Raw genomic sequence first — 72,089 nt, 5'->3', positions numbered from 1 at the left:
GTGTGTGGAGACTTGAACTCATCTATCACTCAGAAGTCTATTTCTATTCTATCTCCTATTGAGACAAAAGTCGTATAGCTATATAGACTTTACTTTATACGCATTTGATATTTCGAGATGAGTTTAACTCGCTTACATATTTCTCGAAATATGTGTTAGTAAGCATTCGCTTTAACCAAGTTCATCTTTTATTCTTGACGAAAGTCAAAAGATGATCATGTGAAAGCCTCCTGGTAACATCTTACATGATTTGTGTGAGACAATCATTTGATGTAGACTCAAAATGTTTCGTATTGATCTATTGATAACTTGAAAATTTCTTTGAAGCTAATAGTTTGTGTGAGACAGCTATTCCCGTCTTCCAAGAATGTATCAATGATTAAAATGAGAGTTTAGAACGATTCACCATTGACTGGATATAACACAGTATGCGAACTTGTATGCTAACTGTTGCAAGTTACTCCAAGTCCGGGAACCATAGTATGCATACACGTATGCGTACTGGTTTACCAGTTGAAGTACGAGAACTTAGTATGCATACCCGTATGCGTACTGGCTTAACAGTTCAAGTCCGGGAATTTAGTATGCGTACCCGTTTGCATACTAATTCAACTGAGTTCGGTTGTGAACGGCAGCATGCGTACCCGTTCGCATACTGACAGACAAACCAAGTCCGGAGCTCTAAGTATGCGTACCCGTTTGCGTACCTGAGTGGATTAAGTCCTAAAATCGTTTGTTCATGAACAAATACGTTTATATACTAAGGAATGCAATCTTTGCAAACCGTGGATATCATGCTCATGAATTGATTCGAGTGAATCAAAATCGATTTTCCTCCAATTGTGTCTTGTATACTTCTATGAGAATATAAAAAATTGAACAACTCTATAACTAGTTTCATTTGAGTCATTTGAACTAGTTGTGATTAAGATGAACAAAGTTGATATGAAAGTGTTCATATGGCTAACTTCGATTAACTATTTTTGAGCCAACCAAGTGTACACGTTTAGGTGCGGTTACCTATATCTAAATGAAGGCACATTTTATTTGTGTATAACAAGCTAAGTTCAATCTAACGGTTCAAAGATATTAGATTGAATCTAATCAGTTTTCATCTAATGATGAATATTGAATGCTTTGTTACCAAGGTAGCGTTGATTGCAAACCTGATTTGAAGACTATATAAGGGAGAACTCCAGCAAATGGGAAACCTAATCCCCACACCTCCTGTGTGATTTGAGTTGCGACTAGAGTCGATTCTCTTTTAATATAGGTTTTTCCTAAAACTATTATAGGTTAACGACTTAAAGAATTCATTGGGATTCTGAAGCCAGACCCAACCATTTTCTTTGTAGTTGCATGTTCTGATCTTACTTTGTTCTATCGTATTGAGTACTATCTTCCTCTAAGATTTGCTCGAGATTTAATCTCCGATAGGCAAGATAAAAATTAGTCACAAACATCTTTGTCTCATCGTTTGTGATTCCAAAATATCTTGTTTCTCTACCATACGATTAAGATTATTGTGAGGTGATTGATATTACTAGGTTGTTCTTCGGGAATATAAGTCTGGTGTATCAATTGGTTCCTGTTCACCTTGATTTATCAAAAGACGGAACAAAAACTCGTAGGTATTTCTGTATGAGACAGATTTATCTATTCAATAAACTTTTCCGTGTGAGACAGATTTGTTTATCAAGTCTTCGACTTTGGGTCGTAGCAACTCTTAGTTGTGGGTGAGATCAGCTAAGGGAATCAAGTGCGTAGAGTCCTATTGGGATTCACAGGCATAAGGAACGCGACTGTACCTTAATCAGTGTGAGATTGGTTAGGGCTCAACTACATTCCAGTCCAAAGTTAACTTGTAGTAGGCTAGAGTCTGTAGAGGCTTAATACAGTGTGGTGTTCAAATATGGACTAGGTCCTGGGGTTTTTCTGCATTTGCAGTTTCCTCGTTAACAAAATTTCTGGTGTCTGTGTTATTTCTTTTCGCATTATATTTTTATATAATTGAAATATCACAGGTTGTGCATAGTTCAATCAATTGGTAAATCCAACCTTTGGTTGTTGATTGAAATTGTTTGACGCTTGGATATTAGTCTTTGGCACCATCCAAGTTGTTTCTCATAATAATCAGGCTCGCGGATTTCTATGTGTTTGATTTGCTGATTACATTGAGAAACAAAGATATAACTCTTGGATATATTTTCCTTGATTGAGTCTGACTGTCTAGTTGATTCTCTTGGAATTATATTGGAGTTAGTCCATACATATTGGCAAAACGAAATATTGGGTGTGGTTGTTAGACCCCCGCTTTTTCAATTGGTATCAGAGCAGGCAAGCACGTTTAAGACCCATAATTCCATGTTTGTAGCAATCTGACTCTATGGATAGTAAAGTATCTATAAACGCTTCACCATAATTAGATCTACTCAACTCCGTGTGTATTCTAGAAACCATCGATGAGGCTGAGTGCTTTGATCCAGAAAAAATCATCAAAAATATTTTTCGAGAAAAACAACGATTGATAAGGAAAATTGATAGTCTTCATTGCGAAATTTATATCAAAAACTCCGTTCTTCGAGAACGTTCTAAAGAGCTAGTTAATCTCCAGAAAAAGTTGGATGAACAAATCCGGATCAATTCTGATCTTGTTGTATATTGCAAATTATAAGGATTTGAAGTCTGTCAAAGTTACTTCTATGAATATGAATAACTCCTTTAATTCTTCCATGAAAAATTGTCGAAAGTTAGGAGATAAGCGAGGTTTAGGCTTTGTGAAACCTGATGCGACTCAGAACCTCTCAGATGAGTTTAAAGATGTTGGTTTATGTATGTTTTGTGGTTCTCATAATCATTTTCAACATACATGTATATCTTTCAAGAAAAGTTTAAAGGTTGCTAGTGATCTTCACAAGAAAGCTGAACAACTGTTTTCTTCTTTCAAAAGGTGTACAAATCTAACAGGAAAACCCAATCGGGTTAGTAGTGTTAGTAGGAGAGCTTTTGCTCTAAAATCAACATCACCCTTTCAATGGTTCCTAGATAGTGGATGTAGCCGACATATGACTGGAGATCTTTCGTGGTTTGTGAACTCAAACGACTTTGAAGGAGGACTAGTGACATTCGGAGATGGGAGTTGTTGCTACATAAGCAAGAAGGGGGCGATCAAACTGCTTGGGGTTCCTGAAATTCATGATGTAGTATACGTTAAAGGTATGACTGCTAATCTTCTTTATGTTAGTCAAATTTGTGACCATAAAGTTGTCTTCAATACGAATGGATGTGACATTGTAGACAAAACTGGAAAAGTAATTTTTCAGGGAACTCGTGGTAAAAATAACTGTTATCTTTTAGATACTCACTTTAGAAATTGTTGCAATTTGACTAAGGTGGGATCTACTCATCTATGGCATGAACGTTTTGGTCACATCTGTTAGAGCATAGCTCGGTTGAACCCACCAAGCGTTGGTATGTCAAATTTGGTTATCATATTTTAGTGAGCCAAAACTCATTTAAGAGTTGCTTGATTATGTACTAGAGTCAACTTCGTATAGGTTAGATTGAAAGTGTTAGGATATGAGACATTACAAGTATTGCGAAGTGAAGAAGTAAGGAGCTACAACGACAACATCATCCTCCCACTTGAGGTTAGTGATATTTGACTTGAACTGTTTCATTCCCTAAATGTATCTTTAAAGTCGTCATATTGAAAACAAAACTGCGAAGCATGAATGAATATACTCTAGTTAGACATAGTATTAAGGAATACAATATGAGGTTTATTGCTTAACCATTAAACTTTGTAGATAAGACATCGACATAATCGTTTGAATGCTATTGTGATTTTGTATGGGTATAAGGTGAAGATTTCATCCTAGGAAACAATGTTTTACATTTGTTTTAAGGAAGTAAATTCATGAACTTGTTTTGTGAATCGAAAGAGAAATCGCCAGGCATTATTGGTATTGTAATTCATTGCTTATCTTTTGAACTACTAATACGTGCGATTAGTATAACCGCTCATGACTTGTTTATGTTCTTGGTAAAACTATTCACAAAGGCCTGACTTCTGTATTGGTATGACTTTTATTAGTGAAACCGATCTTAAGTAATCACCTGAGATGGTATGATTGATTTTATGTTATTGGTATGACCAACTCTGGGTAAAGGGGAACCGATCCTAGTAAGAGATGCAACCTATCACAAAGGGGAATCGATCCTTGTATGAGGTGCAACAAGTTTTAAGCAGAATGGGGAACCGATCCTATGGACATGTGCAACAAATACAAATTAGATACCATATATATGTGGGGAACCGATCCTAGTACCTAATCAATCAAATTTTGGAAAGCTAGTGTGACTATGCACAATACTCACATGGAGGTAGGACCGAAACTTGTTTTGGTAGAACTGTTAAACCCATGATTTGTGATTGAGTGTTCTTGGTCAATCACGTAGTTCTTGAAAGTCAGATGAACCAATTCTAAACTTGTTTGGAAGTGTGGCAGATCAGTTTCAAGATTGTAAGTGTGAAAGAGGACTTACAAAGTAAGGATGTCGACATACTTTGAACATGCGCAGTAACGCTTTTCTTTAATTGTTCAAAGTTATTCCTTAATAGCTAAAGGAAGAAAATCCCAGATCGAATAAAATAAATTGAGAATCTTTTATTTAAGGTTTTTAATTTTATTTTAGGAAAATGAAAATTAGTAATGTGCATTTACTAGTTGGAGATTTTCCAAGAGATTTTCGGTCATTATTTTGGATAAAGCATTTCCAGGAATTATGGAAACCGAATCTGGAATATATTGCATATCTTGAGAATATTTCCGGTTTTGGAAATTCCTTGGTGTCCAAACTTCCTTGGTCTATAAATATGAAAGTTTGCATTTAGAGCAAACTAATCCTTCTGTTTATGGGTGAAAACTATTTCTGCCGGTTTTGGTAATTTGGGGTGTGTGGATGAGAAATGAATCTAAACCCTAAACAAATGCACTGCACGGGAGTGATTGTGATTCGAGAAATCAATCTGTGTAAGTCTGGCCTAAACCAAGAAATGACTGTTCCAGACTTGTTTCGGTCACAAAGTGACGGAGATGGGGTTGGTATTAGGGAGGGAAGCGAAGAAGGTGTTGAGATTGTGAAGGTGTTGGCTATGTATGACTTGTATCAGAAGACCGAACTGGCTTGCAGAGTGTAAGCTATCAGTTCTGGTGTTTAAATACGATTGTATCAACACTTGGTTTATGTTGTCTTGTCCTGTCTTGGAAATAGGGAGGAGAACCTATTTATACAAATATTTGAGCCCGAACCTCGTATCTAGTGGGAAGTGGAGAAAGTGGAGTGATGGGGTAGTGGAGTCGTGTGTTAGTGTTACACGATTAGTCTTGCCCACTTCTCCCATCATCATTAACCGTCCATGACTTCATGACACGTTCTTGTGATGGCGCGTTGCACGCTGTAAACCGCCAGACCAATACCCCAGTGTGTATCCCCAGTTTGTGACATGATTGATGTCTCGAGTGTGTGGATCGTGGGACCCACAGAAAGTATCATGTAATGCTAGATTAGATAACTAAGTGTTTAGGAAGTCGATACTTGTGAAATATCGTGTGTACTCTATGCAGGTACTGCCATCGAGTATATTCAGCATGTATGAAGCATCGCTGTTTGAGCATCTCAAAATAGCTTCATGTCCAGCCTGCTTCATGTGATGGTTTGGAGGTTGCGCAAGCAAGTCCTCCCTTGGACGACCACATGGTGTGGTAGAGTGACGGGTGGTGATCACCATGACGCCTCACTGACCAATTAACTCCTGACCAGGGCTGTATAGTCAAGCCGGTGAAGTTGGACGGACGAGATGATCTTTGAGACACTCATCTGCGACCATTAGTGGAATTAGGGTTTTGGAAGAGGTGTGCAAGCACCACTTTTCAACTTGGTCGAATCCAAGCTTGGGACATGATTTTGGCATGGCCGATTGGGTATATATGTAGACGGCATTCCGGTGTACATGCCCATACCTTGTTGTCCCGTGAAAGTGTAATCTGGACCGCTCAATTTTCCCGACAAAGAGGAGCGGTCAGGATTGATTTACGACAGAAATTTGGTGCCGGAAATTCCGTGCGCTATGCCTTCTTAAGGCGCGCGTTTGGAGACCACCAAGCTTGATCGGTCCCGGCCGATTGGTTCGGCGTGTAGGTGATAGGCTGGTGTTCACGTCTATACCTGACTATCCCATGGAAACGTGATCTAAGCCATTCAATTTGTCCGGTGAAGTTGAGTGGTCGAGATCAGTTGGTGAATGGGAGGTGTGACCACGCAAGTTTGGGCGTGCGAATAGAGGCGACCAGGCATGGTATTCCTTGGCCGATCGGGTGTGGATATAGATGGGTCAACGTTGATCATGTTGATGCTCACTGGACCTGCTCAGTCGACTCCTAAACCCTCCATTCGATCAGGAGAAAACGGACGCTCACGATCAATGTAAATCCTAATTAGGGTTTTTTCCGGCCGTGCGACATGCCCACTTTGGGCGTACGGTTTGGAACGACCAACTGTGGTTGGTCTTGACCGATTGGTCGTGTTTGTAGGCGGGCCCGTGGTGATTGTGTTGACATGCTCTGGGCCCTTTGAATCTACATCTACTCCGTCTATCTATGTATGCGAATATGGATGGTTGAGACTGATTTGCGACTCATGTAATGTGCCGCAAACCCTAATTTAGGGTTTCACGTCCACGCTGCTTTGGCTGGACGAATTCGCAAGTCATGCCACCTTTTGGGGATACCGACCATGCGGGGTCCGCGTTGGTCCGGTGTTGAACATTCCAATACCTGCTTGATGGTTATGGATTCGATCTAAGCCATCCAATCATGCTGGTGAAGTTGGATGGTCGTGATTGTTTCTGAGACTGATATGGACAGTCCAGATGATCAATAACAATTTCTCCTATTCCATGGTCGAATCCACGACTGGTCTCATGGAATGGAAATAAGCAATTGTTCTGATTCTATGATCGAATCCACGACTTGATCTTATAGAATATCAATAACTATATTATCTCATTACTCCGATTTCATGATCGAATCACAACTGATCTCATAAATGGTAATTGATAAAACTTAATTACTCCGATTCTATGGTCGAATCTACGATCCCATGGAATGGTAATGCTCACTTTATTAATCTGAATTCGTAGTCGAATCCTCAGCTAATCCTATGAATTAATAATAAACATATTATTACTCAGTTTTGTGAATTGTTCTCCATTGAATTCCACAATTAGTAATAAATAATCAACAACCGGGCGTCTGAGCTACCTCTAAGTAAGCCCCGATCCAAATGGTGAAAGTGTGTTCAATGACGATGCACTAACAGTCACCGCACGACGAATATTTCAAAATACGACGAAACGATTAACCTATTGCAAAATAGGAAGAAAATAATAAATAATCAAAATATTGACCAAGGCGCTAAGGGATTGGATTCATTGACTGGCCGGCCGTGCCGTGACAAATCCCACGCCAGTTTTATATTTTATCATGTTTTTATTATTTTCCTTCATCCGATGAAAATCCTTTCATTTGAACAAATCTCCTTCGTCTCGAGGAAACTCCTCGACTTCATGGCGTTTTCATAAACCCATGAAAATAATATAAAATTAAGGAAAAATAGTGTGGGGCGTGACTATTGGCCAACCGGCCATGCCTTGGTCCCAGCCGGCCCCACACCTTATGGTTCCTCATTATTTTATTATTATTATTATTATTTCCCTGATTTCATGAAAATTCCTTCAAATCATGGTATTTTCAAAATACATAAAAAATAATAATATAAAATTAGGGAAACACGTTGGACCGGCCCCAGCCGGCCGGCCATGCCTCAGCCGGTCCCACACGCCCATGTATTTTATTAATATTATTTTTAGGATTTCCTTAATCCCATGAAACTCCTTGATTTCATGGTATTTCTCTCAAATTAGGAAAATCCCTTCAAATCATGGAAAAATACATTCAAAATACATAAAACATAGGGAAACTCGTGGGACCAGGCCCTAGCCGGCCAGCCGCGCCTCCACGGTCCCACACACCCTTATTTTTATTATTTTAATATTTTTGCTTCCCTGAACTCATGAAAACTCCTTCAATTCATGGAAACTCCCTAAATTCATCAAAATTCTCAAAATTCATGAATTTTTCATAAAATCATCAAAATATTATAAAATTAAGGAAAAGGCACCACGGGACCGTGGCCACGACCGGACGAACATGCCTTGGCCTCGACGGTCCCATGCCTCCTTATTCCTTATTTTATAAATATTTTCCATCATCTCATGATGTTTTCCTCAGTTTCGTCGAAACCCTAATTTTGGCATATTTTCTCGAATGAATGCTCAATTGCACGCCAGAAAATATCAAAATTCTCAGGACTGAGACGCGGACGCCTTGGAGACACGATCACGCTATCTTGACCGACCAAGATTGGCTCTTTGGCTTACAGAAGCTGGTCCCATCAAGTTTCACAGTTTTGACCTAATTTGCACAATTGCACGTATTAGGTCCAAGACTCTTCCAAACACTTTGGATTTTCATGAAGTGATCATCAGGCGGTCACGTGACTACCCAGGGATGATTTCATGACCACATGGTCGGTCCCTCACTCCGTCATAATTAATTAGGTTTTCTCACCTAAGGCTCAGACGAGCATTTTTGAATAAATGATTAAACCAACATTTAATCATTCTTTCACCAACAAATCGTCAACTCTTCAGGAGTTCTTTGTATTTGCTCACGTGAGCATATGTACGCTACATGGATGATCCACGGTCCTATGTAGTCTCTCCCTCCTTCGTCCCATGGTTAAAATTCTGACGAACCATGAATTGATCATCAATTGATCGAATTAAGGTTTCTGAATCCAAGGATCATCATTCCAGATTCCAGCCTTAATAATTTTACGACGACCTCATGGTCATTAATTTTATTAATTATTCTCGGTTCAACGACCAATATTCTAATTAATATTTTTGGTACGCTGCCAATAGTCCATCAGATGAGCAACACATACTCAGACGATCAAATATTCAACAATTCATCACATGAGCAAATGTTGCTCAGATGATAAATATTTTCTCAAACCAAGGAATATTGGTTCAACAATCAATATTCAACGATCCATCGAATGAGCAATACTTGCTCACTTCATCATAAGAACTATACCTCTGTCTCATGACATGTTCAACTCATGAGTTTCAGAACATCATGTTCAACTCAGCAACTACATGGACTCATCGTCTCATCAAACCACGAAGTCATCAATTGACTAACATACCACGAGACGTCAATCGTGTCACTATGGGGGGATATCACTTAGGGTTTTGGTCTGGCGGTCTACGGCACGTGTGTTCAAACACACGATGGAATGTGAGCAAGTCGTGCAATCAGTTGAAGGAATTCACGAGGTAGTGGGTGGAAAATCGACCAAGTCTCCACACGTTGAGCAACTGGTTTTAAACACGATCTCCACTTCCCCACTCCTTGATTCCATCAACTGTCACACTTCATGGGGTCATGGTGTATAAAATTCCAGCAATATAAATAAGTCTCTGAATCATGATTGAAGGATGGGTATAAACAGTATCATCAATCTCACGTCTCATCGACAACACGAGATCATCAACTCATCAATTGAGCAACTACTCTCAATTGAGCAATTTCAATCATTCAGCGCTTATCATATTCAGAATTCACACACCTACAATCTTTGATTACCATTGATTCCACACATTTCCCAGCTTCCCACCTACAGATCAACCCATCATCTCTTGTGACCGAATTTACTCTGGAACGGTCATTGTCTTGATTTAGGCCGGAGTACTACAGATTGATCTCTCGAATCTAAAGCACCCCCTTTGCAGCGGTGCATCTGTGTGAGGTTTAACATTTCGCTTGGTTCGAGGAGTCTCTTCCGTACGGTCGTCTCCTCAATTCCTTAAAAACCAGCAAATTGTTTTTCCCCATCCACAGATTGGCGACCACAGTGGGAGATCATTCTCTCGGTTGCAATCTCACAATTTCACAAGATGGTTGATCTCAGGTCAGGTTCAGTTACGAATCCTAACACAAACCGTGCTAGTACTAGCAACAACAACAATCAGAATATCCCGGAGACAATTCCAACCTCCAACACTGATGGTGGTGATATTACTCCTCCTCACGTCGAAGGTCATCCACTATCCGGACGACACCCTGAAGAAGTCAGAGGAGATCCACCACCTACCATTGCTGATCTTATCAAAGCGTGGGAGACTCTTGCAAAGAATCAGACTGACATGGCTGCTACACAGAAGGAGCTGTGTAATTATCTCAAAACTCTTACTAACAATATTTCAGAGAAAACTCAAGAGAAGGTAAAGGAGAAGGAGAAATCCTCAGACGACGATCCTGAAGTAATTCCAATCCATACAGTAGAAGACGACGAAGTCCGCAAAACTGCTGCAGACAACTCATCAGCGAAGGGATCATCGAATTTCATCACTCGCGAGGATCTGGAGCACCTCTTGGAGAACCGTGGAAAAGACAAAACATCGCATGTCCATCGTCATCAACCTCCTTATCCTTCCGCTACGCAGAGGATTCCACTCCCCAAAGGTTACGTTTCTCCAACCTTCACCTTATATGATGGAACTGGAAATGCTCAGGAACATGTGTCTCGTTTTATCGAAGCCCTGGGAAAACATGAACATAATCATGTCGTTTGTCTCAAGGAATTATCAAAGTCTTTGAAAGGCAGAGCATACACCTGGTATAACAACATCGCACCAGGGACTATCAAAAATTTGGGAGAAATGATTAATGCCTTCTACAGGAAGTACTTCTTTGTGTCATAGCAAGTCACTCTCCATGACCTGGGAAGAATATTTCAGAGGGTCAGTGAAAACCCCAATGAGTACGTGAAAAGATTCAGAGTCCAAGCCTTGGATTGTCATGATCCAAATGTCACGGAGCAGCAGCTAGTAGATTTGTGCATCAATGGCATGCTCCCGGTTTACAGAGCTCTACTGGAAAATATTCGATTCCAGACTTTCTCAGAGCTTCACGAAGCCTCGAAGAGATCGTCAACTACTGCGCCCGCTTTACTAGAAAGAACAAAAGCTACAAATGCAGGAACCGCGAGACACTCGAGGTAGCAGACGTCTGATCAAGAAGCAGTAAAACCTCCAGCCTTCCACAAACGCTGTTGCAGAAGGGAGAAAACGGAAAGCCAAACCGCCGCGCAAGCATACCTCAGCTCCTTCAAAAGCACAAAGGAAGGATAAGCAAGATGCACAAGCCTCTGACCAACGCACAAGAATTCCTGATCAAGAAGCACCTGACTTTCCTTTTTCCATTAAAGAGGTGACTTCCACAGGTTCGTCAATCACCCCACAAGCGACTGCCGAGTTTTGAAGCACATTTTCAAAGAGAAGGTTGATCCACAATAGCTTCAACTGGGGACTGAAGGAGTACACAAGAATCCTCTCCCAGTCAGAATCTTTACACTCTCTGAACAACCTATCAAAGCGGCAGTTCAATCCTTGGTCGAACGTGAATTGCGTTATCTGTCGAAGGCACAAAGGAGAAACATGTTCACAGTACTGAACCACATCGTGTCAAGAAGTCCATTCCGGAAATATTTCTTGAGTCTCCAGCCACAGACCAAGAGATGTACGACTGGGGACTGCTTACCACAATCAATCTCAGAAGAAACGAATTTGGAAGAACGTTGATCGATGCTGACACCGCCATCAACAACATTCCACTGAAAACCATCGGATCCACATGCATCACTCGAACATGAAGGTACTCATTCTCCATCTCAATCAGAGACCTTGAAGGAGCGCTCGGAAATACTTATGGCTACATCATTCTCAAAGTGAACATAAGTTCAACCTGGACAGAAACCAAGTTTCACATAATCAGGAAGATCCAAGATATGACATGTCCTTCAGACGAGCATGGATCCATGCTGAAAAGATGGGTACTTACAAAGCGCCTTTGGTTACACATCTCTCTAACGAAGAAAGTTCTGATCAAGAATATTTGACGGACATTCCATCATCAGAGTACTTTGAGGAATTTCGACGAGGTTGAAGCAAGAACCTGAAAAAGATGCATAGACATTCATCAAGAGGTTCCGCACTCAGACCACTTGTTCCACAAAATCAGAAAGCTCTGATGTCTGCACAAGTGTCGAATGCCACTACCGCAACAAAAGGGATGCTGAATCAACAGAAGATATTCCAGGGCCGAGATGATCAAACCCCTAAGACATTTGATGCTTAAGGAATATACGCTTCAACGCTCAAGCATCTAAGAATCCATCAAATTGTACTCCCAATCAAAGAGTACAGCTTAGCGTCGGCACAAACATCTCAACGATGATACATTGATTCAACACCAACACGATCAAAGTGAGCATTCAGGTTGAACTCTCAGTACACCTTCATCTTACGGACGCTCAACTCATCAACTAGTTCGTGAATATAAAAGGCCCACTGAAGAAGCAGAGGTTATATCTATAATCATGGCTCTAGCCTTTTCGGTCTTTGGAGCAACTTCAACCATGGTATCAGCATTAACAATAATCTCTAGAAGAACGTCATCCATGATCTCAGCATCGACAAGGATCTCTGGAGCGTAATCATTCATAGTCTCAGCGCCAACAACGGTCTCAGGAGCAACATCCTCATGGCTTCATCAACTAATCATTCTCTGAAGTGTTACACATGAAGCGGACTTCTCTAAGAACCAATGATTCATATCAAGATGTGTAGACCTGATAACATGCTCACATGAAAGTCTTCCCAAAGCTGGCACGACTGGTGGGCATAATCCAAAGTCTCCTACAAGATGTTTTCATTGCCTCTACAAATGAGATACGACGTGCTCCGGGCCATGGGTTTGCAAAAAAGTACCAATGGGTGAGGAATGGGACAATTCTTCCTCAATGAAAGATGTTCGTTTATGTCTCTTCTACAACATACCAAAAGGGAGCATCAATTGGACATACGAGCTGAAAGATTTGGCCTTCACCGTCAGGTCTACGAAATCTGAAATATTTGTACGGGATTACAAATTACGAATGTGCACGCTTCATTGGATGACCTCTGCAACTCCAAATTGGGTGATTCTTGTCTCATGAGAGAACTCAGTCTCTTAGCTTCAAAAGTTGGGGTCGATCATCAAATTCTGACGTCGTATGTGGTTCCTACAGCTTCCAGAGCGTACAACATGCAAGCAACAATTTTTAGACGGGATTCATAACTTCTACAGTCGATCGGTGTCTACCAGGTCTTTTCGCTAAGTTCTTCATCAAGGTACCTCCAATTTCGACCACCTAGTTCTTTACATCAATTTTTCTACCCGGGTCCTCTATCTTGGTCTTGTCAGAAGAAGGGAAAACGAAAGAGAGAGATTCAACAAAATACTGGGGGCTGACGGTCCACCGATCGTGACGATCAATTTCACAGCCCAACACTCGTGGTGCCGGGCTCTCCAGTGCTAATCAATCATCATAAAAGGAATGCTACCACCGGGACATGAAATCATGGTCATTACATAGTCCCCTCCTGAGAGCAACCTCAGTTATGGTCCCATGACCAGGGTTTCAAAAGTAATGTTTCCACGACCGACAGAAACAAGATGGCAATCAAGCACCATGCTCATGTGTCAATCAAGGGTCTTGATCTCAAATGAATCAATAGCATTGAAATCCTCCACCAACTAGTTTTTGGTATGGGAGTGATGCATGGAGGACCAAAACAACCCCTGCACTTGGGTATTCATACACCACTACACGATTATCAGTTACTGAGGAAACTTCTACAATCAGGGAAACAATTTCTTCAGTATTCTCTGCTGGTGGCTCGGTTTCTTCTATCACTGAAGCAGCAACAATCAAAGTTTCCATAACTTCTGTTACAACCTTCTCATGGACTTGAAGTGCAGGGATGGTTGTCTCTTCATCAACAACTCCAGACCAGCTCGAGTTATCCTTATTGGTTTCAATATCCTCAACTTCGGTATTTGGCACCTGATACGAAGATTACATGAGGTTAGAGCAATCTAAACATGAAACCAAGTGAGATTATAAAATGCAGTATGAAAGCAGTGCAACATCATCAAAGTTCATCATCATGCCCCTGAGATATGAACAAATAGCATGAAAGTCGTGAAAATACGTTTTACGGCAACCTCGTCAGGAGAAACAGTACTCTGCCCTGTACTAAAAGGTGAACTGGGAGCAATATACAAGAAATATGAATATGGGTTATATACCATTCTCTTCGTATGGATGTCCTATACAATGTGTCAAAATTTCATAACAATCCGACGAACGATCAAGGAGATGTGACAAAAACATCGAGCAACATACCATCTGGAAAAGTTCTGAAAGTCTCCTGGAAGTTTACTATTTCGCCTTTTTCAGGACCTGAACATGCTCAAACCTTAAAAAGCTTCTATGTTAAAGCTTGGAAATTTCCTGGGCTTGAGGATGCATATGAAGACATTGAAAATACGATTTCGGACGAAGATTTTACGGTATTTTCATTAAAAGCTGAAGCCTGAAATTTTCTGACGACGTATTTCGCCGAAATTACGTGCATATTCACATGGATTCTCATTCATTCACTCACAAATCAGAAATTTCATACTTCTATGAAGAGGTTACAAGATATGTACTTGGGAGGTCTCCGAAGCATTCAAGGAATTGGGATTGCCCGTGTCAACATCAAGAGGCTCATTACTTCCATTCGATTTTGAACCTTTGGAATTTCCTCCATCTCTATTCTCAGAGGATGACCGAGTATCAACACTCTCTACTTCCATGAATACGTCCTCCTGAATATATTCTCAACAATGAACATTTTATCTACAAAATATCATAATTTGTTATATGGATAAATACTTACTTCGGTCTCTTCTTCCACACTCGAGTCAGAAACCGTCTGACCATCCGCAGAGAATCGAAGACCGTCAATACTTGATGGAGGAAAGTTATGCAACGGTATAACAAATATTGGTTTCGCGATCCTAATTGCACGGACAAGAAAAGGTCATGATGTAAGGAGCGCTAACGACTCACCAAAGAGACAGGGGACTTTACAGTGCTCGAACCTGGGTGACGTTTTTGGGGTTTATATTGAACCAAGAAGAATTCATTCGCATTTGGAGAACTCTTAGTCACTACTTGTTCCTCTTCATCAACTAAAGGAGTCTCATAACCACCATTTGACATCTCTGCAAAGTAGTTGCGGTATCCATCTGATATATCTACTTCAGAATGTCATTCAGCGGTGCAAATTTCATCAAAGCAGTGAAATTAAATCATAATAAAGGTGCTCACATCAGCGTCAAAAATGGTAACAATCCAACTCTCACCTGTTTACAATTTCACTAGCTATAGTAATTATAACATCAGAATTTTGAAAACCCGCTCGTTCCGTCAAACCTGCAAGGACGAGCAAAATTCATTATTCAAAATCATGACTTGATTTTCATAAAACCGTGAATAACTCACGTGAATAACTCACGTGAATCTTAACATCCACTGGTTTTTCAAAAACTGGACAGACGTCCATTCTACAATTGTGAAAACTCACATACAGACATTATTTAACCATGTTTACTTTGAACAGTTGTTCAAAACTAAAACATGGTTTTACAAAATATATAAATATTTGACGTGAAACTCACGTAAATTTGAAAAATATATCTATATATTTTACTCCCTCGCACGAGCATCTGTCTTTGAAGCGAGAATATATTCTCAAAGATTTCTGAAAACTCGAGATAAAATTTTTTCATGAAAGCTCATAAACAAAATTTTATTATTAATAGACGCACGTCTATTCAAAAAAAAAAAAAACTTTTCTCTCGTACGAGCATCCACCTTTGAAACGAGAGTTTATTCCATTTGTGAAATCTCACATATTTAAAAAATAAAATTTTGGTTTTCGTGAAAGCTCATAAACAAAATTTTATGTCATTAGACTCAGGTCTATTTTGTTTGTTCCGTAAACTAATGAACGAACGAGCGTTTATTCCTAAAACAAGGATTCCCTTATTGGGCCCGGCCCGCAAATCCTAACCGACTACGGACTCGTCGTCCAAACCAGCGGTTCAACACCAATTTATGCTTATCAAACGACGCTCCAATCATGACATTGAAGCCTTCATCAAGTCGTGGTTTGCTCATGCTCTCTAAATCCGGTAACGTCTCAACTTACGACTAAGTTCAATTACTGGTATTATTATTTATGGCCGGAAAATCACCATTTAATGCTGACTGAGGAACACATCTTTCCTCAGTAAGCAGGGGACTTAATGTAGATGGTGGATTTTCAACAAGGGCTAAAATCGTAAACTCATAATTATACGAAGCTCTGATCCAGCAATCAGACGTGAGTATTGAGATTCTCTCATCAAATTCTCAACGGAGAGTACTTTCTCTCAGAGTACATGTAGATATGTAGTCTCATGACTGGACAACGGCATATCTCATGAATACTGAATACTTTTAGTGATTATTTCTATATAGTATCACGATATGGACGGCTCCTAGACAGCTTGCTCTGCTAGTATAGAGCGATAACGTCTTCAGGAACAAACAACGAGTTTAACCTGACTATATAGGATATGACTTACCGACAAGATCATATCGGGATAATTAATGCTCCTAGACAGCTTGCTCTGCTAGTATAGAGCCACAAAGTTAATTGTTCCTAACTAAGACTAATTCTGCCGTGACATTCACTACTGAATTCCCAAAATAATATATTATTTATCCTATTCCATGGTCGAATCCACGAATGGTCCCATGGAATGGCAATAACAATTGCTCCTATTCCATGGTCGAATCCACGACTTGTCCCATGGAATGGCAATAAACAATTGTTCTGATTCTATGATCGAATCCACGACTTGATCTCATAGAATATCAATAACTATATTATCTCATTACTCCGATTTCATGATCGAATCCACAACTGGTCATAAATGGTAATAGATAAAACTTAATTACTCTGATTCTATGGTCGAATCTACGATCCCATGGAATGGTAATGCTCACTTTATTATTCTGAATTCGTAGTCGGATCCTCAGCTGATCCTATGAATTAATAATAAACATCTTATTACTCAGTTTTGTGAATTATTCTCCATTGAATTCCACAATTAGTAATAAATAATCAACAACCGGGCGTCTGAGCTACCTCTAAGTAAGCCCCGATCCAAATGGTGAAAGTGTGTTCAACAACGATGCACTAACAGTCACCGCACGAACGAGTATTTCAAAATACGACGAAATGATTAACCTATTGCAAAATAGGAAGAAAATAATAAATAATCAAAATATTGACCAAGGTGCCAAGGGATTGGATTCATTGACTGGCCGACTGTGCCATGACCAATCCCACGCCCGTTTTATATTTTATCATGTTTTTATTATTTTCCTTCATCCGATGAAAATCCTTTCATTTGAACAAATCTCCTTCGTCTCGAGGAAACTCCTCGACTTCATGGCGTTTTCATAAACCCATGAAAATAATATAAAATTAAGGAAAAATAGTGTGGGGCGTGACCATTGGCCAACCGGCCATGCCTTGGTCCCAGCCGGCCCCACACCTTATGGTTTCTCATTATTTTATTATTATTATTTTCCTGATTTCATGAAAATTCCTTCAAATCATGGTATTTTCAAAATACATAAAAAATAATAATATAAAATTAGGAAAACACGTGGGACCGGCCCCAGCTGGCCGGCCATGCCTCAGCCGGTCCCACACGCCCATGTATTTTATTATTATTATTTTTAGGATTTCCTTCATCCCATGAAACTCCTTGATTTCATGGTATTTCTCTCAAATTAGGAAAATCCCTTCAAATCATGGAAAAATACATTCAAAATACATAAAACTTAGGGAAACTCGTGGGACCGGGCCCTAGCCGGCCAGCCGCGCCTCCACGGTCCCACACGCCCTTGTTTTTATTATTTTAATATTTTTTCTTCCCTGAACTCATGAAAACTCCTTCAATTCATGGAAACTCCCTAAATTCATCAAATTTCTCAAAATTCATGAATTTTTCATAAAATCATCAAAATATTATAAAATTAAGGAAAAGGCACCACGGGACCGTGGCCACGACCGACCGACCATGCCTTGGCCTCGACGGTCCCACGCCTCCTTATTCCTTATTTTATAATTATTTTCCATCATCTCATGGTGTTTTCCTCAGTTTCGTCGAAACCCTAATTTTGGCATATTTTCTCGAATGGATGCTCAATTGCACGCCAGAAAATATCAAAATTCTCAGGACTGAGACGTGGACGCCTTGGAGACACGAGCACGCTATCTTGACCGACCAAGATTGGCTCTTTGGCTTACAGAAGCCGGTCCCATCAAGTTTCACAATTTTGACCTAATTTGCACAATTGCGCGTATTAGGTCCAAGACTCTTCCAAACACTTTGGATTTTCATGAAGTGATCATCAGGCGGTCACGTGACTACCCAAGGCCGATTTCATGACCACATGGTCGGTCCCTCACTCCGTCATAATTAATTAGGTTTTCTCACCTAAGGCTCAGACGAGCATTTTTGAATAAATGATTAAACCAACATTTAATCATTCTTTCACCTACAAATCGTCAACTCTTAAGAAGTTCTTTGTATTTGCTCACGTGAGCATATGTACGCTACATGGATGATCCACGGTCCCATGTAGTCGCTCCCTCCTTCGTCCCATGGTTAAAATTCTGACGAACCATGAATTGATCATCAATTGATCAAATTAAGGTTTCTGAATCCAAGAATCATCATTCCAGATTCCAGCCTTAATAATTTTACGACGACCTCATGGTCATTAATTTTATTAATTATTCTCGGTTCAACGACCAGTATTCTAATTAATATTTTTGGTACGCTACCAATAATCCATTAGATGAGCAACACATACTCAGACGATCAAATATTCAACAATTCATCACATGAGAAAATGTTGCTCAGATGATAAATATTTGCTCAAACCAAGGAATATTGGTTCATCAATCAATATTCAATGATCCACCGGATGAGCAATACTTGCTTTCTTCATCGTAAGAACTATACCTCTGTCTCATGACATGTTCAACTCACGAGTTTCAGAACATCATGTTCAACTCAGCAACTACATGGACTCATCGTCCCATCAAACCACGAAGTCATCAATTGACTAACATACCACGAGACGTCAATCGTGTCACTTTGGGGGGATATCACTTAGAGTTTTGGTCTGGCGGTCTACGACACGTGTGTTCAAGCACATGATAGAATGTGAGCAAGTCGTGCAATCAGTTGAAAGAATTCATGAGGTAGTGGGTGGAAAATCGACCAAGTCTCCACACGTTGATCAACTGGTTTCAAACACGATCTCCACTTCCCCACTCCTTGATTCCATCAACTGTCACACTTCATGGGGTCATGGTGTCTAAAATTCCAGCAATATAAATAAGTCTCTGAATCATGATTGAAGGATGTGCATCAACAGTATCATCAATCTCACGTCTCATCGACAACACGAGATCATCAACTCATCAATTGAGCAACTACTCTCAATTGAGCAATTTCAATCATCATAGCTTATCATATTCAGAATTCACACACCCACAATCTTTGATTACCATTGATTCCACACATTTCCCAGCTTCCCTCCTACAGATCAACCCATCCTCTCTTGTGACCGAATTTACTCTGGAACAGTCATTGTCTTGATTTAGGCCGGAGTACTACAGATTGATCTCTCGAATCTAAAGCACCCCCTTTGCAGCGATGCATCTGTGTGAAGTTTAACATTTTGCTCGGTTCGAGGAGTCTCCTCCGTACGGCCGTCTCCTCAGTTCCTTAAAAACCAGCAAATTGTTTTTCCCCATCCACAACTATAAGTTTATAGTGAAGAAGTATTCTCCACTTTATCAGTGGCTTTATCCCTTGCAGGATGTTAGCGCATAGTTTTTGAGCTTTTACAATTTTAGCCTTAAATGAAAATCCACCATCAACATTAAGTCCTTTGCCTAGCACATAATGGTTACACTATTGTGGGGTAGGTATGAGATGGTGACATACATATGTGAGAAAGACAGGATAAATGAAGCTTACCCGGAAGAATTTTTGACCAACCGCTATTAATTGTTCATGTAAACACCGCCGTGAAAACATGGAATCCTTTGGTGGGACCGGTTTCCTTCCTTGGGTGTTTGAACCAAAGAATAATCCAAAAAGAGGAATTCTTTTTCTATTGGGATTCTTCCAATTTTTGTCTATAAAAGGCCGACCCCTTTTTTTTCTTTTCTCACGATTTTTTTTGAGCTCCCTTCTCTGTCCGCAGCTTCTGCCGCCGATCACGCCGCCCGTCGCCGCTGCCGGAGCTCGTCGTCGCCGTCCGTCCGCAGCAAGGTAAGCTTTCCGGGTTTTTTTTTTGAAAAAACCCTAATTTCTTAGGTAAAATCCTTTTGCAAGACATATCATGCTTAGTTTTTCCACCGAAATTGATAACAAAAACCGCCAATATTTGTTAGGATTGCTTAGTAATTGTGAATCCATGAATATGTTGTTTTTGCTTCCTTTTCATCGTTGCATGAAAACTAGCTTTTTAGGTTGTAGCTTGGAAAGAAGTTTGGCTTGAATTTCGTAAACACGATTCCCATGAATATAAGAAAACCTTGCCATAATACGTGCACATGAATGCGGCCCATCGTGCGTGTTTGATTGAACGTAGGTCCCACTGCATATGCCTGACTGAAAGTCGACCTCATACCAGCCTTGTGTCCTCGACCAACACCGGCTTTGTGATTTGAGTAATACCATCCTTGTATGTTGTCGTGGCTTAATACCAGTCTCGTTTGAATCCAATGCCAGCCTTGTGACTTGATGAATGCCGGACTTGTGACTTGATCAATACCGGACTTGTGACTTGATCAACACCAGCCTTATGACTTGACTTCTTTGCTGACGTGGCCCGATACCTGACTTTGACGTTGACTAATACCAGACTGATGTGACCAGTCTTGTCTTCACGTGAACCCATGTTAGTGACCTGGACCGGTCTTGATGCTATGACTTTGTACCAGCCTGCTTGCTTTCCCTCTTTGTGTACTTCAAAGTGAATGTGTTTCCTGTCGAGTGTGACTATGCATCCCATGCGTTTTCATACAAGTACTGATTCTCTTGTCTTTTGTAGGATAAACAAAAGACTCTTGTTGAAATGTATTCTAAGGATAATGCTGGTGCCAAGTCAGAGAGTGTTGACAGCCTCAAAAATATGCCGAATATAGATGACGATTTATTCACCGTGCCTTTTCCGAACATTAGGAAACATCCTAGTCACAAGATAGTCCTGCTATCTGGTTCAAAAAATATGGAAGCTGATCCATCCTCTTCTTCAGCACTTGTGATGAGGTTCTGTCTTCGAAGAAATGAATATCCGCATTCACCTACTGAATTTAAGATTTGTCATAATCCACTGGGTTCTTACGAAGGATGGATGAGACACATGCTGACTAATAAGAGTATTAAAGCTAATTTGATCAAAGCGCAAATCCTCAATGCAGTCATGGCATCTGCTACTCTTGAAGTTAAGAAAGATGTTGCAGGCTTGATCAATTTCATTTCTAGGTGGCGTCTTTCTACTCATACATCCATATGTCGGTGGGGGAGAGTTGACTATTACTTTGGAGAGCGTAGCCGCGTTGATGAACTTGCCTATCGCCAGAAGCTTCTTTTACAGGTTTTCTGATGCAGAACGTCGCAATTATGATGTTATACTTCTAAAGGCGGCAGAATTCGATGATCTGGATAAGGAGGAGAAGAAATATTCGAGATGCTTTTACACTTGGTGGGTGTCGGAGTGGTCTCCCGCAGACCCGAAACCAGGTCAGGAGTTGGAAGACGAGCTTAGCCTGATTGCATTCCTGTCTTTGTGGCTATCCAGAGACATATTTGACGATGGTTCTGGAAAGAAGATCATAAGAAGTGACCTTGTTAGGTTTGCCATAAGGCTGGAAAAAGATGTGGTGCTTCCCCTAGGTGCCTTGTTCCTTGGATCACTGTATTATCATCTGGACGCCTTATCAAAAGACATGCATGTTTCCAACGGGTACAAGAAGGTAGAGTCGCATATCCACATCTCTTTTCTTCAGGAGTTTTTGTGGGAAAATTTCAAAATTTATGCTCCTGTTCCTGCAACTTTCCTCAGCAGTTTGTATGGTGGTTCGAGAATACTCTGTTGGCAGAAGAGACGTCCCAAAAACGGTGTGAAGCTCGTAGATGTCTTCGATAATGTGTCCTCTATATATTTTCGTCCATGGGGGCCGATCCATCCTTCCATTGTTCAGCCAAAGACTTTTGCTACTGTTCCTGATGCCGCGTTGCGTACTGATGTTGAAACCACAAGTCTTGAAGAACTCATTTTACTTGCGAAGCTGCACTCTGGGATATGTCCCGTCTTTATTTGACGAAGGATTTACTGTGACTCCATACAATATTGACAGGGATACTCGACAAATGGGATTTGACTAGAGTGTACCATTGCTTCGTCCGTTGGAGGCTCCAAAAGAACTTTTCCCGGATATTCTTAATGCTGACGCCTTTTCATCAGTGCAGAGCCTTCCTTTCTTTCCAATCGGAAGAAAACCAGTGGTAACCGACAGGTATAAGGAATTTTGAAGGGAGCAATTGTTAACCTTTCAGAAATTCTCGGAGGAGGTTGTGACAGATTCCCGTGGCGAACCATCTTCTGACGTTTTGAAGGAGCATTTTCTGTTGAAACCACTCCCAGGTAAACGAACCAGAGCTGATGACTGCAGTCCCCAAGCAAGAGTGAGGTCTAAGAAGCAGGCATGTGGTTCGGTGATCCTCAATTCCTCAAATATGCAGGTATTTTAAATTTTTTTGTGTTTGATCCCTTGGTTTCGTTCCTCCTGAGAAACTTTCACTAAAGGTAATCCTTTGTTGGCGATCAGTGAATCTTGAAAGAAAATGCTTTCGCAAGACTGGCTCGTTGTCATAATGAGAGGTCTGGCGATACTGGTCTTCATGAGAAGTCTGGCGACGCTGGTCTTCATGAGAAGTCTGGCGATGCTGGTCTTCATGAGAAGTCTGGCGATGCTTTTAAAGAGAGGTCTGGTGATACTGATCCTCTTCAAGATAATGACAAAGATGGTGCAAGCTCGACTGAACGTAATGCCTCCCCAAGTGGTAACCTTAGTTAGATTATAGACGAGGCCGTGACGGAAATCAGCATTCAGAGTGAAGTGGACATTCAGAGGAATGCAGGAGAGGCAACATCTGCTAATGCTGGGGCGGTTCCCCTTAAAGATCTTCCTGAGAAGGTTGTCATTGATAAGGCAGTCATGGTGACTTCTTCTGAAAGGCCTCTTGCAGCTGACAAGGTTCCCTACGAAGCATTGGCAAGGCAACCTGTTGTTCCTGGGGCTATCTTCGATCCTTCCTTTGATGTCCCTCGTCCAGGTCATGTGTTGGTTTGGGGGTTCAGTGTGCCGGCTCAGTTCGAGGAGTTATACACGGTGATATGAAAGAAGCACGACCACATTGCTACCACTACGAAGATCAAAAGTCGCTATTCACGGGATGAGCGTCACGACCGGTCGCAGTGTTTCTGAGGAGGTGATTGAAGACTGGAAGTGCCATCGGGACTTGTTTGTGCAGTACGGCTTCAACGCTCCTTGGTTCTTCAAAGGGTTCTCTGAAATCCAGGAGCTTCAGAAATTGCAGGACGAAGCTCCTTCTGCAGACTGTATTGCTCGCCAGGAAGAAGAGGTTGAAAAGTTGTCTAAGGAGTTGAAGCTGAAACAGGCCGCACTCCAAAGGATGAAAGCTGCTCTTGCTCAGAAGGATGAGTTGCTGCTGAAGGACTTTCCTTGAAGGATTCGTGCCGCCTACTTGTGTTCTTTCTTTAGATGCTTTTGAGTGATTGTGAGGATTTCCTTTCACAATTTGATTTCAGGTTTTGAACTAATAGGTGGTTGAATTGGTTTATTTTGAGATAGTTTTGTGAATGACTTTTCTGAAAGAGATTTATTCTAAATAGAATTTATATCTTGGTTATGAATGATAGCACATGTCATATGAAATTGCAAATATCATACGAAAAGGGAAGTATGAAATGGAAACAAACATGGTGTTTGGTTATCAAATCTCTTTTTCATGTGTGGGATGTCGAGTCCCCAGTAAATTCTAAAACTATCTTTCTCGTGAAATTGTTTGATAGAACTTACTTGCTTATGAAGCCTCACTTGTATGAAACTGAAGCAGCCTCTCCAAGGAAATTGTCCGCACTAACTTTCAGAGAAGGAAAGCTATTATTCTGAATTGAGCTTCTTCTGAACAATGCGCTTCAAAGCGTTGCATTCACTGGTAGGGTGGTGAAGGAACCGGTAGAAATGACAATACCTCGGATCCATTACTTCTTGATCAGTGGGTGGACGCCATACAGAAGGTAGCTCCACTTCTCCGTTTCGTACCCACGTCTCCAGCATCTCCAAGATCTTTTCCATTGGGAACGGGAAATGTATATACCTTGAGTTTAGCTTTTCCTGCGTTAGTGGACGTTGTGACGTCTCTCTATGATTTTGATATGGAGCACGCTTCGGAGATGGAGTTGGTAAACCAACATGTGTCATCATATCCGCGGATCGCTTGACTGGGTGACGGAATACAAAAGGCATTGTAATATCATTGCATGAGTTGAATGATCCAATCTGCCACACTCACGCGTCCTTTGGTTGATTTCTCCCTCCTCGAGCATTTTTCACTTGGCTGAAAGGTCGCTGTGGATCGGGAAGTTTTCTGAGCTTCGACAAGAGTATTGAGATATAAATGTTCCAGCAAGGCTCCGTAAGCTGCAGGTTCCCTTTCTTTATCCGACAGATGTGGCATCCCGGACAAGTATTTTCTTCTACGGAGTTGTCCCGAGTCTCTGTTGCCAACTGGACCATGTTGTTCGTCTCTCCTGAGTCCCATGTGGCTACACGCTCTCTCTGCATCTCCGCTGGTAAATGCATGACTTCTAGATAAGGATTCAGCGTTTCTTGCACCGTCTGGGTAAATGCTTGCCGAACCTTCTTGTAATTGAGCTGCTGTATCATCCAAAAGGCGGAATGTTTCGCTCTACCTTCTAGCGATACCAGCTTGATTTTCCAGGACATCCTCCAGCATTCCAGCCACACTTCCCATGATACTTGAATCATCCATGGTTTCCGGAGAGTCTAGCGTGCGAGGATACATCGTGAGATGAAGACCGAGATAAAAACCAAAAATGGATAGGTTAATGATTGAATCGGATCCGAGATCTATCCCAAGATTGAGAAGGTTGGAATGAATATTGAGAATCCAATTTTGCAACCGAGAGATTAATCTCCCACTGTGGTCGCCAATTGTTTATGGGTGAAAACTATTTCTGTCGGTTTTGGTAATTTGGAGTGTGTAGATGAGAAATGAATCTAAACCCTAAACAAATGCACTGCACGGGAGTGCTTGTGATTCGTGAAATCAATATGTGCAAGTCCGGCCTAAACCAAGAAATGGCAGTTCCAGACTTGTTTCGGTCACAAAGTGAAGGAGATGGGGTTGGTCTTAGGGAGGGAAGCGAAGAAGGTGTTGAGATTTTGAAGGTGTTGGCAATGTATGACTTATATCAGAAAACCGAACTGTCTTGCAGAGTGCAAGCTATCAGTTCTGGTATTTGAATACGATTGTATCAACACTTGGTTTTTGTTGTCTTGTCCTGTCTTGGGAATAGGGAGGATAACCTATTTATACAAGTCTTTGAGCCTGAACCTCGTATCTCGTGGGAAGTGGAGAAAGTGTAGTGATGGGGTAGTGGAGTCGTGTGTTAGTGTTACACGATTAGTCTTGCCCACTTCTCCCATCATCACTAACCGTCCATGACTTCCTGACACGTTCTTGTGACGGCGCATTGCACGCTGCACGCTGTAAACCACCAGACCAATACCCCAGTGTGTATCCCCAGTTTGTGACATGATTGATGTCTCGAGTGTGTGGATCGTGGGACCCACAGAAAGTAGCATGTAATGCTAGATTAGATAACTAAGTGTTTAGGAAGTCGATACTTGTGAAGTATCGTGTGTATTCTATGCAGGTACTACATCGAGTATATTCAGCATGTATGAAGCATAGCTGTTTGAGCGTCTCAAAATAACTTCATGTCCAGCCTACTTCATGTGATGGTTTGGAGGTTGCGCAAGCAAGTCCTCCCTTGGCCGACCATATGGTGTGGTAGAGTGACGGGTGGTGATTACCATGACGCCTCACTGACCAATTAACTCATGACCAGGGCTGTATAGCCAAACCGGTGAAGTTGGACTGACGAGATGATCTTTGAGACACTCATCTGCGACCGTTAGTGGAATCAGGGTTTTGGAAGAGGTGTGCAAGCACCACTTTTCAGCTTGGTCGAATCCAAGCTTGGGACACGATTTTGGCATGGCCGATTGGGTATGTGTGTTAGACGGCATGCCAGTGTACATGCCCATACCTTGTTATCCCGTGAAAGTATAATCTGGACCGCTCAATTTTTCCGACAAAGAGGAGCGGTCAGGATTGATTTACGACAGAAGTTTGGTGCCGCAAATACCGTGCGCCATGCCTTATTTAGGCGCGCGTTTCGATACCACCAAGCTTGGTCGGTCCCGACCGATTAGTTCGGTGTGTAGGTGATAGGTTGGTGTTCACGTCTATACCTGACTGTCCCATGGAAACGTGATCTAAGCCACTCAATTTTTCCGGTGAAGTTGAGTGGTCGAGATCAGTTCGTGATTGGGAGGTGTGACCACGCAAGTTTGGGCATGCGAATCGAGGCGACCAGGCATGGTATGCCTTGGCTGATCTGGTGTGGAGATAGATGGGTCAACAGTGATCATGTTGATTCTCACTGGACCTGCTCAGTCGACTTCTAAACCCTCCATTCGATCTGGAGAAAACGGACGCTCACGATCAATGTAAACCCTAATTAGGGTTTTTTCCGGCCGTGCGACATGCCCGTTTTGGGCGTACGGTTTGGAACGACCAACTGTGGTTGGTCTTGATCGATTGGTCGTGTTTGTAGGAGGGCCCATGGTAATTGTGTTGACATGCTATGGGCCCTTTGAATCTACATCTACACCGTCCATCTATGCCTACGAAGATGGATGGTTGAGACTGATTTGAGACTCATGTAATGTGCCGCAAACCGTAATTTAGGGTTTCACGTCCACGCTGCTTTGGCTGGACGAATTAGCAAGACATGCTACCTTTTAGGGAGACCGACCATGCGGGGTCCACATTATCCGGTGTTGAACATTCCAATACCTTCTTGAGGGTTATGGATTCGATCTAAGCCATCCAATCATGCTGGTGAAGTTGGATGGTCGTGATTGTTTTTGAGACTGATATGGACAGTCCATATGCTCAATCGGGCTAGTATAACACTCCGAGAGTTATAGCCTGTACGGGTATTTCATACATGCCTCTTTATTTAATGCTTGGAGATTTGTGTTACTCTGCTGAGAGCAACACTCAGTCGTCATGCCGCACCAATGATAAGAGTGGAGCAGTACAGGAAATACAAGGCTGTTCATGCATCAATTGGTAATGCTATAAGTTTATAGTGAAGAAGTATTCTCCACTTTATCAGTGGCTTTATCCCTTGCAGGATGTTAGCGCATAGTTATTGGGCTTTTACAATTTTAGCCTTAAATGAAAATCCACCATCAACACCTTCGTACAACAAGAACTATCTCAGTTGTGCTGCTACTGGTGAAGCCGCCTATTTGGAGAGGAGAGTAACCTAATTCGGCGAAATCTCTTACGGCCGCTCAACTTAAAGTCTTCTTTGGTATTGAGAAGCTCTATTAGTACCGTTGGTGGGAAACTAGATAATTGCGGTTTATCTTTTGTTTTCGATTGATTTGATTGACTAACGGTGTTTGAACTTTGATTGCACCTAGTTTGTTTATGCTTGAGAATATTCTCTTCTGATATAAGATTCACTCAAACTAAATCGAAGTTTCGACAAGGATCTTTAGACTGTTTGTAGATCTAAAGACGTCTTGTGATAATCCATTGTTAACAGACTCCGTTCTATGCGTGATTGATCACAAGAGATTCAAGTTGATTGTGTGCAGGTGTTTATGAAGATCTAACAATATTTGAAGAAAAAGAAGACTTTGAAGATTTCTGATTTGGGTTCATAATCTTTGGTGTGTACAATACTTGTTTCGGTAAAAGAGGATCCAACTATAATCGGTTTATCCTTGTGGTAGATTAGATTGATTAGTTGTGTAGATCGGCATTAATACAATTTTTTGTGATTAAAGGTATTGATTGCAAAATCTTAAAAATTACTTCGGTAGTTGGTAATAAGATAGATCTAAGAACCCGACGAAGGATTTTATTGAGATAAACAGAAGAGCCTTTGTCGAATTCATATCACTTGGTTGAAAAGAGTTGATACCAAACAGATTTGTTGTTCCTTTACTGTTTGGAATACGAACCAAAGGAATTGTTTGAAGTACGTGACTTATTACAGTTCGGAGGCGTGGGAATTGAAAAAGCGGGGGTCTAACAACACCACCCAATATTTCGCTTAGCAATCTGTATGGACTAACTCCGAAACACTTTCTAGAGAATCGACTAGACAGTCAGACTCAATCTAGGTAAAAGTATCTCAAGGAGTTAATATCTCCCTCTTGTTTTGATTCACTCAAGCTAATAGAAATCAGCGAGTCTATAATCAAACACAAGGAATAACTTGGACGATACCAAAGACCAATGTCCAAGGATCAATCAATATCAATCAACAACCAAAGGTCGGATTTCCAATTGATTGATTCAAACGCACAACCTGTATTATTTCAATTATATAAACAAATCTAATGTGGAAATAGAAATAACACAGACACCAGAATTTTGTTAACGAGGAAACCGCAAATGCAGAAAAACCCGGGGACCTAGTACAGATTGAATACACACTGTATTAAGCCTCTACAGACATTAGCCTACTCCAATCTAACTTCGGACTGGACTATAGTTGAACCCCAATCAGTCTCCCACTGATCTAAGGTACAATTGTACTCCCTATGCCTATGATCCCAGCAGGATACTGCGCACTTGATTCCCTTAGCTGATCTCACCCACAACTAAGAGTTGCTACGACCCAAAATTGCAGGCTTTAACAATAAACATATCTGTCTCACACAGACAAGTCTATCAATGGATCAATCTGTCTCCCACAGAAAAACTCTAAAAGTTTTTGTTCCGTCTTTTGATAATAATCAAGGTGAACAGGAACCAATTGATAATTCGGTCTTATATTCCCGAAGAACAACCTAGATTAATCAATCACCTCACAACAATCTTAATCTTATGATAGCGAAACAAGATGTCGTGGAATCACAAACGATGAGATGAAGGTGTTTGTGATTACTTTTTATATCTTGCCTATGGGAGAAATCTCAGATCTCAAGCCAATCAATATGATTGTACTGTTACGATAGAAGATGCAAGATCAGATCTCACAACTACGATAAAAGTAGTATCGGTCTGGCTTCACAATCCCAATGAAGTCTTTAAGTCGTTAACCTGGTTTTAGAAGAATAAAACCAAAGGTTAAAGGAGAAACAACTCTAGCACGCAAACTAGTATCACACGTAAGGTGTGGGGATTAGTTTTGCACAATACTAGATGCCTCCTTTATATAGCCTTTCAAATCAGGGTTTTGCCTTAGTTACAAAGCAATCAATATTCACCGTAAGATGAAAACTTGATTTAGATTCAAGCTAATATTTCTCAACCGTTAGATCGAAAACTTAGCTTGTCATACACAAATGACTGTACGCTTCTAGGTTTGTTAACCTCACCCAAACGTGTACATTGTTGGTTCAACAATAGTCTACCAAAGAGGTTAACCATATGAGTGCTTCATACCAATCATGTTCTTCTTCACCATAACTAGTTCAATTGACTCAAATAAACTAGTTAAGAGAGTTGTTCAATTGCAAGGAAATCTTATGTAACTACACAAGACACAATTGAAGCAAAGATGATTTGATTCACTCGAATAGGTTCATGAACTTTAATAGCCACGGTTTGCAAATGCATTCTTTAAGATTAATTTCAGAAATCATCTTTAGATATATAACCTTCTCAAGTTCGCAGACTGGTTCTCGGACTTAAGACACCGGATAAAGTTTACAAACTCCAGCAGAAATTCTCGGTTTCGAGAACTACGTCGGGTCGCGGAATGGGTTCGCTGACTTGGCTCACGCAAGTAGTTTGCCAACTCCAGCAGAAATTCTCGGGTTTGAGAACTTCGGCAGTTCTCGGACTGAGTTCGCGGACTTGGTACTTGCCATACTTCCGGTTCTCTTGATCAACAAAGTTCGAAAACTTCGGTTCAAGAAATCCATTGGTTATGTAATCTAAACTCTCATTCCAATCATTGAAACATTCTTAGAGGACGTTATATAGTTGTTACACTATTTCTTGTCAAAGTGATTTTCAAGGTGATTGAAACATTCATGACTTTCGTCACTAGGTAAAGATAAACTTGGTCGAAGCGAAAAGCTTACCAACACATATTTCGAGATATAGATAGGCGAGGTATACTCGGCTCGAAATGCCAAATGTGTATGATCTAGTCTATATATATAGCATACGACTTTTGTCTCAAAGATTTAGAGATAGAATAGATAGACTTTTGAGTGATAGATAAGTTCAAGTGTCCAGATAACTTTTTGTCGAGAAGTTCCACCGGTTCCTTGAGTAGATCTTCTACTTGTATGATGAATCGCCATGAAGTCCTTAAGCTCAACTACACTTACTATCTTAGTCCGAGACTTAGCTATAAGAGACTAGAAATCAAGACTTATAGTTTTTATCACTAACATTGACAAACATGCTTGAGATAGCAACGCATGCGAGTTTGACCGAGCAGTGCTCTAACAATCTCCCCCTTTGTCAATTTTAGTGACAAAACTATCAATACATATGGAATACAAAAAAGATAAAAAAACTTTGGTAGCTCCTATTCCACATGTCTAATTTTCAACATTCCTCGAAATCTTCGTCACTTCCAAGTACTCCAATGATCCCAAAGGTTGTAAGTTTAGCATCACCTTTGTTGAAGATCCGTAGCTATAACAATGAGAAAGCATCGGTCTGGATCATTGTTATACAGTGTCATAGTATTATCATATAGTGTCAAAGTCCAATTGTATCACAACTTCAACAATAATACTATGGTAATATGTATCACTCCCCCTTAGTCAATACTCCATCTCACATGAAAACCACTCCCCCTTACACAATGATCCGAAAACCATATGTATTTGTAGTGTGAACTACATATTAATTCTCCCCCTTTTTGTTAATAAAATTGGCAAAGGTACAAGCACGAGATCATAATGAAATTTCCGTAAGAGACATTTCGTGACTGAGAGAAAGAAACACACATCATCTTATTTAGATGCAATCATATAGCCGAAGCTAACATCATTTTCAAGGAGTTTGAAGATACAAGATAACCCCTCTAAAAATCCACAGCCGCACACCACTCAAGATATGACCATTAAGCACAAGTTCAAAAGAACTCTCCCCCATTTGATGGAATTCCCAAGGGAACAACAACGAGCGACCTTAATTTCAAGAGAAACGAAGGATTTTATTGGACACCAAAACCATGAGAATTATTTTTATATCCAACACTCAATCAAATTATTCATAAGTAAACCCATGAATAATCTAATCAGAATACATAATCAAATTAACCACAAAAGTGATCAATTTAATTCATTGTGCTCAACATAAGTAAACTTACGGAGCAACGACTAAGTTAATCATACAAAAGAGTGATTGGCTTAATCGTTCATGTACTCAACACAAGTGAACCTTATGGAGTAATAACTAAATAACCAAACAAGATGATTAATTTAGTTCTAAATGCTTAACATAATGTACCTTACGGAACAACCAACAAAGCCAATCAAGAATAATCAACTTAGTTATATCGTGATCAACATAATACACATCACGGAGCCTCACGGTAATACAAAAAGATGAATCAATGAAGATCTATACCGTGGAATACACAAGGATTCATTCTTTTGCACAAGCATATACAATAGCAGTAATCCATAGATATAAAAGATTTTAACCTATCTTCCGTCAAGGGTTGACAATATAAGCTTAACTTTAGTATATGTCAAAAGTCTATTCATTCTTAAACCAATACGTGAATACCGATCATGAACGACTTTACTTTTGACAAAATATGGGACAATATAGTTCACAGACGTAAACACAAATATCCCATAACAAGTTGCAATATAACAAATCAAAAATATTGCAAAACATCATCCTCCAAATAGTTTTAGAATTTTAAACCAAAAACCTAAAAACAAGAAGATGAAAATAATAGTTATGTGTAGTCACAATCATCGTTATTCAAAGCACTAGTTATTCTTCCAACTAAGCCAAAAAGAAGACATACTAGGAAACAATAGTAACACTGGAAACTTGATTTAAAACACCTTAAACCCTATCAGCAACGAGAGATTGAACATGGACGAGTTCATCAGTTTCCTTCTTTAGTTCGTTTTTCAGAAAACCAAGATTCCTTGTTGCAATCCCGAGATGCTCACGAACAACTTCAAAATCATGAAGAAGATTTCCTACCAGTTGTGAAGACAATTGAACTGGTAGTTTGTTTTCATGATCAACAACATGAAAGCATGTTATGGAGACATCAATCAATTCACTGGTCTTGTCCTGCTTGACTTCAACAACCTTGTTGCTTTCATCCATTGTGTACACAAAGAATTCAACTGAATCTTTTAACCTTATGAATCACAATATTTATAAAACATTCAGAAACCCTAGGAACCATAACATTCGTGTGGGTCCAGTACGTGTACAAGCGGTCAATAGTCAGTGAGAGGGATGAACGGAGAGAAGAAAAAAAATAACTCTTAAAAAAAACAACCTCAAAGCACTCCTGCCAACATTCTCAAGATAAGCAACTTGATAACAAAGAACATCCTTCTTGTTTAAAAGATGGATGCAACCCTATGCAGTCATAGTGCATTAATAATGAAACCCTTGATGAATTCAAAATTATTGTTAATAGAATCCAGAACGAACAATCGCAAGCTAAAGAAAATTAGAAATGACCGTGGAACTGAATTCAAAGACACTAAGGTGTTTGAATTTTGTGATAAATTGGGGATTATTCAATGATACTCACCACCCATTACTCCACAAGCAAATGGAGTTTCAGAAAGGAATAATATGAACATTCATGAAATGGCAAGGGTAATACTCCATAACAAAAACTTACCGTTGAAGTTTTGGGGAGAAGCTGTTTTCACAGCATGGTATTTGATCAACCGTGTCTATCTACGGTCAAGAACCCTAAATACTCCTTATGAGTTGTGGAACGGTAAGAAACCCAACCTACACTATCTCAGAATGTTTGGAAGTAAGTGCTACATTATGAAAGATCGAGAACAGAAAGGAAAATTTGATTCTAAAAGCGATGAAGGGTATCTTTCTTCGCTATGCATCTGATAGTCGTGGTTTTCGAGTTTTTAATCTCAGAACACAAGTTATGATGGAATATGCAAACGTTATCATCGATGATCTGAGCAATTTTCGTCATGATAGCTCTCCTGTTGAATTGCCTCCAACTAAGACAATTGAGAAAGTTAAGAAAATTCCAGAATCAGAAGAAGTTGTTCCAACAGTTGTTGATCCTGACATTTCTAGTGATGAGGAGAAAAGCCCTAACCAGTCTATTTCTGTTGAACAACAACGTGCTCCTCCTCGGCACCTCTGGGTTCAAGGGAATCATGATACTAACAATATTATTGGAGGAAAGGATTCTACAGCTAAGACGAGAGGACAACTTCAAATTATTTGTAATTTTGGTTGTTATCTATCGCAAGTAGAACCGAAAATATTGATGAAGCTCTTAATGATGCCTTTTGGGTGAATGCAATGCATGAAGAGTTAAATAAATTTCAAAGACAAGATGTATGGGAGCTTGTACCTTGTCCCTCCAATATCAATATTGTTGGTACCAAATGGATATTCAAGAACAAGTCTGATGAATATTGCACCATGGTCAGAAACAAAGGCATACTTGTCGCTCAGGGATATTCACAGATTGAAGGTATCGACTTCGACGAAACATTTGCACATATGGCACGCCTTGAGTCCATTCGTTTTTTATTAGCTCATGTTTGTTTTCTTAAGGTTAAGCTGTTTCAAATGGACATAAAATCCGCGTTCCTAGGAAATTTAAAGGAAGAGGTCTATATCGCTCAACCTAAGGGATTTTAAAATCCCGATTTCCCAGATCATGTCCTTAAGCTCAAAAAGACATTATATGGGTTAAAACAAGCACCTCGTACCTGGTTCGAAAAACTAACTACTTCTTTTCTTAGGAAAGGTTTTTCGAGGGGTGGAGCTGATGAAATATTGTTAACCAAATGGAGTGGGAAATATGTTGTTATTGCTCAAGTTTATGTAGATGATATCATCTATGGATCAACATCTGAGAAAATTGCAAAATATTTTCAAGCTCTCTTGGTAAGGAGTTTGAAATGAGCAATGTTGGTGAATTAAAATTCTTTTTAGGATTAAAGATTCAACAACATAAGGATGCAATTTACTTATCTCGATAAAAATATGCTAAGGATCTTGTGACAAGGTTCGGTCTTGATAAGTCAAATCCACTGACTCCTATGCCTACCGCTGGTCAACTACATCGAGATGAGAAATGAATAAGTGTGGATCAAAAACTTTATCGATCTATCATTGGAAGCCTCTTGTATCTCACGGCTACTAGACCTAATATTGCTTTTAGTGTTGGTTGTTGTGTTAGATTTCAGGCTAATCCAAAGGAGTCTCATCTTGCAGCTGCAAAAATGATCATGCGATACATTCAACACACTATCGAGTTTGTTCTTTCTTATACTCTTGATACTAACACTGATCTTACTACCTTTTCATATGCTGATTGGGTAGGATGTGTGGAAGACATAAAGAGTACATCTGGAGGTTTCTACTATGTAAGATTGAATCTTGTGGCTTGGCATAACAAGAAACAAAATTCACAATCTCTCTCAACATGTGAAGCAGAATACATTGCTGCAGGATCATGTTGTACTCAACTTCTATGGATGAAAAAAATGCTTGCTGATTATGGAATTGACACTGGAATAATGAAAATCTTTTGTGATAACTCTAGCGCGATTCGCATCACTGAGAATCCTGTTGATCACTCAAGAACTAAGCACATCGACATCAGGTATCATTTTATTAGAGATATTTATGAAAATGCTATCATTAGTATGGAATTTATGCCTTCCGAACAACAATTGGTTGATATTCTCACCAAACCTCTAGATACTGCTACTTTTTAACACTTACAATAGTCTATTGGTGTTGTTTTGGTTCATTAGATTTCTCGCTGTTGTATTGCCCCTGGATCTATCAATATCTTTTGGGAAATAAAAGCTTGAAGTTTCAGTGAAGTGTTATTTCAATTCCTCATTTGTTTCTAGTAGTAGTAGTTTGTTTATGTTTAGTATCAAATTGTCTAATGAAATCCTTCTTTTCTTGTAAAAGTAAGGTCGCTCTTGTTGTTCTTTCGGGAATGACATTTTATGGGGGAGAGTTCTTTTTTGAACTTGTGCTTAATTGCCAAATCTTTGTGGGGAGTGCGGCTGTGGAATATTGTATGAGTTTTCTTGTATCTTTGTAAACTCCTTGATGAATACACTAAGTTTCGACTATGTGAAATCATCGAAACAAAGTTTATATGTTCTCTTTTTAGTCATGAAGTATCTCTATGAGAATTTCATTATGATCCCGCTAGTTTTCGTACCTTTGCCAATTTATATTGACAAAAGGGGGGAAAATTATTGTGTAGTTCACACTACAAATACATAAGGTTTACGGATCATTATGTAAAGGGGAGTGGTTTTCATTGTGATATGAAGTATTGACTAAGGGGGAATGATACATATCACCGTAGTATTATGGTCAAAGTTAACTTTGATGATGTGTAATAATACTATGACATTGTATAACAATAATTGAGAACAATGGTTTTCTTATTGTTATGGCTACGGATCTTCAAAAACTATGATGCTGAGTTGAACACGTTCAAAATCACTGGAGTAATTGGAAGTAACGAAGATTTCGAGTAATGTTGAAGAACCAAGGAAATCAAGCATTTGGATGGGAATCTACAAAGTTTATTTATTTTGTAATCCATATGTATTGATAGTTTTGTCACTAAAATTGACAAAGGGGGATATTGTTAGAGCACTGCTCGGTCGAACTCGCATGCGTTACTATCTCAAGCTTGTTTGTCAAGTTTAGTTGTTAAAACTATAAGTCTTGATTTCTAGTCTACTTATAGCTATGTATCGGATTAGGATAGAATGTGTAGTTGAGCATTAAACTTCACGACGTTCATCGATTGAAGACGAAGAACTACTAAGGGGAGCTTGTGGAACTTCATCAACAAAAGGTATGTGGAGACTTGAACTCATCTATCACTCAGAAGTCTATTTCTATTCTATCTCATATTGAGACAAAAGTCGTATAGTTATATAGACTTTACTTTATACGCATTTGATATTTCGAGCTGAGTTTAACTCGCTTACATATTTTTCTCGAAATATGTGTTGGTAAGCTTTCGCTTTAACCAAGTTCATCTTTTATTCTTGACGAAAGTCAAAAGATGATCATGTGAAAATCGCCTGGTAACATCTTACATGATTTGTATGAGACAGTCATTTGATGTAGACTCGGAATATTTCGTATTGATCTATTGATCACTTGAAAATTGCTTTGAAGATAATAGTTTGTGTGAGACAGCTATTCCCGTCTTCCAAGAATGTTTCAATGATTAAAATGAGAGTTTAGAACGATTAACCATTGACTGGATATAGCACAGTATGCATACTTGTATGCTAACTGTTGCAAGTTACTCCAAGTCCGGGAACCATAGTATGCATACCCGTATGCGGACTGGTTTAACAGTTGAAGTCCGGGAACTTAGTTTGCGTACCCGTATGCGTACTAGCTTAACAATTCAAGTCCGGGAATTTAGTATCCTTACCCGTTTGCATATTAATTCAACTGAGTTCGGTCGTGAACGACAGTATGCGTACCCGTTCACACACTGACGGACAAACCAAGTCCAGAACTCTAAGTATGCGTACCCGTTTGCATACTTGAGTGGGTTAAGTTCTAAAATCGGTTTGTTCATGAAAAAATACATTTATATATTAAGGAATGCAATCTTTGCAAACCGTGGCTATAATGCTCGTGAATTGATTCGAGTGAATCAAAATCGATTTTGCTTCAATTGTGTCTTGTATACTTCTATGAGAATATAAACAATTGAATAACTCTAACTAGTTTCATTTAAGTCATTTGAACTAGTTGTGATTAAGATGAACAAGGTTGATATGAAAGTGTTCAAATGGCTAACTTCGGTTAACTATTGTTGAGCCAACCAAGTGTACACGTTTAGGTACGGTTACCCATATCTAAATGAAGGAACATTTCATTGGTGTATAACAAGCTAAGTTCAATCTAACGGTTGAAAGATATTAGCTTGAATCTAGTCAGGTTTTCATCTAACGGTGAATATTGAATGCTTTGTTACCAAGGTAGCATTGATTGCAAACTCTGATTTGAAGACTATATAAGGGAGAACTCTAGCAACTGGGAAGCCTAATCCCTACACCTCCTGTGTGATACTAGTTGCGACTAGAGTCGATTCTCTTTTAACCTAGGTTTTTCCTAAAACCATTATAGGTTAACGACTTAAAGACTTCATTGGGATTCTGAAGCCAGACCCAACTATTTTCTCTGTACGTAGTTGCGTGTTCTGATCTTACTTTGTTCTATCGTATTGAGTACTATCTTCTCTAATATTTGCTCGAGATTTAATTAATCTCTGATAGGTAAGCTAAAAAGTAGTCACAAACATCTTCCTCTCATCGTTTGTGATTCCATAATATCTTGTTTCGCTACCACACAATTAAGATTATTGTGAGGTGATTGATATTACTAAGATGTGCTTTGGGAATCTAAGTCCGGTGTGTCAAACAGTTCTTGTTTACCTTGATTTATCAAAAGACGGAACAAAAAATCGTAGGTATTTCTGTGGGAGACAGATTTATCTATTCAATAGACTTTTCTGTGTGAGACAGATTTGTTTATCAAGTCTTCGACTTTGGGTCGTAGAAACTCTTAGTTGTGGGTGAGATCAGCTAAGGGAATCAAGTGCGTAGAGTTCTGTTGGGATTCAGAGGAGTAAGGAACGCTACTATACTTTAATCAGTGTGAGATTTGTTAGGGCTCAACTACATTCCAGTCCGAAGTTAACTTGTAGTAGTTTAGAGTCTGTAGCGGCTTAATACAATGTGGTGTTCAAATATGGACTAGGTCCCGGGATTTTTCTGCATTTGTGGTTCCTCGTTAACAAAATTTCTGGTGTTTGTGTTATTTCTTTTCCGCGTTATATTTTTATATAATTGAAATGTCACAGGTTGTGCGTAGTTCAATCAATTGGTAAATCCAACCTTTAGTTGTTGATTGAAATTGATTGACGCTTGGATATTGGTATTTGGTACCATTCAAGTTGTTTCTCATTATAATCAGGCTCGCGGATTTCTATGTGTTTGATTTGTTGATTACATTGAGAAACAAAGATATAACTCTTGGATATATTTTCTTTGATTGAGTCTGACTGTCTAGTTGATTCTCTTGGAATTATATTGGAGTTAGTCCATACAGATTGCTGAAACGAAATATTGGGTGTGGTTGTTAGACCCCCGCTTTTTCATATGTTCTTACTAAGAAAGGTCTGGTTGAGGGAATAAAAGTGTGTAAAGATGCTCCTGCAATGACACATCTTTTATTTGCTGATAATTCCTTACTATTTTCTAAGGCTACTATTAAATATTTTCAGACTATCCAAGAGTACCTCCAAAAGTACTATTTTGTTTCTGACCAAGAAATCAATTTTGATAAGTCTAGGATTCTGTTTAGCAAAAAAAATCCCTGAACATCTAAAAAAAAAGATCTCTACTATCCTTGATATGAATAACAGAGACTTAGGGGAAAAATATCCGGGCACGCCAACTGTGTTCCATGCTTCGAAAATCCAAACTCACATGGGTATTCTCCAAGCAGTTGATGCTAGAATTTCTATCTGGCTTCATAAGCTTCTGTCTCAGGATGCTAGAACTACTTTGATTAAACTCCAGGCTATATTCCGAAGCATCTTTGCAGAAAAATGGATTCCCGCCTATGTAAGTTCTGGTAGGGGGAAACCCTTGACCCTAAAGATATGAAACTACATCTTTTAGGGTGGGATATCATATGCTCTCCTAAATCTGAAGGAGGCCTTGGTTTCAAGAAAGCTGAATTCAATAATCTTGCTATGTTAGCTAGAAATGCTTGGATGATTATTGAAAATCCTAACTGCCTGTTAGCTACTGTTCTTAAATCTAGATATTTCCCTAGAACTGATTTCTTAAATGCTAAATGCCCCAGTAACTGTTCTTGGACTTGGAAGTGCTTACATGCTATAATGGAACTGATTAATCCTTTTATCACCTTGATTACGGGAGATGGCCATTTTATTGACCCTTGATGTGATAAATGGATTCCATTCTTGGGATCACCCTCTCCTAACCCTCTTGTTCATCCTGACCCTAATATTAAAGTTTCTTACTCTATTAACCCTATTACTAGATCTTGAGATGTTAATAGATTAAACACCCACTTTGATGATGCTTCTGTTGAGAAGATTATCACCATTCCCTTAAGCCACATTTGCACTCCTGATATGAGGGCTTGGGAACTTTCAAAGAATGGTAGATTTACCTATAAATCTGCTTACTTGGGACTTCGAGGGCTAAGGCCTTCCCAGTGTAGTGCTTTTTGGAAGCGCATTTGGAAAATTAGAGTTCCTTATAAAATTCAAGTCTTTACCTGGAAAGCCACCATGAATGCTTTACCTGCTAGAATTATTTTAAATACTAGAATGCATATGCTTTCTGTTGATTGTACTAGATGTAATGACCCTCATGAATCTATTCTGCATGCTTTGGTTCTCCGCCCTTTTGCTAGTCGTGTTTGGTTCCTTTCTTCTTTCTGTGTTAATACTCAGGCTTTCAGTAATAAATCTTTTATTGATTGGATGATGTTTTGGCTAGTTGACCTTGTTTCTGAACTCCCTGATGGAGATCAGTGCTTCTTTGTTGCTATTCTTTGGTCAATCTGGCAGAGTAGGAAAAACCCGATTTTTCAAAATGTAAAAGAAAACGACTCTGCTGTCCTGATGAGTTGACCAGAAAACCTAGTCTCATTATCTCCCATACTATCTCTGTTGACTACTGTGACAATTGGATGCCCCCACCTACTGGTTGGATAAAACGTAATACTGATGGAGCTTATGATGATATTTATGGGAATAATGGTGCAGGCTATGCTATGAGGGATTTCTCAAACACTGCTTCCTTTTGTGCTTCAATAGTTTTTAAAGTAGGGTCTGCTGCAGAAGCTGAAGCCAGAGCTATTTGGGCATCCTTGAAGAAAGCTGTGGAGAAAAAACTTACTCATATAATCATTGAAAGTGATGCTCAGAACCTCATCACACAATTTTCTGCTGGATTGTTTGATGGAGATTTTAGAACGGATGCTATATTTAAGGATATCCAGTTATTCTCTTCTAGTTTAGTCGCTTATTTGTTTACTTTTCAACCTCGTATTTGTAATTTTGTTGCTTATGAACTTGATCTTTGGGCTAAAACAAACAATTCTACCATGTACTGGTATGTTCCTCCAATCTGGCTCTTGCCAATTGTTGAAGGGGACCATTAGCTTTGTTGGAGGCCTTTGCTTAAAAAAAAACAAACTGCAGACCAAAAAATTTAACCCTTATGAGTACATCAATAAACCCAAACAAACGAATAAAAAAAAAGACTAAAAGGCCTAGATAGGTACATATTCATACCTATTGTAGTATGCATTGGTACACATATCACGTTCAAGCAAAATAAGAAAGAATTAATATATGTTGATTCAAAAATGACATGAAAATAACCATAAAGCTTAACGTAAAATTTAGCATGACATTACCTTTTAATCCTATTTGATTTCTGACAGGCATTTAACCCGAAACCAAATTTAGATGACTTTGAATTGCGCTCGACTTCCCATATATTTTCTTCAGTTTTGTACAATATAAGACCTTCTTTGTATATTTTCATTCTTTATTGATCCCAAATTATATCCATGTTAACACTGTATTTTTGTTGTTGATTCTCTTTGAACGTTAACATCCTACATTTTTTTTTCGCTCATCTCTGTAATAATATTTTTCAAATTCTTCTATTTGATCTTTAGATCCATGATTAGGTAAAAAACTTTTATTATCATGCTCTATATATATATTTGTTATGTTGCTTGTTTTCCTATGAATGAAATCACTTCTCCATTTTTTTCTTTTAGTATTTTCTTCTTCAATACAATAACTGGAAAACAAAAGTTGTCTAATTTTCTACTGCTGCAAAGATGTCTCTGTATTTCTTTTGCTTCCGTCCCCTCATTAAACTTTGAATCTTTTCTGGTAGTTTTCCCCAGTAAATAAACTTCAAGCATTTTATTGTTACACGACAATAGATGAGTTGTATACGTTTTTCCTGCATTGTTGAGTTCGTCAGTATCATCCAATTCTAAGAATTGGCTAAACATTATGTGATTTCAGTTTTTGTTAATTTTTGATATTGTCTAAGCTTTGTTAGCTCATGTTTTTGCATACTACTCTGGCTTAACCTATGATTAGTATCATGCGTCACGTAGTCTTCGATATTTAACACGGGGTTTTCGGCTTGGTTTATTTTGTGAAAACACTTTATAATATCATCAGTATGTTTCTGCATGTTATTCAGGTATCCCCATATGAAAACGCGGGGGTATAACTACCACACCCAATATTTCGTTCGACAATCTGTATGGACTAAACTCCAATATAATTCCAAGAGCTCGAACTTAAAAGTGAGACTCAATCAAGAAAGATATCAAAGAGCTTTATCTCTTTCTCAATCCAATCAGTAAATAAACTAGATAGAAGTCCGTGAGACTGATTGATATGGGAATAACTAGGATGGTACCAAAGACCAATGACCGAGTGTCAATCAAGTTCTATCCAACAAATAAGGTCGGATTTATCAACTTATTGAACTACGCACAACCTGTGATATTTCAATTATAAAAACAAATATAACGCGGAACATAAATAACACAGACACCGGAAATTTTGCTAACGAGGAAATCGCAAATGTATAAAAACCCCGGGACCTAGTACAGATTTGAACACCATACTGTATTAAGACGCTACAGACTCTAGCCTACTACAAGTTAACTTCGGACTGGAATGTAGTTGATCCCTAACCAAGTCTCACACCGATTAAGGTACAGTCGCGTTCCTTACGCCTCTTGAATCCAAGTAGGACTCTGCGCACGTGATTCCATTAGCTGATCTCACCCACAACTAAGAGTTGCTACGACCCAAAGTCAAAGACTTATAAAGAAATCTGTCTCTCGCAGATATGTCTATTCTGGTTTTGATTCCGTCTTTGGATAAATCAAGGTGAACATGAAAATCAACTAATAATGCGGTCTTATACTCCCGAAGAGCAGCCTAGAAATATTAGTCACCTCACAATAACCTAACTGATTAAAAGAAGAGGTTATTGCGGAATCACAAGAGTCTGAGACGAAGAACTATTGTGATTACTTTTTATATCTTACCTATCGGAGATGATTCTCGAGTAAATCTTAGAGAAGATAAAACTCAATACGATAGAACAAGTAAGATCAGAATACGCAACTACAGAGAAAATAGTTGGATCTGGCTTCAGGATTCCCAAATGAAGTCTTCAAATCGTTAACCTAATAATGGTTTTGGAAAACCTACCTTAAAGGAGAATCGACTCTAATTTGCAAATAGGACATAGGAGCCTGTTGGGATTAGGTTTCCCAGATGTTAGATTTCTCCCTTATATAGTCTTTCAAATCATGGTTGCTTACAATCAAAGCTAAGAAAGCTTGATAACAAACCAATTGGTATTCACCGTTAGATGAACTCCTGATTTAAGATTCCAGCTAAGTCTGCTTAGAAATTAAGCAATTAATCTCCACCGTTAGATGGTATTAGCTTGATACTCACAAATGAAATATACCTATATTTAGATATGGATGAACCGTACCCAAACGTGTATATTTTGTTGTCTCAATAATAGTTAACCGAAGTTAGACACATGAACATTTATAGTTTAGCCACATTCATCTAACACTTCTGGATCCAATATGATGATCAATCAATCATGATGGATAATCAAATGAATCTAAATGTGTTTCAAGAGAGTTGTTCAAATGTTCAATATCTCATAGAAATATATATGAACCATTTGAAACAAAATCGGTTTGGTTTGTAATTGTACATAGTACTTATACAAGAACCAACTCATGAACATAATGCCACGGTTTGCAAAACAAGTTCGCATACCTTATTCCATTAAAGTTCCAGGGACTAGTTCGCAAACGAACCTGATTTCATGAGTATGTATTTCATACTTACCGATTTTATAACCTAACCAGTGTGTTCGCAAACAGACTACGCGAACCACAGTTTCAGACTTTGGCCTTACGGTGTCGTTCGCAAACAGAGTACGCGACCAAAATCTCCAGACTTCAGCCTTGTCTAGCCGTTCGCAAACAGAGTACGCGAACAATAGCTCCGGACTTCATCCTTGTCTAGTTGTTCGCAAACAGAGTACGCAGACAACAGCTCTGGACCTTTTCACAGGTAAACCCGTTCAGAAACATAGTTCGCAAACAAGAGTTTTAGACCTGAACTAGAACTTCACAGTGAACATACAAAGTATACATACTGTGTCATATCCAGGCATTGATAGTCGTTCTAAACTCTCATTTAATCATTGAAACATCCTTAGAAGACGACAATGGTAATCTTACCACTAGCTTCAAGTAATTTTCAAGTGATTAATCGATCAATACGAAACTTCCCAAGTAAACATCAAATGACTGTCTCACACAGAAATTATTAAGCTTTGATAAAGAATCATCCAAGTTATCTCTCTTTGATAAAGACTCACAAATTTCTATTTGCTTGAGTAAAGATCAAATAGAGAGATTGAGATATAAACTCTTTGATATACTTTTTATCTTGATTGAGTCTGACTGTCTAGTTGATTCTCTAGAAAGTATATTGGAGTTTGTCCATACAGGTTGCTAAGCGAAATATTGGGTGTGGTTGTTGTACCCCCACTTTTTCAGATTTTATCAGCCAAAGAAATGATTTTAAATCTCGAATCATTTTATCTTTAGAAAGGATAACTCACTATGAACAAATGTTTTCTATGAAAAAGAACACCTTGTGTGAAATTAAAAAAGAACTTAGTGAGTTGACTGACATCTCTGAAGACTTAGAAGAATTAATAATTGAATGATCTTATCATCAATTAATTCTTCAATAATGAAAGAAAAATTTCTGTAGATGCCTTGCGAAAGCTCAATAATACGAAACTTCCCAAGTTAATTCTTCAAGTAATATTCTTATAAGTATTCTAAGCAAATAAAAGTACAAATCTTTCTCAAGTTTATAGACATACCTTTTTTGATGAATCCAATCGAATTCTATCGCCTTACCGAACATAATATGTGTGCCCCAATTCTTGTGCTTCCATCACCATATACAAAGCAGGGCATTCCTTGGTAAGGATGCACTTCCAACACAATCAAGTTGTGTTGGGGTGAACAAAGTCTTGCTCACCACAAGTGACTTTTGCATTATCATGAAGGAGATCGCTTTTAGAACCTTTCACATCCAAATCCATCTTCCCAAAGAACTCTTTAAGTTCCAGAATCATGGATACTGCTTTCTCCATAGTCATGGAACTTTCTGGGAGATCATTCCTTTTCACACTCAAAACATCATTGAATTTATTTGGTATCCACTTTTGAGTGCGTTTAGGAACGACCGAAACCTTCTTCCCATTACTCTCTTCAAGATTTTCAAGAAGAGAATTGGATTGACTATTCTTTTGCAATTTAGTCTTTCTCCAATTGGGAGCATCAGATCTTGTCTTCGTCTTTACAAAGTTATCCTTTTGATAACCATTACTATTGTGAAAAGGCTTCTTATGACGTTTATAAGCAAATATAGGATTATCACAGCACTGATTCCTTTGCCTAAAGGTTGGCCGTTTACAACCCGTAATGTCAAGAGTGTTATCCTTAACATATGATCCCGGTTTAATAACTTCTTTTGACACCCAAACAAGAATATCATGAAGTTTTTCATTCCTTATACGAAAACGACATCTCCTTTCCAGGTGACCTTTGTTTCCACAATAATGACAAATATAAGGAACGTTATTACCCGGATTCATGTGTGCTGGTTTTGGAGGTTGATATACTTTGCTCTTTTGAACCTTAACTGCCGGTGAAGGTATTTCACTTTTGCCATCAATGGAAACCTTTTGTTAAGAAGAATCACTAGCCTTGACAAATTTTACCTCTTTGCTAATACTTGGAGCATCTATTCCCTTAATCCTCGTGTATCACGATGATTTTTACTTGCTCCTAGCATAGTGGTTAATTTTCTTGAACTAGTATTGAACTTTTTCAAGTCATCTTCCAACATCTTGATTTTATCAAGAGCAGTAGCTAAATCAGCGTCAAGGCGTTTTTCTCGAGCGAGATAGGCGCTTTCTCTGTCATCAAAACTTGTTTGCTGAGAGTTAAACCTTGCTTCAGATTCGGCAAGTTTCTCTTCCAATAAAAAGTAATTTTGATAAAGATTATCACATTCAAGTGACTTCATACGTAGGTTTTCCTCAGAATCCTTGAGGATCGATTCGCAAGAACGATTCGAAAATAAATACCTGCATAACATCTTCTCAATTTATTGTTTTCTCGACAGAGAGAAGTCAGAAGAGGTGAGACATGAGAATTTGTAATCTTCTTCATCTTCCACGAATCCAAAAACTTAACATACTCTGAGACTTCCTCATAAATATCTCTATCAATATCTGAATCACCTTCAAGAGAAAGTTCATCCAACTGTTCTTCTAGGAGAGTTTCCCAATCAACAGTTTTTATATCAAGAGAATGTTTGGATATTGACTTAGATGTGACAGTTCTCTCAGGTGAATCCAAGCTTTTAGAATCATCCGGTAATTTATGAACTGATACGTTATTAGAGATAGACTCGTCCATAATCATATCGCTACAAACACAGACTTGTAAGGTCTTTAATGTGTTTGCCTGCTCTGATACCAATTGAAAAAGCGGGGGTCTAACAACACCACCCAATATTTCGCTTAGCAATCTCTATGGACTAACTCCGAAATACTTTGATAGAGAATCAACTAGACAGTCAGACTCAATCTAGATAAAAGTATCTCAAGGAGTTAATATCTCTCTCTTGATTTGATTTTTACTCAAGCTAAAAACAATAGCGAGTCTTTATCAAATACAAGGAATAACTTGGACGGTACCAAAGACCAATGTCCAAGTGTTAATCAATGAAATCGACAACCACAAGGTCGGATCTCTAATAGATTAACCTTTAACACACAACCTGTATTATTTCAATTATAAAGATAAACAATATAATGCGGAAAATGAAATAACACAGACACCAAAAATTTTGTTAACGAGGATACAAAAAATGCAGAAAAACCCCGGGACCTAGTCTAGATTGAGTACACACTGTATTAAGCCGCTACAGACACTATCTTACTCTAAGCTAACTTCGGACTGGACTATAGTTGAACCCCAATCAGTCTCCCACTAATTCAAGGTACAGTTGTACTCCTACGCCTCTGATCCTAGCAGGATACTGCGCACTTGATTCCCTTAGCTGATCTCACCCACAACTACGAGTTGCTGCAAGCCAAAATCGCAGACTTGATAATAAACAAATCTGTCTCACACAGAAAAGTCTATCAAAGGATAAATCTGTCTCCCACAGAAAAACTCTAGGTTTTGTTCCGTCTTAAGATATAAAATCAAGGTGAACAGGAACCAATTGATAATCCGGTCTTATATTCGCGAAGAACAACCTAGATTAATCAATCACATCTCAACAATCCTTCTTGACTACACAAGCGGTTTGTCGAGGAATCACAAATAGTGAGACGAAGATGTTTGTGACTCCTTTATCTTGCCTATCGGAGAACTCTCACGATCTCAAGCCAATCAAAGATTGTACTCGTACGATAGAAGATGCAAGATCAGATCACACAACTACGATAAAAGTAGTATCGGTCTGGCTTCACAATCCCAATGAAGTCTTTAATTCGTTAACCTGGTTTTAGAGAAGAAAGCCAAAGGTTAAAGGAGAATCGACTCTAGCGAGCGCACTAGTATCACACAGACGTGTGGGGATTAGTTTTGCCCAATGCTAGATGTCTCCTATGTATAGCCTTCAAATCAGGGTTTTGCCTTAGTTACAAAACAATCCATATTCACCGTTAGATGAAAACCTGATTTAGATTCAAGCTAATATTTCTCAACCGTTAGATCGAAAACTTGGCTTGTCACACACACTTGGGTAGACGTTTACTGGGTTTGTGAAAACCGTTCCCAAACGTGTACGTGTATGTTGGTTCAACATAGTAACCCAAAAGGTTAACCATATGAGCATTTCACATTAACCTAGTTCTTCTTCACCATAACTAGTTCAATTGACTCAAATGAAATAGTTAGAGAGTTGTTCAATTTCTATGAGATCTTATGTAACTACACAAGACACAATTGAAACAAAGGTGATTCGATTCGATGAATCGGCTCATGGACTTTATAGACACGGTTTGCATAAAGCATTCCTTAATAATTTAAGTTTCATGTTCAGAGCACATCTTTAGATCATAACCACTTAAGCTCACAAACAAGTTCGCGGACTTAAGGCAACCGGCAGAGTTTTCCAAACTCAGCAGAAAATCTCAACAAAGAGACTTCCTCCAGTTCGCGGACTAAACACGCAAATGAGTTTTTGGAAAATCTCAGTAGAAATTCTCGGTAAGAGAACTTCCGTCAGCTCGCGGACTGAGTTCGCGGACTTGGCAAAGCCAATTCCTCCGGTTTCTCTCAATTAACAAAGTTCGGAAACTTCAGATTAAGGAATACATGGTTATGTAATCTAAACTCTCATTCCAATCATTGAGACATTCTTAGAGGACGTTATATTGTCGTTATTCACAGACCATTTCACGTCAGAGCAATTCTCAAAGTAATTGAAACTTTTCATGAATTTAGTCACTAGGTGAAGATAAACTTGATCAAAGCGAAACGCTTTACCAACACACGATTTCGAGCAAAAGATAAATAGTGAATACTCAGCTCGAAATGTCAAATGTGTATGATCCAATCTATATAGCATACGACTTTTTGTCTCATAAGAAGTAGTAGATAGAATAGATAGACTTTTGAGTGATAGATAAGTTCAAGTCTCCACATACCTTTTTGTTGATGAAGTTCCACGGTTCCTTGAGTAGATCTTCGTCGTTGTATGATGAATCACCATGAAGTCCTTTAGCTCAACTACACTTTTCTATCCTAGTCCGAGACTTATCTATAATAGACTAGAAATCAAGACTCATAGTTTTGATCACTAACATTGACAAACATGCTTGATATAGCAACACATGCGAGGTCGACCGAGCTATGCTCTAACAATCTCCCCCTTTGTCAATTTTTGTGACAAAACTATTAATACATATGGAATACAAAAAGATAAACTTTAGTGGCTCCTATTCCATAGTCTAATCTTCAACGTTCCTTGAAATCTTCGTCCTTCCAAGTACTCCAATGATTCCAAAGGTTGTAAGTTTAGCACCACCGTTGTTGAAGATACGTATCTATAAAAATGAGATTCTCGATCATTATTATACAGTGTCATAGTATCATTATGTAACATTAAAGTCCAATTGCATCACAACTTTAACAACAATACTATGGTGATATGTATTACTCCCCCTTAGTCAATACTCCATCTCGATCATGGTAACCGCTCCCCCTTACACAGTGATCCGAAAACCATATGTATTTGTAGTGTGAACTACATTATTTCTCCCCCTTTTTGTCAATAAAATTGGCAAAGGTAAAAGAACGGGATCATAATGAAATTTCCACAAGAGACATTTCATAGACTATAAGAAAAATACATACCAACTTAATTTAGATGCAATCATAAAGACGAAGCTAAATGCATTCGTCAAGGAGTTTTAAGATACAAGATAACCCCTATAAAATTCCATAGCCGCACACCCCGCAAGATATTACCATTAAGCACAAGTTGAAAAGAACTCTCCCCCATTTGATGTCATTCCCGAAAGAACAACAAGAGCGACCTTAATATTGAAAGAAAAAGAAGAATTTTTTAATTGGACACCAAAAACCATGGAAATGATTTTCTATATCCAAAACTCATTCAAATTAATCACAAGTAAACCCATGATTAATTTAATTGGAATAGGCAACTAAATCAAACCACAAAAGTGATCAATTTAATTGATTGTTCTCAACATAAGAAAACTGACGGAGCTTTGACTAAGATAACCACACGGAGATGACTACCTTAATCGTTCAAATACTCAACACAAGGAAAACCTTACGGTATATACGACTACATCAACCAATAGAACATGATTAGTATATCAGTCCATATACTCAACACAAGAACTTGTGGAATATATGACAAACTCAACTAGATTAATTACAAGAGAACTTATAATTAATCTAATTGGAATACACAACCAAACTAATCACCGAAGCAATCAATTTAATTGTCAAATTATTTTGCTCGACAAAAGAAGACTTTCGGAGCAAATAACTAAATAACCAATCAAGATGATTAATTTAGCTCAAGAATGCTCAACATATAGCATCTCATAGAACAACCAACAAGGCCAATATTAATCGACATAGTTGTAAGGTGCTCAACATAAGATACACAATGGAGCCTTCACGGTAAAACATAACAAAATGGGTCAATGAAGATCAATACCGTGGATAACTTACAAGGATCTATTCTATTTTCCATCACTATTTGCATAAAGACATAATAGACTTTATCCTTGTCAAACAAAAGATTTAATCCTATTTTCCATCAAATAAATGACTGCATAGGCATAACTTTTGTAATTGTCAAATGTCCATTTGTCCTTTCATAAATACGAATATCAATTTATGAACGACTTTACTTTTGACACAATATGGGACCTTCAAGTTCACAGATGCAAACAACACATATCCCATGAAAATATTGCAATACCTCAAAATCATAAAGATTAATACTGCAATAACAATCTTTGCCCTTAGAAGGTAGAATCAGTCTTTTTCGCACGGATTTATACCAATAGTGGTTACCAAAAGCGTATAAAAAGATTTCCTTAACAAAGAAGAACATACAAATTCATTGACGACTATGCACCATAGTTCACATGAGATGATTGTGAACACTCAAGAATATATAGCAATGTGAACTACTACCCATTCTCAAACTTCCTTCTTTGTGATTCACCAACATCACTCTTGTAACATCCAAATAATAACTTAGAATAGGATTTCTCCAAGAATCCCAGTGCCCAAGTCCAAGAGAATAAAACAAGTTCAACGAAACGGAGCAAACACTAAAAAACAAGATACAAGATAAATACCAATATTAACTCATCCAAATTCAACAATTCTCATCTCCATTTTGAAGGGAATTCAATAAGGAAGAGAATGCAAACAGAATAAGGTAAATCCGAGTTCGGACGAAGAAGTTACGTCCAAAAAAAGTTTACAGAATATCGACGTCAAGTATGCATACGGGTTTGCGAACTTAAACCTCTGGATTTTGATTTTGAATGATGTTATGCATACTTGGTATGTGTACCATGTAATCCAAACATCCCGAACTATTATTTTCAAACATAAACATTTAAGAACCTTAAACACATATCAAGTTAGGTAGAAATGAACGATAAGCAAGATTATTATAAGTATTCTAAGCAAATAAAAGTACAAATCTTTCTCAAGTTTATAGACATACCTTTTTAGATGAATCCAATCGAATTATATCGCCTTACCGAACATAATCTGTGTGCCCCAATTCTTGTGCTTCCCTCACCGTATACAAAGAAGGGCATTCCTTGGTGAGGATGCACTTCCAACACAATCAAGTTGCGTTGGGGTGAACAAAGTCTTTCTCACCACAAGTGACTTTTGGATTATCATGAAGGAGATCGCTTTTAGAACCTTTCACATCCAAATCCATCTTCCCAAAGAACTCTTTAAGTTCCAGCATCATGGATACTGCTTTCTCCAAAGTCATGGAACTTTCTGGGAGATCATTCCTTTTCACACTCAAAATATCATTGACTTTCTTTGGTATCCACTTTTGAGTGCGTTTAGGAACGACCAAAACCTTCTTCCCATTACGCTCTTCAAGATTTTCCGGAAGAGAATTGGATTGACTATTCTTTTGCAAGTTAGTCTTTCTCCAATTGGGAGCATCGGATCTTGTCTTTGTCTTTACGAAGTTATCTATTTTGATAACCATTACGATTTTGAAAAGGATTCGTATGACGTTTATAGGCAAATCTAGGATTATCACAGCACTGATTCCTTTGCCTAAAGGTTGTACGTTTACAACCCGTAATGTCAAGAGTGTTAGCCTTAACATATGATCCCGGTTTAATAACTTCTTTTGACACCCAAACAAGAATATCATGAAGTTTTTCATTTCTTATACAAAAACGACATCTCCTTTCCAGGTGACCTTTGTTTCCACAATAATGACAAATATAAGGAACGTTCTTACCCAGATTCATATGTGCTGGTTTTGGAGGTTGATATACTTTGGTCTTTTGAACCTTAACTGCAAGTGAAGGTATTTCACTTTTGCCATCAGTGGAAACCTTTTGTTGAGAAGAATCACTAGCCTTGACAATTTTACCTCTTTGCTAATACTTGGAGCATCTATTCTCTTATAGCCCAATCCTCGTGTATCACGATGATTTTTACTTGATCCTAGGATAGTGGTTAATTTTCTTGAACTAGTATTGAACTTTTCAAGTAATCTTCCAACATCTTGATTTATCAAGAGCAGCAGCTAAATCAACCTCAAGGCGTTTTTCTCGAGCGAGATGAGCGCTTTCTCTGTCATCAAAACTTGTTTGCTGAGAGTTAAACTTTGCTGCAGATTCGACAAGTTTCTCTTCCAACAAAAAGTACTTTTGATAAAGATTATCACATTCAAGTGACTTCATACGTAGGTTTCCTCAGAATCCTTGAGGATCGATTCGCAAAAACGATTCGAAAAATAAACACCTGCGTAACATCTTCTCAATTTCTTCTTTTCTAGACAGAGAGAATTCAGAAGAGGTGAGACATGAGAATTTGTAATCTTCTTCATCTTCCACGAATCCAAAAACTTAACATACTCTGAGACTTCCTCATCAATATCTCTATCAATATCTGAATCACCTTCAAGAGAAATTTCATCCAACTGTTCTTCTAGGAGAGTTTCCCAATCAACAGTTTTTATATCAAGAGAATGTTTGGATATTGACTTAGATGTGACAGTTCTCTCAGGTGAATCCAAGCTTTTAGAATCATCCGGTAATTTATGAACTGATACGTTATTAGAGATAGACTCGTCCATAATCATATCGCTACAAACACAGACTTGTAAGGTCTTTAATGTGTTTGCCTGCTCTGATACCAATTGAAAAAGCGGGGGTCTAACAACACCACCCAATATTTCGCTTAGCAATCTCTATGGACTAACTCCGAAATACTTTGATAGAGAATCAACTAGACAGTCAGACTCAATCTGGATAAAAGTATCTCAAGGAGTTAATATCTCTCTCTTGATTTGATTTTTTACTCAACCTAAAAACAATAGCGAGTCTTTATCAAATACAAGGAATAACTTGGACGGTACCAAAGACCAATGTCCAAGTGTTAATCAATGAAATCGACAACCACAAGGTCGGATCTCTAATCGATTAACCTTTAACGCACAATCTGTATTATTTCAATTATAAAGATAAACAATATAATGCGAAAAATGAAATAACACAGACACCAGAAATTTTGTTAACGAGGAAACCGCAAATGCAGAAAAACCCCGGGACCTAGTCCAGATTGAATACACACTGTATTAAGCCGCTACAGACACTAGCCTACTCCAAGCTAACTTCGGACTGGACTATAGTTGAACCCCAATCAGTCTCCCATTAATTCAAGGTACAGTTGTACTCCTACGCCTCTGATCCCAGCAGGACACTGCACACTTGATTCCCTTAGCTGATTTGACCCACAACTAAGAGTTGATGCAACCCAAAATCGCAGACTTGATAATAAACAAATCTGTCTCACACAGAAAAGTCTATCAAAGGATAAATCTGTCTCCCACAGAAAAATCCTAGGTTTTGTTCCGTCTTAAGATATAAAATCAAGGTAAACAGGAACTAATTGATAATCCGGTCTTATATTCCCGAAGAACAGCCTAGATTAATCAATCACCTCTCAACAATCCTTCTTGACTACACAAGCGGTTTGTCGACGAATCACAAACAGTGATACGAAGATGTTTGTGACTTCTTTATCTTTCCTGTCAAAGAACTCTCACGATCTCAAGCCAGTCAAAGATTGAGTGACAGATAAGTTAAAGTCTCCACATACCTTTTAGTCGATGAAGATCCACCATTTCCTTGAGTAGTATTTCCTATTTTATAATGATTGCGATGGAGTCGTGAGCTCAACTACACTTTCTATCCTAATCCAAGACCTTAGATCTAATAGGCTAGTAATCAAGACTTATAGTTTTGATCACTAATATTGACAAACATGCTTGAGATAGCAACGCATGCGAGTTAGACCGAGCAATGCTCTAACAATCTCCCCCTTTGTCAATTTTAGTGGCAAAACTATTAATACATATGAAATACAAAAAATAAATAAATTAACTTTTGTAGCTTCTATTCACATGCCTAATCTTCAACATTACTCGAAATCTTCGTCACTTCCAAGTACTCCTATGATCCCAAAGGTTGTAAGTTTAGCATCATCGTTGTTGAAAATCCGTAGCTATAACAACAAGAAAACAATAGTTCTCAATCATTGTTATACAGTGTCATAGTATCATTACACAACGTCAAAGATCAACTGTATCACAACTTCAACAACAATACTATGGTGATATGTATCACTCCCCCTTAGTCAATACTCCATCTCACATGGAAACCACTCCCCCTTACATAATGATCTGAAAACCATATGTATTTGTAGTGTGAACTACATACTAATTCTCCCCCATTTTGTCAATAAAATTGGCAAAGGTACAAGAACGGGATCCTAATGAAATTTCCGAAAGAGACATTTCATGACCAAAAGAAAGAACACACATCATCTTATTAGATGCAATCATAAAGCCGAAGCTAAATGCATTCATCAAGGAGTTTAAAGATACAAGATAACCCCTATAATATTCCACAGCCGCACTCCCCACAAAGATATTGCAATTAAGCGCAAGTTCAAAAGAACTCTCCCCCACAAAATGTCATTCCCATGGGAACAACAAGAGCAACCTTAATTTCGAAAGAAAAGAAGGATTTCTTTGGACATAACAAATCACATTCAAAAATGAATGTGAATCCAAAATATTAAATTTACCACAAGAACTTCATGATTAATTTAACCAAAAATGCTCAGCACAAGTAAACTTATGGAGACTTAAGAGTGCTCAATTAGATTAATCACAAGTAAACCCATAATTAATCTAATCGAAATACACAACCAAATTAACCATAAAAGTAATCAATTTAATTGGTCATACTCACATAAGAGAGTCTATGGAGCAATGACTACGTTAAACAATCAACCCAGTCATGAACGCTCAAACATAAGAAGACTTATGGAGTCATAACTAAATAACCAAACAAGATGATTAATTTAGTTCAAAATGCTTGACATAAAGTACCTTACAGAACAACAACATAGCTAATTAAAAATAATCAACTTGGTTGTTTAATGCTCAACATAAGACACTTTTACGGAGTCTCACAGTAATACATAAAATATGGATCATGGAAGATCAATTACTGCGGAATACACAAGGATTCATTCTATTTTCCATCGCTATTTGCATAACGACATTTAATAGACATAATCCTTGCAAACAAAAGATTTTAATCTATCTTCCATAAATAATTGACAATACAGGCTTAACTTTTGTATTTGTCAAAAGTCCGTTCATTCTTTCATCAATACATGCATATCAATTCATGAACGACTTTACTTTTGACAAGTTATGGGACAATCAAGTTCACGGATGCAAACGCGCATATCCCATAAAAATATTGCAATATATAAAATCATAAAGATTAATACTGCAAAAATCATCTTCCAAACAAGTTTAGAATTTTAAACCAATAAATCTAAAAACATGAAGATGAAAACGTTGGACATAGCAATGTGTAATCACAATAATGGCTATTCCAACCTCTAGTTATTCTTCTAAACAAAACAAGAAAAATAGAAGATTTACTAGGCGAACTAAAGGAAAAATCAGAGTTCATTGAGGACCTCGTATCTTTCAAGGAATCCATCAAAGAAGGTATCATTGATTTCCTTTATTCTCTTGACTGTAGACACACCATGTTCGTGAGTTATAACACTAACTTTGCGATCAACAACTCGAGAAAGTTGTCTAGCTTTGACGCAGTCCATGATGAGCTTATTTTGGTTCCGTATCAGAATATTCTAATTTACAAGGATTCTGGCCTGGCCATCTAGGAGTTGGTTTATTTGCAGTTGCAGATTTGCAAACTCGACCTTTGAATCGTTTTGAAAACGAGTTAAATCCTTGACAGAATCATCAACCCAGGAGTTATGATCCTTTCTTTCAAGCATTTTCTTTAGAACTAGCTCTTGAATTGACTCACGTCCTTGACTGTCTTCCTCCATATCAAGATGCACATTATCTTGAGATTTTGCAGAGTTCTCCATATTATTTTTGTTAAGTAAAGGAAAACCCAACAAATTAATATATATATGTGTTAGTAAACACAGGTTGGAAACCCTAAGAACTCACAGGAGGAGGACGCGGACGTTTATGGACTGTCAACACAAAGAAAACTTAAAACAGAAAGAAAAATATACAACATACTTGAGTATTTCTCAATAATTTTCCTTGTACCTATCAAGTTAGAAACAAGGAAAAGAATACCTGGAATCAGGTGGTAGAGTGGAAACTAATCCCACTATGATCATCGAGAAAGGAGTTGTACATATCATATGGTAGTTTGATCTTTGTGTTCTTCGCCTTTCTTTGGTTAACCTTCATCCCAGAAGAGTAAGACACAATGTGGTTAACATATCCATCCGAAGGGTTTCTATGAGGACTAAATCTAGGACCTCTTGCAATTGGTTCAAGAGGATCAGAATAGAGAGGAATCCATTTTCTAGACTTAAATTTACCAGAAACATTCTTATAAACATAGGGAATGCTTTTATCAGTAGTACAAGAATTTATACTACTAGAAAACATATGATTCTTGTGATGATTTCTAAGAAAGAGATCATCTTTATAAGGTATCTGGTTTTCTGCGGGCATGCGATTCACTGCAGTAGTCGACGGACTATTTATCCCATTGACAGTTTAAAGAAGCAAATTATGAAGTTTAGAAATTTGTTTCTTTCTGGCAAAACAATGAATATCATAGTGATTCTTTTTCCCACAGAAAGTACAGGTTCGTGGAGGAGAAGCAACAATTGTCACCTGTTTTAACTTTATAGCCATGTGAGAAGATTGTAAGTTATGCAAACTTTTCTTGACACAATCTTCTTCTGGAGAACATTTCGTCATGTACTGTAACTCATGAGAGTTAGTATGTACAGAAAAATTTCTCTTTAAGACAGAGTTTTCCTTTTCCAAGGATTTACACTGTTCATGAGCTAGAGTAAGAGATGCTTCTAGTTTCTCTTTTTCAACACGAAGTCTGTTAAGATCTGATGAATGAGTCTCGATCAAACGTTTCTCTCTAATTGAGTCTTCCTTAACAATATCTTCAAGAACACTAATCTTTTCACGCTGTTGAGTAGTTTATTGGAGAAGTTTTTCAATATTCTTAGAGAAAGACCCAATGATGCTGTAGAGTTCATGTTCTCGATCAAGAGACTTTTCAAATTCATCAATAAGCTGATCATGATCCTGAATATCAATAATCTCAGCAGTTTTTTTTGAGATTCTGGTGAGCTCATTTTCAGCGTTTGCCACAGTGCCCAATGTCTCATCAGAGAGAGAAATGTCTGCACCAGATGGGACAACCTTCTTACCTCAGGATTCGGAAGAATATGCTAAGGAGTGATCCTTTGAGGTATTTACAAGACATTTGGCATAGTTAAAAGCTTTAGAAGGCATCTTGGTATGCGTGTAAGAGATTCTGTCCACAGACTCAGATTGCCACAAACACAGACTTGTAAGGTCTTAAACGTGTTTGCCTGCTCTGATACCAATTGAAAAAGTGGGGGTACAACAACCACACCCAATATTTTTCTTAGCAATATGTATGGACAAACTCCAATATACTTTGTAGAGAATCAACTAGACAGTCAGACTCAATCTAGATAAAAAGTATGTCAAAGAGTTTATATCTCAATCTCTCGATTTGATCTTTAATCAAGCAAATAGAAATCTGCGAGTCTTTATCAAAGAGAGATAACTTGGATGGTACCAAAGACCAATATCCAAGTGTCAATCAATTTAAATCAACAACCAAAAGGTCGGATATTCTAATTGATTGAACAACGCATAACCTGTATTATTTCAATTATATAAAAGAATATACTGCGGAATAGAAATAACACAAACAGCATAATTTTGTTAACGAGGAAACCGCAAATGCAGAAAAACCTCGGTACCTAGTCCAGATTGAACACAAACTGTATTAAGCCGCTACAGACACTAGCCTACTCCAAACTAACTTCGGTCTGGACTGTAGTTGAACCCCAATCAATCTCACACTGATCCAAGGTACAATTATGTTCCTACGCCTCTGATCCCAGCAGGATACTGCGCACTTGATTCCCTTAGCTGATCTTACCCACAACTAAGAGTTGCTACGACCATAAGTCGAAGACTTTAATAAACAAATCTGTATCACACAGAAAAGTCTACGATAATAGATAAATCCGTCTCCCACGAATATACCTACGAGTTTTGTTCCGTCTTTTGATAAATCAAGGTGAACAAGAACCAATCAATAATACCAGACTTATATTCCCGAAGAACATCTTAGTATTATCAATCACCTCACAATAATCTTAATTAACGCAGCGAAAAAAGATATTGTGGAATCACAAATGATGAGACGAAGTTTGTTTGTGATTACTTTTCTATCTTGACTATCGGAGATTATAAAATCTCGAGCCAATTATTACAATCGTACTCGTAGCGATAGAAGATGCAAGATCATATCACACAACTACGATAAAAGTAGTATCGGTCTGGCTTCACAATCCTAATGAAGTCTTTAAGTCGTTAACCTAATTTTAGAGAAGAAAATCAAAGGTTAATGGAGATCGACTCTAGCGGGCGCACTAGTAGCACACAGAATGTGTGGGTATTAGGTTTCCCAGTTGCTAGAGTTCTCCCTTGTATACACTTTCAAATCAGGGTTTGCAATCAATGTTAGCTTAGTAAAAAAGCATTCAATATTCACCGTCAGATGAAATCCTGATTAGATTCAAGCTAATATTTCTCAACCGTTAGATCGAAAACTTAGCTTGTCACACACAAATGAAATGTCCAATTTTGGGTTTACGAACCGTACCCAAACATTAACATTTGTTGGTTCAACAAGTCAACCAAATGGTTATCCATATGATTACTTTCATATCAACCATATTCTTCTTCACCATAACTAGTTCAAATGACTCAAATGAACTAGTTAGAAAGTTTTTCAATTGCTTACATCTTATGTAACTACACAAGACACAATCGAAGCAAAAATGGTTTGATTCAATCAAATCGGTTCATGAACTTTATAGCCATGGTTTGCAAAAGCATCCCTTAGTTTAAATAAACATGAGTTCAAGAACAACCGGTTTTAGATATAACTTGCTCAAGTTCGCGGACTTAAACTCATGGAAGTAGTTCACAAACTCTAGAAGAAATTCTCAGGTCGAGAACTTTCGCCAGTTCGCGGACTGCGTTCGCGGACTTGGCTCACGCCACTTCCATTTCTCTTGATCAAAAAAGTTCGCAAACTTTGGTTCAAGGAATAAGGACTTATACATATATGTGTTTCCACAACAATGCTCATATCCTACCAATGCTTATGTAATCTAAACTCTCATTTCCATCATTGAAACATTCTCAGAGGACGGATATAGCCGTTATTCACAGACCATTTTTCGTCAGAGAAATTTTCAAAGTGATTGAAACATTACATGACTTTCGTCACTAGGTAAAGATGAATTCGGCTAAAGCGAAAGCTTGCCAACACATATTTCGAGAAATAGATAGGCGATATAAACTCGGATCGAAATAGCAAATGTGCATAATGAAATTCTATATATCAAAACGACTTTTGTCTCAAGAATAGGAGATAGAATAGATAGACTTTTGAGTGACAGATAAGTTCAAGTCTCCACATACCTTTTAGTCGATGAAGATCCATCAGTTCCTTGAGTAGTCCTTCGTCTTGTATGATTATTGCCATGGAGTCTTGAGCTCAATTACACTTTCTATCCTAATCCAAGACCTTAGCTCTAATAGGCTAGTAATCAAGACTTATAGTTTTGATCACTAATGTTGACAAACATGCTTGAGATAGCAACGCATACGAGTTCGACCGAGCAATGCTCTAACAAAATCCTTCATAACAGCCCTGAAATCATCATCATGATGACAAACAGAAAAAAGGGAGATAGAGGAAGAACCTTTTTCATCATTTGAAGACTTCTCCTTCGTTATTCTTGAAGATTTGATTCCACAAAGATACAAATTAACCGCTTCTATTGCATCCCTCTTTGTGGTACCTCTAGTTACATGAGCCATGATTCTGTATCTTTCAGGGAATAAAGAGTGAAGGACATTTTTCACAAGAAGAAGGAAATATAAACAAAACAGAAGAAACGAAAAAACCCTAAAGAGGTTTTACGTATAGGAACCTTGAGAAATTCTTCACGGTCCGTGAACCATTATCCTTTTTTTTTTTGATAATATATTATTCATTCTACGAAACTTATCTTACATGTCCTTATGTAAATTTCTCATGATTGTAGTTTATATTTATCAACGTAAGTAAGAACTTACTCTTAGCTCAATAAACATAGTTTAGAACACAAGAAATGTTGATGCACACATCAAGTCTTTGCGGACTGAAAACGATGTGTATGATAATAAGAGTAATACACAAGCTTGTGTATGATTTTGAATATTTGGAGAGGATTCACCAAACACATCTTACTTATTATCCATCATGAGAACACTTAAGGAAATTCAATATATAACAAATAAGTAAAAACTAGACAAGACTTGAGAAACCTTGATGCAATCCTCATATTCTCAAGTTAATAAGGTGGATGCAAACATTAATACAATCAGGTAGCAATGGAGTGAGCATAATTCTCACTTCTTGTGTCACAAGGTGATGTTTCAAGGTTTCTTGTAAAAATTGACTTCTTACCTCGTCTAGTTCTGGTTCTTCGAGACTTCTTCTTGGCCTCGGGAGTTCCACGTTGGTTGCTTAAGGCCAGATTCATCCTCTGCATGTTATTCTGAAGCTTGGCAATCCTTTTGTTATTCTTCATGAACTTCCAACATTTACTTTGAACATGATTCGTATTTCCACAAAACAAATACACAGAGGGAAATTCTTGTTTTGGCGATCCGCTTCCTATTTATCACACAACTCTATATTCACCTTTCCTTAACCGGCTGGAACAAAGGAATTGTTTGTGATTACAGTCTTGTTCTTGTACCCAATACCTTTTGTGTTTCCAAAAGACTTCTGACCAAATAACATTGCTGAGATTTTGTCAGAGCTTCCAGACAGCCTTTGCAAGTCACACTTAAGAATATCTATCTCTTTTTCCTTTAGATATAGGGTTCTGGTGAATTCATCATTAAGATTAACTACCTCAAGACACTTAACTAGAAGCGATGATTCAAGTTTCTCTAACAAATTTTTTTAGTTTAAGATTTTCTCGGTGAATCTCTTCACTTTTATCCAAGAATTCCAAAAACTCAGTGTCAGACTCGTATTCTAAATCAGAATTTGAGTTAATAGAAGTTTCTGCAGAGAGAGCAGAAATTTATGTGTAAACTTCAGAAGAATGCGTATCATTGATAAGTTGATAAGATTTTACTTATTGTATTGAATCATCTGGAGCATCAAAGAGAGAACGCCGTTTCCCGGACCTTTTGCTTCTTTTCACAATATCCTTGATCAATGATCTATTAAGATCAACATGATTAGGAAAACATTCATCAGCACAAGACAAAGAAGTAGATTCACTTGTATTGATTACATCTTAGAAAGCAGATGTTCTGGCTGTATTTTGATCATGCTCAATAAGTTTTAACTTTCCAATAAGAGTATTCCTGGAAAGTGTTTCAAGGTTATTTCCCTCCACGATGGCATGTTTCTTAGAATCGTATTTTGCTGGTAAAGATCTGAGAATTTTCATCACAATTTCCTTTTCAGAAAATAGTATTACCCAACGCAAAAAGATGCATTAACAATTTCAGACACTTTGATTAAACTCATCAAATGAATCTTCATCAGTCACACGAAATTTTTCCCAATCAGAATTTAGGTTTTGAAGCCTAGCTTCTTTCTCAGAGGTATACCCTTCAAATACGGTTTCTAAGATATCCCAAACATCTTTAGACCGAGTGCACGTAGACACATGGTGATGAAGATCCGAGGTAATAACATGGATAATAGCGTTTAACCCATCTGAAATTTTGCTTCGGAACACTAATCTCAGTTTCACTATATCTACAAATATCCTATGCCACAGTTACACAGTCTACTGTAACCATTGGAGAATCATAGCCATTAACAACACGCACCCATGATTGCAAATCATGCGCTTGTAGAAAGGCATGTATATCAATATCCACCATAAGTAATTCGAGCCTGAAAAGAAAAGGGTACCCAAATATACCTCAAACTAAAACTTTTCCACTTATAAGTCCTTTCTCCGAAAGTGAGTGTCTATGGACTGATTCGAGACAATACAATTAATCGGTTCACACTTCGTGTGATCGTCTATGGATACGAGATCGAGACAATACAACAACAAAGTATGTTTACTTGATAAAAGATTCGGACTTAACCAAATACAATAGGATTACTTATCAAGTAAATAGGAATTAACGTTTGTGTAATTTAATTTAAATTATAATAACAACAATTATAAATACGGAAAATAAAAGTAAATGACACAACAAGATTTTGTTAACGAGGAAACCGCAAATGCAGAAAAACCCCGGGACCTTGTCCATAATTTAATACTCTCAGGATTAAGCCGCTATATAAAATCAAACCAACTACGTATAGTTGAGACCAAGCAACTAAACCTATAGTTCACCTAGTTCCGTCTGTATTCCCACGCCTCCGACCTGTAATAAGTCACGTACTTTGAACAATTCCTTTGGTTCGTATTTGTTAGAGCATTGCTCGGTCGAACTCGCATGCGTTGCTATCTCAAGCATATTTGTCAATATTAGTGATCAAAACTATATGTCTTGATTTCTAGTTTACTTATGACTAAGTCTCAGTCTAGGATAGTTAATTGTAGTTGAGCTCCAGACTCCATGGTGATCATCTTACGAAGACGAAGAACTACTCGAGGAATCAGTGGAACTTCATCTGACTAAAAGGTATGTGGAGATTTGAACTTATCTATCACTCAAAAGTCTATCTCTCTATCTCATATTCTTGAGATAAAGTCGTATAAGCATGATAGTTTTCATACAACTTCTTCCAAAGGTTCACCTACGGTACTGAAAAACATTAATTTAAATAGTACTAGATTACATTGATCTGTTGCGCGACAACGGTAAGGTAATTATACCAGTTAGCTAGGTCAGTTTATTTCGATTATCTCTTCTCTTACTATTTGCATATGAATATTATACATTGGATGAACATCACCCCATTCCTTAACAATGGAAAAAATGGTGTATGACTGATTCAAGGAAAAACAATTTTGTAGCATAAACAAAGGAAGGAAGAAGCAAGAAACACAACGAATATCATCGATTTGGGTTGTAGTATAATATGACTTAGGAAGAACCATAACGATTTTTCGACCCTGAGGACTAGGTAAGTTATATCTATGAATATTGTATGTAACTTTGTAGATAGAAGCCTCTGGTGCGTATGCACCGGGTTAGAGGCTTGTTTATATAACACTTCTAGATCAAATATGATGATCAATCAATCATGATAGGTAATCAAATGAATCTAAATATGTTTCAAGAGAGTTGTTCATCATCTTATAGAAATATATATATATGAACCATTTGAAACAAAATCGGTTTGGTTTGTAATTGTACAAAGTACTTATACATGAACCAATTCATGAACATAATGCCATGGTTTGTAAAATTAGTTCACATACCATATTACATTAAAGTTCCAGGGAGTTTAGTTCGCAAACGAACCTGAGTTCATGAGTATGAAAATCACACTTTAACGATATTAGAACTTGACCACTAAGTACGCGAACAACAGTTTTGGACTTTGTCTTAGTCCAACCGTTCGCAAACAAGGTACGCGAACAACAGTTCCGGACTTGGCCTTGTCTAGCTGTTTGAAAACAGGGTACATGAACAACAGCTCCGTAACTTTTCACAGGTAAACCGGTTCGCAAACAAGGTTCACAAACAATAGTTTCGGACCTGAGCTAGACTTCCAAAGTGCACATACAAAGTATACATACTATGATATATCCAGGTATTGTTAGTCGTTCTAAAACTCTTACTTAATCATTGAAACATCCTTAAAAGACGACAATGGTAATCTTACACATACCACTATTTTTAAGTAATTTTCAAGTGATTAATCAATCAATACAAAACTCCCAAGTTAACATCAAATGACTGTCTCACATAAATCATGTAAGATGTTCAAGGTAATTTTCACATGATCATCTTTCACTTAATATTTAGTTTCCAATAAATAAATTGTCTCCAACTAAACTCGTCAAGTATACGATGAACTTAGCTAAAGGTAAACTCTTCCAACAGATATTTCGATAAATAGATAAACGAGATAAACTTGGATTGAAATATCAAATGTGTATAACGTAAAAGTCTACATAGCTATACGACTTCTATTTAGAAATAGAATAGAATAGACTTTTGAGTGATAGATAAGTTTTAGTATCCACATACCTTTTGCTGATGAAGTTCCTCCAAGCTCTTCAGTAGATCTCTTCAATTGGTGAACGTCATGAAGTCTAAAGCTCAACTACATACTTCTATCCTAATCCGAGACATATCTATAAGTAGAATACAAATCAATTATATAGTTTTGATCAACTAAACTTGACAAACAAGCTTGAGATAGCAACGCTTGCGAGTTCGACCGAGCAATGCTTTAACAACTTTCTAAAAATACGAGGGTACCCAAATGTACCTCAAACTAAAACTTTTCCACATATAAGTCCTTTCTCCGAAAGTGATTGTCTATGGACTGAGTCGATACAATACAACAAATCGGTTCACACTTCGTGTGATCGTCTATGGATACGAGATCGAAACAATACGACAACAAGATAACTTGTGTGATTGACTATGGATACAAGATCGAGACAATGCAACAACGAAGTATGTTTACTTGATAAATGGTTCGGACTTAACCAAACATAAATAGGATTACTATCAAGTAAATAGGAATTAACGTTTGTGTAATTTACTTTAATTATAATAACAACAATTATAATTGCGGAAAATAAAAGTAAATGACACAGCAAGATTTTGTTAACGAGGAAACGCAAATGCAGAAAAACCCTGGGACCTTGTCCAGAATTGAATACTCTCAGGATTAAGCCTTTATACAAAATCAAACCAACTTCGTATAGTTGATACCAAGCAACTAAACCTATAATCCACCTAGTTCCGTCTGTATTCCCACGCCTCTGACCTGTAATAAGTCACGTACTTGGAATAATTCCTTTGGTTCGTATTCCAAACAGTAAAGGAACAACAAATCTGTTTGGTATCAACTCTTTTCAACCAAGTGATGTGAGTTCGACAAAAGGCTCTTCGGTTTATCTCAATAAACTCCTTTGTCAGGTTCTTAGATCTATCTTATTATCAACTACCAAAGTAATTGTTAAGATATTGCAATCAATACTTTTAATCACAAAGAATTGTATTGATGCTGATATACACAACTAATCAATCTAATGTACCACAAGGATAAACCGATTATAGTTGGATCCTCTTTTACCGAAACAAGTATTGTGCACACAAAAGATTATGAACCCAAATCAGAAATCTTCAAATTCTTCTTTGTCTTCAAATCTTCTTAGATCTTCAACAAACACCTGCACACAATCAACTTGAATCTCTTGTGATCAATCACGCACAGAACCGAGTATGTTAACAATGGATTATCACAAGACGTCTTTAGATCTACAAACAGTCTAAACATCCCCGTCGAAACTTCGATCTAGTTTGAGTGAATCTTATATCAGAAGAGAAGATTCTCAAGCATAAACAAACTAGGTGCAATCAAAGTTCAACCACCGCTAGTCAATCAAATCAATCGAAAACAAAAGATAAACCGCAATTATCTAATTTGCCACCAATGGTACTAATAGAGCTTCTCAATCCCAAAATTTTTTTTAAACTGAGTGGTCGTAAGAGATTTCGCCTAATTAGGTTACTCTCCTCGTGGAATAGGCGGCTTCACCAGTAGCAGCACAACTGAGATAGTTTTGCTGTCTCTGAGGATTGGTTTGCTCGAAATGAAAACTTTGACATTTACAGACCAAGGAAGTTTGGACACCAAGGAATTTCCAAAACCGAAAATATTCTCAAGATATGCAATATATTCCAGATTCGGTTTCCATAATTCCTGGAAATGCTTTGTCCAAATAATGACCTAAAATCTCTTAGAAAATCTCCAACTAGCAAATGCACATTACTAATTTTCATTTTCCAAAAATAAAATTAAAAACCTTAAATAAAAGATTTTCAATTTATTTTATTCGATCCGGGATTTTCTTCCTTTAGCTATTAAGGAATATCTTTGAACAATTAAAGATAAGCGTTACTGCACATGTTCAAAGTATGTCGACATCTTTTACTTTGTAAGTCCTCTTTCATACTTACAACCTTGAAACCGATTTGCCACACTTCCAAACAAGTTCAGAATTGGTTCATCTGACTTTCAAGAACTACGTGATTGATCAAGAACACTCAATCACCAAACATGGGTTTCACGGTTCTACCAAAACAAGTTTCGGTTCTACCTCCATGTGAGTACTTTGCATATTCACGCTAGTTACCAAAATTCGATTGACTAGGTACTAGGATCGGTTCCCCACATATATATGGTATCTAACTTGTACTTGTTGCACATGTCCATAGGATCGGTTCCCCTTCGCCTAAAAACGTGTTGCACATGTCCATAGGATCGGTTCCCCTTTCTACTAAAAACTTGTTGCACCTTATACCAGGTTCAATTCCCCTTTGTGATAGGTTGCACCTCTTACTAGGATCGGTTCCCCTTTACCCAGAGTCGGTCATACCAATAACACTAAATTGATCATACCATCTCAGGTGATTACTTAAGATCAGTTTCTCTAATAAAAGTCATACCAATATAAAAGTCAGGCCTTTGTGAATAGTTTTACCAAGAACATAAACAAATCATGAGAAGTTATACTAATCACACATATTGGTAGTTCAAAAGATATGCAATGAATAACAATACCAATAATTCCTGGCGATTTCTCTTTCGATTCACAAAACAAGTTCATGAATTCACTTCCTTAAAACAAATGTAAAACATTGTTTCCTAGATATGAAATCTTCACCTGATACCCATGCATAATCACAATAACATTCAAACGATTATGTCGATGTCTTATCTACAAAGTTTAATGGTTAAGCAATAAACCTCCTTAATACTATGTCTAACTAGAGTATAATCATTCATGCTTCGCAGTTTTGTTTTCAATATGCACGACTTGAAAGATACGTTAGGGAATGAAACAGTTCAAGTCAAATATCACTAACCTCAAGTGGAAGGATGATGTTGTCGTTGTAGCTCCTTACTTCTTCACTTCTTCAAGTCTTTGCAATAATTGTAATGTCTCATATCCTAATACTTTCAAGCTAACCTATACGAAGTTGACTCTAGTACATAATCAAGGGACTCTTAAAATGAGTTTTTGGCTCACTAAAATATGACAACCAAACTTGACATACCAACGCTTGGTGGGTTCAACCGAGCTATGCTCTAACAATCTCCCCCTTTGTCAATTTTAGTGACAAAACTCTTACATCATATGGATAAAAAAATTACAAGAATTTATTACACATACGCTTGATTCCCGAATTCAACCGAACAATAACCTGTATACATTCAATCCATAAATGCCGTTGTTGACATTATAATAACAAAGCTAATACTCCCCCTAAAGGTAAGATAGGTACATTTTATTAATCCGCACGTCTTTGTTATTCTCTTGTAGTCCATATAACTACAAGCATCATAAGATATGCTACTCCCCCTTAGTTTATGCTTTTACTCTTTCGTTAGATAAACGTTTAAGCACCAATGTCCTTTCCCTTGGTGATACTAATCAATATAAATCAATACCAGTATCACTTGTTTACTCAATATATTTCTCCCCCTTTTTGTCACAAAATGACAAATAAACGAAAAAATAAAGGACAACCCGAAAGGATCTTACAAATCTCAATAGACTTGCAACCTATCGAGTTAAGCACGAGGGTTCCACACACCATTTTTGATAACCAATATCAAAAACGAAACTACAAAGTAATTTTATTTTGATATGTTACCAAGAAAACAATTGCCCGAAGCAATTTTCCCTAACAGTTTAGCAAACCAAAAATCAACTAAGCAACTTAGTTCCTTTGCTAAACCGATTGTACAAATACAATCACTTGTTCGATAGGACCAAAATAAAGATAACTCTATTTTTCTCAGGTTCTAATTATCCATATAACTTAGACCTTTAACTTTTAAACAAGACAAGTACTAGGTTAGTTGATAGGTGTTGTAAAACACCTAGATTTATATCTATTGTTTATGTTTTCTTAGCTAGTTTTCCTGTAAATATGTATCTTATGTTTGTTTTTGAGTGTTTAGGTATTTTGGAGTCATTCAGAGAAAAAAAAAGAAGAAATTAGTCATTTGGAGCGAAAATGGCAGAAAGGTCAGTGCACGTGCAAGTCATGTTTGGAGCCAGCTAAGATTCCGCAGCAAAGGAGCGGGAGAATGAATTGTCATTTTCCTGAAACTGACAATTGAGCAAAGAAGCGAATAGGCAGTCGGTTCCCTGAAACCTACAAGACATGTATGAGCTAGTACCCCTTATCTTTGTCACCTGGGTGGCTATATCCATTTCATTTCCTACAGAGCCCTAAATTTCAGAGAGAAATCAATTCTCTCATCATTACTGTATCTGTCTAAAACCAAGAGAAAGCGCGACGACTCCATTGGTTTTCATGGAGAGGAATTAACATGAGGAATGATGTGATTCTGGGTTCGATTCTGCTACTGGTGAGGAACTATTCACGCAGCTGAGGCTAATTCAGTGATGAAGAAGATTGAGACTGATGGGAGTCTGTAACTGTTGATTGAAGTAGATGGGATCTGAGAATGGGGAGGAGATTGAATCAAAAACTCAGCTGAAGAAAGTTGAGTTGGTTGTCGCTTATGGAGAGAAGGATCTAAAGTGATTTGATATGGGTTCGTGTTTGAATGAATTTGAGTTGATATTGAACTGAGATAGAAGAGTTGGTAATGGAGTTGAGGTGTTGAAATTGGGGTTTGGATTGAATTCAGAAGAGGGGTTGTTGTCTCTGTTATTGATTCACAGAAGGTGGGTTTGTTCTAAATTGAATTTACAGAGTTAGGGTTTGGAAGACTGGGACAGTTTCAATGGATTTGATTTGTGAATGGGATGGATTGAGCTGTTGATACTCATGGGGTTTGTTAATGGCTTTATTTTGAGATGATGGTGCTATGAAGATGAGAAAATCAGGGAGAAAGAACAATAAATGTTGTACAATCAGAGCTGCAATTGCAGGTGCTGGTGCTGTTATTGGTAAAAAAGTTGTGAACCTGTTTGATGATGATTTTTTTAGTAGCTGTTGTTGGTGGTTATAACATGATTGAGAAGACCAGGTTGTTACTGGTGATACTGAGGATTTATGGTGGGTGCACATGGATGGACAAGCTGCATTGGCTGTGTTGCAGGTGGTGACAGCTGGTGATGGTGTTGAGCTGCAGTAATGGATGTTTTGGAGTTGTGAAGCTACTGAATTGCAGTTGACTATGTTTACAACCAACAATGAAATGGTTATGCTGGTGAGTTGAGGCCTGGATTTACAGTGCAATAACTTGATGGTGGATTGAACTGAGTTTACAGGTAAAAGAAGGTGATTACCGTGCAAATATGGCTTGAGTTTATGGTAGATATCTTGAAGAAATTGCATAAGATGGTTGTGTAGCTGCGATGACAACAGTTAGAAGAATGATAGTATGGTTTGAAATGGCATGAACCTAGATGTATATTGGGACAGGTAAATGAAGAGTTGCGATTACAAGGAAGTGATAAATCGATGTTCTGCAATTGATGTTTCAGCTGGAAGAAAACAATGGTCCTGGAGGTGCTGTTATGGAAGTGGTGGTTGTAATGGATGTTGGATTGGTGGTTGAAGCATCAGCTGAGAAACTGGTATTGTGGAATTGCAGTTATGAAATTGCAGATGCAGTTTAATAAGAATGATGTTGTGTTGGCGGTGTTGTTGCTGTCCTGAAGGTTTTTATTACAGAGAATGTCTTGGTGATTCTCTGAGATTGAATGGGTTTCGAGCTGATGAGGTTTTGCAGAGAATGGAGCTAAGATGGTGGAAGCAGCTAGACAGTTTGGCGTTGGCTGAATGAAAAGGGAAATAGGAGTTTATGGTGCAGTTAAGAGTGGGTGTGCAGGTGAAAGGAAGGAGAACTGGTGCAACTACAGATGCAGGACAAAGAAGAGACAGGTGCTGGTGCTGTTAAAAGCAGTAATTGGGTTATTTGAGATGGAGCTGAGCTGAAGGGATAGAAGATAGTGGTGCTGTTATGTTACTGCAATGCAGCTTGGTTTTAGTGAAAAGATATGGAGTCGAAATGCTTAGATGAATGCCTAGGTTCAGGTACTAAGGCACATCAAGTGATGGCGCAATTGAATTCAGGGAAAAAGCTGTTGGTAGTTGCTGTAACTGGATGAATTTTGCATTGAGAAGGTTCCACTGAAGATATTTCAGCTGAGTTATGGGTTGAGGAGAATGCTTGAAACTATGCAGAAATTGGTGTTGCAAATAGCAGATTTTCGAAGTGGGTATTTCACATATGGGCTTGGTGGATATATTGGTATGGTCTTTTAAAGTCTTGACCTAAGAAAAGCTACAAAAGAAGAAAGTTTTCAACAACTTGGGAATCACGTATTTTTTACTACTTAAAGCTTTTGGAGAGAGCGCCGACTAGGATTTTCTTTCATTTGTTTTTCATTTTCTTCATTTTATTATTGATTATGATTATGATGAACTCAAAAGCTATGAGTAGCTAAACACATATTATTGGTTATGGGATAAAGTGGATTTCTCAACATGTTATTTGATTCAATGCATTAGTTTTGTCTCAACTTTATTGTTTATGATTCATGATTTATATTGTCATATGATTTGATTGCTTGTTAGGTTGGGTCCGGAATCAATCCGATTTGCATTCATTTCTAGAGCTATATTAGGGTTTTCAATACAAAAAAGTTGTTTATCCCTGATTATAAGTAGCATAATTGTGGGTGGTGCTTGTAGTGATATATCCTACTAGTCACAAATGAATCATAACCTTGGTTAAATCGAATTAGTGCTTTTACACGTTTGATTTCCTTGATTAGTATTATTCCATGGAACTTAGTGCTTTTAGGGAGTTAAACTTAATTGTGCTTTTACACTTTAGGTTGCTTTCTAGGAAGAATTCACATATACATCTTTCAATGTGGTTGTGATGAAATCAGGGAATTAACGGGATATACTTGCGATCAAGGTATCGTAGGACTTTTAGTAAATGAGAGACTAAATTACCAATTCTAGTCATTGATGAAAATACATGTTTGTCAATAATACTATCCCATGACCAATATCTTCCTCTTATTGATTATTTTCATATTTTATTACTTTCAATTTAGTTTTATTGCATTGATAAACAAAATCCCCCTTGGTTACTTAAGAATCTGAAAATTCCATAACAACAATTGCCTCTCTGTTGAAACAAACTCTTTCTTACCACATACTTCATTTATTTTAGTTAAGTAAGAAAGTGAAATTATTTTTGACGCATACGACAACGATCAAATTTTGCGCCGCTGCCGCGGAGGCATACGGCTTGTTATTAAGTTTTTAGTTTCTTTTTATAATTTCTGCTTTTATCTTTGGTTTTTGTCTTCTTGTCTTGTTTCTCACTTGTTTGCGAGAATTGTTTTCAGGTACCTAATCCCTGGCTTCTAAAGATTGGAACTATCCAAGGTGCGGGATAGCTACTCGAAGAGGCACAATACTCCAAATAAGTCAAGACAAGACAGAAGAACAAGAGTTAGAAGTGG

General features: G+C 38.0%; 1 protein-coding gene across 1 annotated transcript; it reads left to right on the top strand.

The window, feature by feature from the left end:
* Positions 1-39,474: 39,474 nt before the first annotated feature.
* LOC113360572 lies at positions 39,475-40,479 on the top strand. Its single transcript, XM_026604071.1, has 2 exons — positions 39,475-39,701; positions 39,900-40,479. The coding sequence occupies exons 1-2, from the start codon at positions 39,475-39,477 to the stop codon at positions 40,477-40,479; spliced, it is 807 nt and encodes a 268-aa protein (XP_026459856.1).
* The last annotated feature ends 31,610 nt before the right edge of the window (positions 40,480-72,089 follow it).

This window comes from Papaver somniferum, chromosome 3 (genome assembly GCF_003573695.1).
Source record: "Papaver somniferum cultivar HN1 chromosome 3, ASM357369v1, whole genome shotgun sequence".
NCBI lineage: Eukaryota > Viridiplantae > Streptophyta > Magnoliopsida > Ranunculales > Papaveraceae > Papaver > Papaver somniferum.
Note: the sequence above shows the minus strand (reverse complement) of the source record. Positions and strands in the feature narration are given on the sequence as shown.

What these genes read in the sequence shown, in the direction of transcription:
- LOC113360572 (XM_026604071.1), top strand. Translation starts at nt 39,475, where the DNA reads ATGAAACTACATCTTTTAGGGTGGGATATCATATGCTCTCCTAAATCT. An exon ending in AACTGTTCTTGGACTTGGAA is followed by an intron (nt 39,702 to 39,899) that starts GTGCTTACATGC and finishes AGATGTTAATAG; the next exon opens with ATTAAACACCCACTTTGATG.